Source organism: Xiphophorus hellerii, chromosome 16 (genome assembly GCF_003331165.1).
Source record: "Xiphophorus hellerii strain 12219 chromosome 16, Xiphophorus_hellerii-4.1, whole genome shotgun sequence".
In the NCBI taxonomy this organism is placed as follows: Eukaryota; Metazoa; Chordata; class Actinopteri; order Cyprinodontiformes; family Poeciliidae; genus Xiphophorus; species Xiphophorus hellerii.
Genome location: NC_045687.1, coordinates 4,993,953 through 5,066,041, shown reverse-complemented (window position 1 = coordinate 5,066,041; position 72,089 = coordinate 4,993,953). Strand labels below are relative to the sequence as shown.

Below are 72,089 nucleotides of genomic sequence, written 5' to 3'. Positions count from 1 at the left end.
TATAAGAATTTAGCATGAAAGGCATAGCTTGCTATATCAAATCACAGGGTTAGTGCTCAGATGTCTGACATTTAAAAAAAGACAAATTTGTGGGTTTTTGCATGATATATACAGAAGTACTTAACTTTTGTACTTTTTCAAAATTTTGTCAGGCCACAACCACAAACATTTTATGATAGACAATCTCAATGAAGTGTTTAATTGTAAAAGGGAACAAAGATAAAGCATAGCGTCGAAAGATTTTAACAAATAAAAAAGTGGCAAACAATGGCATTCAGCTCTCACACTAATTAGTCTGCAGAAACACAGACTGTATTTCTCTAATGGAGTACGTCTATACTAGGTTGCATATAGAAAGACTTAATTTTTGTCTATTATTTGTAAAATAGCTTAAATTTAGTGATTGGAAGAAAAGCATCCATGAACACTGCAAAAACACAAAAACTTACCAAGTTTTTAGTCTAGTTTCTAGTGCAAATACACTTAAAATAAGACAAAACTAACTTAAAAGTAACTTTAAGTTAGTTTTAACTTAGCTTGTTCTGAAACAAGCTATAGGAACTTGTTTCAGGAAATAATTGCTTAAAATTGATAAAAAGTACTAGTTCTATTGGCAGATTATTTCACTTATAACTAGATACTTTTCAAAGTGAAATAATATGCCAGCGGAACTCAAACTGGGTTGCTAGGTAACGGGCTGGGCTTGGCTGGGGTTGCTAGGCAACAGCGCCAGTGGAACTAGTACTTCTTTTTCAATCAACAATCAGGAATTATTGACTTAAAACGAGCTCCCATTTCTTGCTTAAAAATTACTTGCATGTTCATTTTGTCTTATTTCAAGGGCAGTAAGATATTTTCAATAGAGACTAAACCAAAATACTTGGTAAAATTTTGTATTTTTGCAGTGAGCAGCATTTCTGCATTGAATCCGTGACTCAGAATGAGTAGGCAGTTTTAAGACATGATTATATTTTGATGTAAGCCATCCCATTGCAGCTCAAACTGCAGGCTTTGTGTAAAATCTCTGTACATGTTGTTCTGTTCCTCTTTGTAAGGCCAGCCTGGTATTAAAGATGAACAGTTGTAGCAAGTCTTATCTCTTGCCCAGCCACTGCTTGGCTGCTATTACAGGAGCAGATCTCAATCGATGGCAGCACCCTGGATTAAATTACAAATTGAGTTTAGCAGAGCTGCTTTCCCCTCCTCTATTCCTGCAGTGTCCCCCTAAAAGGCTCCACTGCAGTGCCCTCTTCCTGGATAAGTTAATAAGGCAAGCCCACAGTGGATGCAGCTGACACACCAGCCTACACCGAGTCATATGGACTGGGATTTCTCCACCACACCCAATCAGTCTAAAAGTGGGAAGAGGTCATCCCCAGAACAGCCCCACCTCTGCACCCTTTGGCCTCCCACACCAATCGATCCCAGCCATTATTCTGATAATAATTGGATTAGATTTTTTTTGAGAGTGCCTGGGTCCACTCACCTGGTCATGCATTAGACTAAACTGCCTTTTTGACCATAAGCATTGATTTTCTATTTTTGGATCTAGTTCTTTGCACTTATGGTCAAAAGCATCGACTCTCCCCAAAACAAAACATCCAGTTATTATAAAAAATAACGATTAAAAACCTCAAGGAGACTCAAACAAAGCTGGAACTTAATAAGACCTGCAGCTTTATCTGGTATATGGTTTATTTATTCCTGGTTATCCAGAAATTTATTGTATAACACTTCCAGATAAATGCCTATGTATGACAGTGTGTTGGGTCCATTGTCAATACCAAAAAAAGGAGTAAAGTTTAGATAAAAAACTCTGAAATTATTAGATAAATCTCAGAAATGTTCAACTTTTCAAACTCATACATTTCTGAGTTTTTCTAGAACATTTCTGACAATCAGAATTTTCTAGTTTTTTCTTGCATGTTTTTGACTTTTCCAACTTAGAAATTTCTGAGTTTTTTTCCAGAAAATTTTTGAGATTACTGTCAGAAATTTCTTCTCTCAGTTGTTTTCTCAGAATTTTACTATTGCTTTGTTTTTTTCCATCTATAACAGCCCTAACATGTCGCTGTCCCATAGAGTTAGTTGTAGATTTAGGCCTTGTATGTACATAGCCGGATTTTTATAGAAATAAATATCTCCACCACATCATTTGAAAAAATAGTATTGTACACATAGGTTTTGAAAATAGTGTTCATCCACACGAATCCGCTGATTTACACGCAGAGCGATGTTTTAAACATGCCGAACCCATAGGGGGCAGTGTAGGGCAAAGCTAAAACCTATGTTAGCCTATCACAATCCCTCAAAACAACAACAACTTCCTGTTAGGAGTTAAATATGGAGCCAGGAGGTTCATTTGTGTGGACAGACAAAGAGGTTGAACTACTTTTAAATACCGTGTTAGAATACAGAATTAATGAAACACAAGACATTGTAAAATGGGAATAGAGCCAAAGCAAGTATGTGGATGTTGAACGACATTGTGCCTCTGCGATTATTAATAATCATTTTCGTGACATTGTGAATAAAAGACAAAATGTATAAAAATCTATTCAGTTTCCCAGATATCAGGCTACGTGTGGATTAGGCCTTAATTAAACTGGGGTTTGTGTGCAATAACAGAGTTCACAGCGTGATTGCAGATTTCCCTAATTTCAGGCGTAAAGGTTAAAGTGAATTGCACCATGCTGTTGGAAGGTCTGGGTGTTAATTTAAATTGCATTTAATTCTTGTTATAAACAAACATTTATTAAAAGCTGAGATCAAGTGGATGGTAATGAATTTGGCAGAAAAGAATGTCTTTCAAGGTTATGTCTGGATGAGGTTCGGGGTTGCTTACTGGAGGCGACATACAGTTGGTAGCCTCCACCACAGGACTCTAACGAGGGAGATGTAGTTAGGGTAATTACACCAAGGCTTCCCAACCATCAGAGTTAAAGGTATAGCGAGAATGAGCACTGATAGGAGTAGAGGTCAGGCAGGAGATGGTGGTGTTTATCAAAAGAGTGTGAGAAAAGTTTGTCGAAGAAGCCAATTTAGCAAACATTTCCCCACAGCGTCTAAACCACAGCCTGCTCACAGGTTGCACCGGTTAACCTCTTCTCCCAGCACCCACGCTGCCTCCAGACGGGCTGGGAAGTCGCGTAAGAGGGCAGGGTCCGCTCTCCCAAAACTCCCCGGGGGCCGAAACCACATCAGCCCACCACGGAGAAGTTGTGAGCATCGCCAAACACAAAGTGATGAAAGGAGGTTCTCATAAAATGAGAAACTCGACTAAAAGGCTGCAGTGAAATCAAGGGCGTAGGTTTGGTCTAAGTTTTGGTGGGACCTTACAACTTACTCGCCAACTCACCAGCATTTAAAATGAATGCTACCACTGCGTAGTATATTGAAATATTAAATTAATCAATGTAGATTTTCGTTTATTTATTTTGTTTTTGTTAAAAAATACATATGTTTTTTTTTTTTTAATTAATATGGCAAAAATTGGTCGGGACTATTTTATATCCCTTGAATATTGGTCGTGACATGTCACGACCGTCCATACCCAAACCTACGCCCATGAGTGAAATGGTCCAGTTACACAACAAGTAATATCAAAACAGAGAACAGATGCTAGCATTAGCCTAGCACTTTAGCAAATGGATGCATGTGTTGAGTTGGATATATTTCTAACTGTTTTGTAAAAAATGCTGGAACAAATTAAAGGAACATAATGACTTTCATAGAGACCACATGAAACCGATGAAATGTAGTTTATTCTGAGATTTAAGGATCATATATGGTAATAATTTGAATAATATTTTAAAGTAGGACCTGAATAATATGTCCGTATCAGACACCAAAACATCCTTAATAAATAGTTATTTTGATCGCTTTGATGTGATTTCTTTATAAATCTATCCGTATTTTAGCCAACTAAAAATAGAAAACGTCTCACACATTTACACAAAACTTCATTTTGTTTTATTCAATATGTATATTTGCTCAGTTATATCAAGAAAATGTTTCCTGACCAGTGAGAGCAACAGGATGAAAACGCCTATTATCTCTTAATATTGGCTTTAAGCGAAAGATCCAATGTGAATAGATTAATATTAGATTTTTCAACAATTTAAAAATTAAACCTGTTAATCAGTGTTCAATTCAACACAATCCACCAGATTTTAACATCTGATTCAGCAACAAGGCTAAACCAGGCATCTGAAATCAATAAGTATAGTCACTCATGCTCACCTTAAAAACAATGACGAAATAAAAAAATGTTATTTAGTGTAGCATATTAGTACAATTGTTGAGAAATCAAATTTCTCAGCAATTCTCTTTTGGTTCATATTGAGTGAAATGGATGTGAAGGTTTAGAGTTCAGAGTCTGGATAGCAGATTTAGTGTAATTCTCAATTTAGTGAATTTATTCTAGAAGAATCCTTGCAGAAACATTTCTACAGACGCCCTGCTTATCTAAGATAAGCCCCAAGCTCTCTAAATATGTCAAAATCTAGGTTTTTAAAAATAATTCTGCCAGATAAATCAGGCAAAAAACATAATTAGAGCTTCTATTAGTCTAATTATGTTTATTAATTATGTTTTAGCTAGTCTAAAATTTGCTTACAATTAGCATTAATCTGCAATGTGCCATTTTATGCATTTCCTGACCCAAAGTACAATATTTCAAAAGATCTTCCACAATTTTCAGTTCACACGAACTCAGATTGGTGCGTTAATACACAGCGACTGTGCAGAATAGTTGAGGTTTGAGTGAACTGAGGGGGAGGAAGGAAGACGAGGCGATCTGTCAGCAGCGGGAGGAGAAACGCCAGTCTCCCCTGCTCAGCCTCAACCGTCTGCGTCGTCAGAGAACATAAAGACGAGTCAAAGGTCAAAGGTGGACACATTATGAGCGCGACCTTTAAATCTCTCGAATCAATAAGCCACTCCACTATCATATTCTGCCATGTTTGTCTTAGAAGCTCACCATGGCGACCAATAACACTTTTATTTTTATAACTGCATGAGAAAACTCACAGAAAGTTTGTGGACGGCAGATAACAGACAAATTGAGCTGTAATTAAAGTAATCATCATTAGAGATGTTTGTTTCATCAAACCGTGTTATTATGTGGCCTGGTGAAACGGACATATTTGTCACTACCTGCACAGAGAAAGAAATGCAAGAAGACTTAAAAAGTTCTCCTTCTTATGATCATCCTACTTTCCTCGGTTTTCAGAACAACGTTGATAATATAACACCTCATTCATGACCGTATTAGAGCTGCTTTATAAGGAGACATGAAGGCAGGGATGATTCAGGCTGCAGAAAGAGGTTGAAGAGGTTCTTCTTTTGTTTTTTATACTAATATTTGTGTAGCACATGTACATTAAAGCATATAATCTTTCATGAAAACTTAAAGGTATGAGAAAGAGCAATTTCGCCTTATTTCTCAGCTGAAAGGTACAAAAAGATTTTGCAGAAAGAAGGCTGAATGCAATCAGTGGAAGAAGTTGCAGCGCAGCAGGAAACCAGTCCAGAACCAGCTTTGGATCACAGATTGAAGGCTCTTTAAGACGCCGGTTCACCGTGACCCTGAAAAACGACGTGCAGGCCATTGTTCTGCTTCAGATTACTGCGGCTGTCAGGCCGGCTCACACGCGTTGCATCGCAGGTGTGATTATACCTGCGGTTACAAAATACAAAATCATTCTAATATATCAGTAATGCTTTCGCCATGGCAACGCGTGGCTCAACGTTTCACACACAAGCAGCCTTCAGCACCAGCGAGGTGGTGGTAAGAGATAAAAACGTGGAGAAGTTTACGGCAGGGTTAGGGTAGAAAACAAGATAACAAGCAACAGCAAACCTGGACGCCTAAACTACCTGGAGCATCGGTGTCAAACTCTTTTATTTTGGGCCAAATCAAGATCCTGAAAGCTCTTAAAGGGCCGGTTGAGCCAGAATGTATTGATAAAACCTGATCACAAACTGTTAAAATATCAATACATTCTTAAAATTAATTAATATTATTGAACATTTTTTCAGTCCCTCCAGGATTTTGTGATACTTTTTGTGATATTTGCAAAAAAAATCTTTTTTTGTGTTACTAATTTGGAAATATTTGCACTTATTTATGACAGTAAGTGAGACTTTTTATTACTCGCTGTGTAGATCATGAAAGTTTTTGACAATTTATGGGAAAAATCTGCAATAAACTCTCCGTTACTATTACTACAAAAAAGTGCGGGGATTTGCTGATTTTGCTTGAATTTCCACAATAATTCTCAAGAAACTGGAGGGACTGAATGATATAATTTGGCAGTAAACGGCTAAAAACTGCAATGATTTGATTGATAACATGATATTTAAGCACATTTAGTGTTTAGTCTAGAATCTAGATGCTACATAAAAAGCTACGGCGGGCCGGGGAAATAAAAAGTCGCGTTTACTGTCATAAATAAGCTTAAATTTTTCAAAATTAGTATTTTTATTGCAAAAATCACAAAGTATCATGAAATGGTGCAGGGACTGAAAAGATGTTAAATAAAATTATTTAATTTTAAGAATGAATTGATATTTTAACAGTTTGTAAACAGATTTCTATCAATACATTCTGGCACAACCGGCCCTTTAAGAGCTTTCAGGATCTTGATTTGGCCCAAAATGAAAATGAGTTTGACTCCGATGCACTTAGAAACATTTAAAAAGTTTTATTCAGTGTAAACAGTTTTATCTTTAAAATGCCAACACTTTATGCTTCAATGATTATTTATGGAATAAGCAATAGATAATCTATCCTGTCTGATCACATAAAACAGAAATGCATTGCTATTCGATCAGGGTCGTAATGTTTGTCATGAAGTAGACCTGAACCATCGCAGTCGGCCGTTTTAGCAGATTTAAAGCCTGATCAGGTAAACAGTCATCAGTCTCTCACGTTGACGCCTTCATGGTACTAATTGGGCCAGGATGCTGTAATAAACTCACTGTCCCACACACACTGAGAAACGCTCCAACAACCACACAACCTAAACACAAACTTTACTCCTTGATCCCCTAAGTATGGCTTTTTAATGAGATGGACACACATAGTAGCAATTATATCGCTTCTCGCAGTCTGCTGTGGCTACAATGTAGCTCACCACCATCAGCCTGTGAATGTGTAAGTGGAAAGCCGAAACGACTGAATGCACCATGCAATTACACATCATTCAGCATTTATATCTCAGCAAAATTACAGTTTCTCAAATAATAATAAACTGACTGAAGTAGAACTGAAAACTACTGAGCTTTGGTTTATTTTTTGCACAATTTTGTCACATTTGGATGTTTCAGATCATAAAACGTGTTTGAATTATAGACAAATAGATGTTAGCAAACACAAAAAGCTGTTTACAAAATATGCATTCATTGCTTAAGAAGCGATATAAAAGAACTATGTGAATCATAAAATCAGCTCAGCCTGCACACTGCAGCACAGTGTTACCAAGTATTTGTTGCCTAGTTTCCAGTTTAAATATATTAGTATGAGGCAAAAATAAACTTTCAACAAGATAAAGAAGCTTGTATTTAGTAAATAATTCCTGATTATTGATTAAATAGTACTAGTTCCACTGGTGAGAAACATTTCTGCCTTCATAACAGCACGTGTGTCAAACTCGAGGCCTGAGGGCCAAATCCGATCCGCCATAAAGTTTTAAGTGGCCCAGAGAGACATGTAAATACAGCCTTGAAAATAACCCTTGTATCATTAAATAAAATTTTATCAATCAAATTAAAGCAGTTTTGAACAGAAGATTAGGACCACAAAAGTATTTTTTTATTTCCTCTGAATTTACTAGAATTACTATGACTCTAATCTTCTACAATCAAAAGTCAAAATTCTGAGAAGAAATTTCAGAATTTTGGGGGAAAAAAAGTCAAAATCTTTACCTTTTCTTAGAATTTTGACTTTTGATCACAGGAGATAAAAGCCAGAGTTTTTCTTTCCAGTGGCAGTAATCTTCCTCCGTAGTTTTCTGTGTTTGCCAAATTACATCAATGTGAAAAGATGTTCAGCATTATTTACCTATAAGAAGTATTCATGGGATGCAGGGGCAGCTATTTACTAAAATTTTAGAGGTTTGTTTCTGGGTTTTATCAATACATTTACCCACAACTTTCTCCAAAGCGAGTTGATGGATCATCCAGGAAGTAATAAAAGAACCATAAATAACACTGCAAGCCTCACTTGCTTCAGTTAGAGACAGTAATTATGGTGCAACAATAAGTAAAATATTCTGCTTCCTGATGAGAAAAAACTTTCAGAAAGTTTCCACATCTGTCGTAAAACTAACACGATCAAACTGTCAGTCAAACATGGTGGTGGCGGTATGATTGCTTGGGTCTCTTTTAGTGCTTTAGTATCTGAGCAAGTTCAGTAATAAACAAAACCAAAAAGGTCAACCCAACCAAGTTAAGCCCAAGCTCTCTTGGCTTTTGCAATGATTTGATGCCCTTTCAGGTTAAAAGTCTAAAAAGAGATAAAACGGATGGTTGGGAGAGGCCTATTCAAAGTCTGAGCTTTATGTTGCTTTGGCGTGACCTTAATCAGACCATTTCTGCTCTATAACCTTCAGATGTGGCCGAATCAAAACTATTCAGCAAAGAAACGAGGCGAAATTCCTGCACAAGCTCGTTGCCAGGTGTCATAAACGTAATAACTGATGCCAGTTGTTGCTGCCAAGGGTGGAACAACCAGTTATTATGTTTAGGGGGCAATTACATTTCCATGTAGTGCCAGGTTGGTTTGCATAGCTTTTTCCCCTTATTAAAGAAAACATTAGCAGCATTTAATTACTTATGGGGTTTTTGTTCACTAATGAATTTAGTTTTATGATCTGACACATTAAAATGTGACCAAAAAAAACAAAAAGCAATGAGGGGGGCAGGTATTTTCTCTGAACTTTCTATCCTACGGTAGGATAGAGCTACGGGTTTTACAAAACATGTTCATTACATTTTTTGTACAAAATCCTTCTTGGATAATGAGATTTTAGGGCTTCTTGTCACTTTAAATCCAAATAAGCTGCTGCTGGCCTCGACTCCCCACCCCTCCCAAGTTTACACTCGCACGTAAAAATGGCTGCAAACAGATGCGCAGTTATACAAACACAGCTTTGAAAAGCAGAAGTGGAACCTCCTGCACAACCAACAAAAATTCAGCAAGCGGTCTCTAAATGGTAAGACAGCAACATAACATTTGTCTTTTCCAGCAGCCATTGTAACAGCACCCGAGTGAAATTACCCCCACTTTCTTCAAATCTAACGAAATTGGTCTCAAACGTTTGTGCAGAAAATGTTTTTGTTTGTGCTGCTGTCATTTTAAAGATATTAAGAAATGTTTCCAGAAGTCATAAAAGGTTAACTAATGCTAAATGCACATGCAGCCCAGTGAACACAGCTAGCTAGCTCCACCGTCCTGTCTGTACCACAGAGGAAGCCAACCTGTTCCTTGTTGTTATGAATTAACACCACCACCATAACAGCAGGCCATGTTATGCCTAGCAGGGTCTAATACACCCCCAGCATCACACCAGGGTTAAATAAAGGTATAACAGCAAGGCTTAGTTGAGCTGTTGTCTTACTGACATAACACACATGTGTCAAACTCAAGGCCTGTGGGCTAAATCTGGCCCATTATAGCGTTCTATGTGGCCCTCTAGATTCTAAATGTGCTTACATTTTATATTATCAATCAAATCAATGCAGTTTTTATCTGTTTACTGCCAAATTATATCAATCAGTCCCTCAAGTTTATTGAGAATTATAGTGGAAGTTCACACAATCGACAAATCCCCGCATTTTTTTACACCAATACATAATTGGGAGTTTATTGCAGATTTTTCTCAAGAATTGTCAAAAATGTTCTTACTTGTACTAAACAGCTGCTTCAGCCTTAATTGGTGTCAGATTATAGTCCATGATCTGTATAAAGTTGTATTTACCATCATAAATAAGCGAAAATATCTCCAAATTAGTGCACATTGATTTTTATTACAAAAATATCCCAAAAAGTATCACGAAATCCTGAAGGTACTGAAAAGATGTTCAGTAATATTTAATTTTAAGAATTAATTGATATTTTAACAGTTTGTGATCAGGTTTTATCAGTACATTCTGGCACAACCGGCCCTTTAAGAGCATTCATGATCTTGATTTGACCCAAAACGAAGATGAGTTTAACACCGCTGACGTTCAGGTTCCACAGGTTTACTGCAGCTCAGATTAATCTAATTACCACAGGTGAACAACAAGAGTCCACCACCTGACTGCAGAGCTGATTGCATTGCTCCAGTCCAGATTGAAGTTTTGTTTCTGTCCTGAACTGCAGTGATTTAAAACTTGGTCGTAACCCTTGAAGCAGTGAATGGCAGTTGTTTACGATGCAGTCAAATTGGCTGAGAAATCAAACACACATGTTCCAATTGGATGGCAGACTGTTGTGTTGACCAGTAAAGAACAATACCCGTGGAACCGGTTGGTCCATAACGCCAAAAATGAATCATCCTTTGAAAATTGAGCACATTAAGGGTTTTAGACGGTTTTCTGACCTCATGACGACATTTTTAATGGTTTTAAACTTGAAATGACTTGACTGGTTTATCTGATTTTTGTAGCAGCGTCTAGCTGCAGTGGATTGTCAACACATATTGTGAATTTTGGTTATTTCATAAACTGGATTTAGTATTTTGCTGTCAGAGTGTAATTCCTGTTATAATTTTGGTCCCTTTGTTGGATTTGTGATTGTCATTCAGTGATTTGTTGTCTGGTTGTTGGTCTGTCTTGTCACAGCTGTGCCTCATTTACCAATGACCACGACTGCCCTGCGTCTGCGTTTCTTCCCTCAAAGTCAGAAAACCTGCTGTTTTTGGTGTCTCCGTCACGTCTTTATTGGCTCTTGGTCACTGCGGTTGTGAGTAATTTCAGTTAATTCCTGCACTTTGCTTTTTTGATGACTTCTGTGCATGTTTTGAGCCCTTCGCTTTAACTGTGTGGCAGACAGGATTTGTCTCAGTTTAAAGAGAAAACTGAATCTGCGATGGAAGTAGCTGCAACCAACTCCCAACTCAAACGTTTAATAACGATCGATGTAACTTATGTTTATAAACATTTAAATCATTCAACTGTTGAGTTGAATGGTTTATTTGCAAGAAAGTTTAACGTGAGGCTTGTGCTGTAAAACAGAAAATGCCTGAGATTTTATGGGACCTAAAAGCGATTCTGTTTAAACATCTATAATAACAGCCACTTTTGAGAAGAGTTGTAGATTTATTATGGAAAAGCCTGATGTAGAACTACCTGCCCTTTGACTATCTGGTAGTTTAATGTTCATGTAGTTTATGATTATCCAAACAGAGGTGGAAAAGTCCCAAACTCTCGTGGTTATGCTCAAAAATCTGAAACTATGAAGTCAGAATTTGAAGACTTCTTGTCAAATCCAATATGTCTGCTGGATCCAGAAAATGAGGTAAAATGAAATCCAGTTCTAAATTATATATTTGCAGTTTTATTTTAATGTTACGTGTCTCAAAAACATGCAGTTGCAACAGCAGTCAGCCTGGTCACCGATCCACCACAAACAGCAGATCTCTGAATTTTATTAGTAGCATTTTATTATTTTGGCTTTGCAAAGTTAGTTATTTGCTTTCTACATCCTTGGAGCAAAATCCAAGACAAAGATCTTTATATAACTGATTTAAAATAATTTTCTTACTTTAAATAAGAAAATTATTTTCTTATTTCTCTAGGCATGAACCCAAAGTTTATGTTTTTTTTTAAATCACATTATACTCAAACACTTTTCTCAAAACTTGAGGTAATTTTATTTATATAGCACATTTTCAGCAACATGGCAGTTCAAAGAGCTTTACACGAATTAGAAGGAAATACAAACAAAAGACGAAAAGGTAAAACTATTAAACTACATATTTTTTCCCAATGTTCAATAAGAATAAGTACTCCATCATTTATAAACTAGTAGGGGTTTCTCTGGATTCTTGTTCTGATCAAACCAGATGTTGGTTCCAGTTGTTCTGGGTTGAGTTCTAGATTTGTACAAAACTAAATGTTGGTTCTTGTTCTGGGTTGTTAAGCAGGTGGTACTTTTAAAGTTTGTTCCAGATTTGTAACCCAACACAAGTTTCTCTAGGTTTTGCTCCGATATTAAAGGCATAAAGCTAAATGTTGGTTTACAGTAATAAGTACTGCACAGTTCATAAAAGAAATTAACTAAGCAGTTTTTATGGCAAATATCGCACATTTTTCCAAATTAGTACCACCAACACTTTAATTTTTACTGCACAAAATCACATAAAGTATCACAAAATCCTGGAGGGAGTGAAAAAATGTTCACTCATGTCAGTTCATTTTAAGAATTAATTGATATTTTTACAGTTTGTGATCAGGTTTTATCAATACATTCTGACACAACCGGCCCTTTAAGAGCATTCATGATATTGATTTGGCCCAAAAAAAAAAAAAAAAAAAAAAAAAAAAGAGTTGGACACCGCTGGTCCAAAGTAATAAGTACTCCACAGTTTCTAAAAGTAATAAACTGAACAGACAGACAGGGGAAAGAAATGACACATCAGGAAAAAAAGGCTCAAAGGCGTCTGAAGGACACAGATAAGCAACACTGCTCATTCATTTCTTTCTTACCTACATACGTCAGACCTCCAAAACAATTTCCTCACAAGCCCACAATTAAAATAAATCAAATTTGCTTATGCATTATGCAGCAAAGCACTCACTTGATTAGTATTACACTTCAGTAAAACCAGCTCGCTTTGCATAAAAACAGTCTCCTCTGCATAATTAACGAGCCACTTGCTTCCAAGTGCCAATTATGGGGGGTACAATGGCCAAGTCCAAGCGAACGCTGCAGCCATCTGGCCCAGAACGCGGCTGCAGAACCAGAGGAAAGAGGTGAATGGACCCACATGTGGACCCAAACCAGCTGTGGCTTTGTCAACATGGAACCGTGAGGAGGATGTTTCTGATTTGGATGGAGAGAAAGAGATTTATTGGTGGACAAATCAAATAAAAAGCTTTAAGATAATTAATGCATGTAGTGTAGAAATATGAGACTGTGTTGTGTTGCAGTAATTCATCTAATAAAAAGAAAAAAACAAAGTTATCTTTGTTCTGAAGATTCATAAATTTCCCACATATGTAATTTGCAGGAAGTAACAATTGCTCATAACTATACACACCGCGATGAAGAGGTTTGCACGAAAAACAAAGGAAATGAAAGATTTAATGTTCCGCTGAGGCAAACAAAAGAAAGAATGCAAGAAAATTGAGAAATAAAACACATGTGTTGGGATAGATCAGTGGTGGTAGGAATGTGTTCGACAGTAAATCACTCCTTACATTATGAGGGGAAAGTGAAAGCATAAGGGGAACGGAGGCGAGGCGACACAGGTGGGCGGAGGCTTGAGCGAATCAAAGCCATCTTCTGATTATTTCCTGTGACAAACGTACAACTTGCTCTGCGAGGAAAGCAAACAGTTTGGTTAAATATTCAGAAACAAGACGAGATTAAAGTCAGACAATCAGCCATAATCAGTGATCAGAATGTTCTTAATCCTCTTTGTCTGGACGTCCATAAATAAACAAAGCTGTTAATCCAATGTTAAAATCAATAAAAAGAAAATACCAGAAAATTAAAACAGAGTCGTTAAATGTGTTATCGTGTAAAAAATGGACCTAAATCAATCCCGAACACAACATTCCTGAACAGAACTTGGTATTGGATAGAAACGGCTCTTTAAAATGCCTTGTAAAATCTTTTGAGCTTTTTCCCATTTCCCTGTTTCAGCTGTTAGAAGTTTGTAGTGTGTTGACTGCGTAATTTAAAAAAAAAAATAAGATCATATTTTTCTACATTTTATTTGTTCAGTCGGTTTATTGTTTTCTTTGCAATACAGCAGGAAGTCCAACTGGGCCTGATGGGTGTTTCGTATCAGGATCGCCAGTATTAAGCTGATGTAACGTTTTTGAGTGAAGTACTTGTGGTTCAGTTCTTATTAGCTACAAAGCATTGTTTGCTGCAGGAGCTGCAATACCTAGTAGTGCAGTGGTTCCCAAAGTGTGGGGCGCGCCCCCTGGAGGAGCGCAGTGCCATTGCAGGGGGAGCGCGGGAAGCGGTATGGATGAATGAAAAATAAAAACAGTTACACAAAAATGTTTCACTGTAAAGATGGTTTGTAGTTTGTTCTGTTGCAACCTGAAGTGTGAAATAAACTTCAGTGGAGTTTGAAAACAAAATATGTGTTTAGGTTTAAATCTGGTTGAACGATGTGTGTGCCACGTTGATTTTCTTTTCTTTTTTGGGGGGGGATTTTATTGTAATCCATAGGAGGGCCCACAAAATCTTTGGAAACCACTGTACTAGTGGATTGATAGTTTTACTGCCAGATTATAACATTTTTTTTCTGAAAATGAAAATAATAACACAAATTTGTGAAATATTCATATGATTACAACATGGTAAACGCTCGTTTCTGGGGGCTTGCAACCTTAAAAACTGTGATAAAGTGCATTTGTATTCAGGTCCTTAAAGAAAGTTTTTCTCTGTTAATAGATTCTTATTGTATACAGTTCTGGAAAACTAAAACTAAGAGCCCACTGCACTGAACTCAACTGAATACCTCCTGGTTTTTCCAATAAATATTGATTTATGAACTCTTTCTGAGTTAAAACATTAGTATTGTTGTTTATAAATCAATATGAATTTGTTTTCTTTTCATTATTTGAAGTCTGAAAGCACTGCCTCTTTTTCTCATTTTCTGCAAATAAATAAAAAAAATTCACTTGTAATGTCAGAGACATGTTGTCAGTAGATCATAGAATAAAAACAATGTTCATTTTACTCAAACATAAACCTGTAAGAAGTAAAATCTGAGAAACTGATCTTTTTCCAGAGCTGCATAAATTTAATCATAGTATGAATCCTGTTCTGGTTAGAGAGTATTTTCTTTTTCCCGCAGCGGAAGGACAGATGGGAAAATGTTTTTTGTTCAGATAAGAAAACAGAATGTTTTGGCCTCGATGTGAAATGACTTAAAACTATGAACACTGCTCACCCTGAATACAGCACGTTCACTGGAAAACATGGTGGTGGCAGCATCATGCTGCGTGAATTAAACTGCAGACTACATTTAATGTTTTTTGTAAAAATAAAATATAATAAAATTAAGAAAGATAAAAACCTGTGTGTTGTTTAATGTACCAAAAGGGGTTTAAATACTTTATCAAGTCTGTTTTGTTGAGAACTGAGCTTAGGTCATGTTTCACAAACATAAGAAATAGTTCTTTCTCTCTTTCTTTGCTTCTCGTTCCTTTATTCTTTCTTTCTGTGTTGAGTTAAGGTCAGGACAGAAACAGCAGCCTGTAACTGAACCTGGCTGCTTTCAGATAAACAAAGACGTTTGAAATGAAAGTCATCTAATGTCCTTTTCTGACTCGTCTTTTTTTAATCATCTGCAATCCAACGCCGACAGAAAATCTTTCACACATGGCTGAGAAAAACTGAGCCAGTGCATGTGTGGTTCATATGAGCTCTGTGTGTTTTAGCTCAGGTGTGTGTGTGTGTGTGTGTTTCCTAGAGAGATGGAGCGGGCCATTAGGCACGCCGATGCACATCTTAAACCTATTGTTTCTGCCTGATCATCGCTCACTCTGCTGCAGAAACTTGTGAGGTTTTAAAAACAGATTAATAAAAATACTTTTGTCCTGCTGCTGACGGGAGCCTGGAAGGCATTACAGCCCTCAGATGATCTCCAGCAGCAGGATTAGCAGCATTATGCAGACAAATTAGAGCCTCTGTACTTTCACAAACCTAAGAAACTCTGTTCCCGAGTTCAGTAAACAAATCTTGGTGCCGAGGCCACCCTCAGCTCGGCAGCTTTGTGTCAAGGCTATGCAAACCTGTTTAAATGGAGGAAAAACAAACAGCTGAGCTTATAAATCAGAATGTGAAAATAAACAATAGGAATCCAACTGAACATTGATGGTAGCCATGTAGCTGAGTTCCTTGCTCTTATTTGCTTGAGTAAAATCTTAAAAACTCTAAACTAGGGGTGTAAAAGTCATTTTCGTTTTGGGCCAAATAAAATCCTGGATGCTCTTAACCCTTTAACTGCCCACTCGACCATATGATTTAGCACATTTTGAGTCTCTATATCTCAATATGAGGAGTGCCTAACTTAGCTTAACCTGATTGAGCCATCTCTGCCGCTTGGTTGAGGTACGATATGCTAAAGAAATCCACTAGAGGGCACTGTTTCTTTAAATAGTATTCTTCTTCTTCCCCTCTCCAACCAGGAAGTCAGAAACACAAAAATCTGTCACAAATATCGACTGGTTGTGGTAAAACTTTGAAAGGTAGAAATAGGTTTCTGGCATATAATAGTGTTATAGACCTTACTAAACAGAATTATGTTACTTGATACCACCTAAAAAGCTAAATTAAAGGTCTAATAATTTTTTAAAAATATGCTTGACCAAACGGTTGATTTGTCACTTTATGGTAAATGTTGCAAATTAAGCTAATGTAGTTAATATTTAATTTTTTTGCTATAAAATCAAAAGTAATTTTCATCTATTGGTGTAAATATGAAACAACAAGTGTTATTACAGTGTTATACACTAAGAATAATTATAACATCATTATCTTACAAAATCATTTTTGTGACTTTCTGAGTTGATATTAGCAAATATGGTAAAATTTTAGAATAAATGTGGGGAAATCGTAATTTTCACAACTACTAACTAATTTTAACTTTTCAACCACCACTAGAGGGACACTAAATCCTTCAATCGTGCAAAGCCACGCACTCTTCTCGCCCTTGTACCAGAAAATCCTTAAGAATCTGATTGTGATCTGAGTGATGATGACCAAGTAGACGATCCTGATTATCAGCCCACACAAGCAGATGATACTGGAGACAGCTCTTCTGAATCCCTGGATGAAGAGGAGGCTCCCTCAAAAAGCAGATCTTCTACACAGCCACCTCGTAAAAGGAGCAGGAAAGGGAAACACACACTAAAAACTGTTCCCTTGGAGCAGCCAAATGACAACGCCGACCCAAGTTACACCCCAGGCCCCAACAAAAGCACAAGAAGAATCTGGAAGCAGGAAGACATTGATGAGTTCCAGGTTCTTAATTCAAGATTTGAACCCCTTGAAGCTGTGCCCTCACCCTTCCAGTATTTCAAAATGCTCTTCACTGATGAGATGATTGAATATATCGCACATCACACCAATTTGTACTCTGCTCAAGAGTTGGGGGATCCAATCAAGACTAGTCCTGAAAAGATAGAGCATTTCCTAGTGATCCTTCTTTTTATGGGTGTTTTCAATTTCCCGTCACTGGAGGACTACTGGCACCGTGAATCACGCTTCGACCTGATCATTGACATCATGCCAAGGAGGAGATTCCAGCTGTTACGGCGATACATTCATTTATGAGGGAGATGCAGTCTGTGTCCAAAAGGAGTGCCCAGGTGGAAATGTGAGAAATGTAATGTCTTCCTGTGTTTGAATGCAAACCAGGCATGCTTTAAGTTATATCACCAGAGGTAAAGTGCATCTAATGCACAAAAAGAATGCTGTTTTGCAAACACATAGATAAGGTTGGAAATGTGATGTTTTAATATGTTTGGTAATGTTTTTCTGTGTTTGCCGTGTTTTTTCAAAGTTTAAATGAAAACAAGTAACACTAGTTCAGTCAATCCTCCAGATACGTGACACTTGTGTTCCAAAATACATGCTGTTGCACCAAAACAGAAAAGGTGTGCTGAAATATAAAAGCAACAAATGTTTCTATTGTTCTGCAGTATTTTCTTTTCCTTTTTGAATGTAAAAATTAATGTTTTGCACTGTTACCTATAATCAGAAGTGGATTGAATGTGAGAATTTTGTGCTGTTGCACTCTAATACAGATACAGTCAAGATGGGAAGATTAAAAATGCAATATTCCCTTGTTCGACGCAATATTTTCCTTGGTTGAAATTAAAACCAGTGTTTTGTGGCATTTTGACAGAAATAAACTGTATCCAATGCCCCAGACATTTTTTGTTGGTTATTTCTTTATAAATTAGCATTTTATTTTAATTTATCTACTGTACTTGGTATTTTTATTACGTCATATACTTAAACCATCAAGTGACATCTCAACTGTTTGGTAGAGATCAATATTTTAAAAACCACAGGGTCTGTTGGAAAAAAAAAATTTGATTGTGTATATGAGTCACCCTAGGGTAAAAGAAATGCAAAGAAAAAAATTTTCACAGGTTTTTTTCTTGGTGTGGTTGTTAAAGGGTTAAAGGGCCGGTTGTGCCACAACATATTGATAAAACTTGTTCACAAACTGTTAAAATATCAATGAATTCTTAAAATTAAATAACATTATTGAATATCCAGGATTTCGTGATACGTTTTGTGATTTTTTGCAATAAAAGTGTTTGTGGTTCCAATTTGGAAATATTTGCAGTTATTTATGACGGCAAATGCAACTTTCTATTATTTATGGACTATAATCTGACATCAATTAAGCAGTTGTTTAGTACAAGGAAGAAAGTTTTTGACAATTCTTGAGAAAAATCTTCAGTAAACTCCCAGCAATATATTAGCGTAAAAAAGTGCAGGGATTTGTTGATTTTACGTGAATTTCCACGATAATTCTCAAGAAACTGGAGGGACTGATTGATATAATTTGGCAGTAAATAGATAAAACCTGCATTGATTTGATTGATAACACAATATTTAAGCACATTTAGTGTTTAGTCTAGAATCTAGAGGGCCACATAAAAAGCTACGGTGGGCCGGATTTGGCCCTCGGGCCTCGAGTTTGACACAGGTGCTCTAAGACATTACAGATGTGACAGAGACAAATTGTAAACTCCAGGCCAATCTGCCTTACATCTGAAATAAGGAATCTAAATAAAGTAGCGAGAGCTTGTGTTACTTCCAATCTCTACCAACAGGAGCGAGAGTCGCAAATCTGAGTGGTGCTGCTGCAGATCTGTGGCGCCGGAGGAGCAGGAGGTTTCCTTCAGAAAGGTTTCTGTGTTTCTGTGCATCACAGCCTCTGCACCTCTGGACGATCCATCACAGCTGCTGGAGTCGAGCAAAGACCCCGACCACAATAACAACTGATAAGGCAAATCCTGGTCATGATGAATCACCGTGAAGGAAAAGCTGGACAAGGGTTTACACGCAAAACATTAACAAGTATCTTTAGTCTAGTTTCTAGTGCAAATAGCTTAGTACACTTCAAATAAGATAAAAATGACTTAAAAGTAACTTTTCAAGATATACAAGTTTGTTTTAAGTAAATAATTCATTAATATTGATGAAAACGTTCTAGTTTTACAGGCAGATTATTTCACTTCTGCCAAGATTTCGTTTCCATGTTATAAGTTAATTTATTTGCAAATAGACTAGTACTTTTTAATCAAAATTAACTAATTATTTACTACAAACAAGTTACTTCGAAGTCAGTTTTGTCTTATTTCAAGTGTCCTAAAATATTTGCGCTATAAACTAGACTAAAATTACTTTGTGTTTTTGAGTGTGGCAGATTATTTCACTCACTACAAGACATTTTTCTGCCAATGGAACTAAAGCCGGGTTGCTAGGTAACCGGCTGGGCTTGCCTGGGGTTGCTAAGTAACCGGCTGGGCTTGCCTGGGGTTGCTAGGTAACTGGCTGGCCTTGCTAGGTAACATCACCAGTGGAACTAGTACTTTTTAAAATCAATATTAAGGAATTATTGACTTAAAACAACCTCCTATATGTTGCAGAAAAGTTACTTGTAAGTTGCTTTTGCCTTATTTCAAATGTACTAAGATATTTGTACTAGAAAGTAGCCCAAAAATACTAAGATTTTGTGTTTTTGCAAGGTAAGCAAAACTTCACTACTCAGATTATTTCTTTCAAACCAACATGTCTCATTGCTTTAACTCATTTCTCTAAGAGAGACAGTAAATATCTCTGATTGATTTATTTATTGGCTGTAAGTAAAACAGCTGCTACAATCAGTTTGTGCTCTAATGTAAGAAACATCTAGTGATTTACTGACATGAGTTAGCATATCATTTAATTAATTTATTTTTTTAATGATAAAACTAAAGTTTTTTCAGGCTTTCCTTCCAAGTCATAAATTGTAATTTAGATTAAAACGACAGGGCACAAATCTGAGTAATTCCGAACAGGAATCATCTGCAGTGGATTTTCATGCACATTATTCACATTTCTTTTCTTCATACGCTCTATTTATGGAGCCGATCAAAGTTAATTTCATATTAACAAATCAAATAACGATTAAAGTCAGCAGTCATTATAGGATTTAAACTAAAAGCCATCCTAACCTAAAATAGACTGGACAGCAGATTTTGGTTTAAGGAAAAGATAAATATTGTCACTTTTAATCAGTTTATTGAAAATTGTTTCAAATATTTCATTTCAATGGATTACAAAGTTTAAAGACGGATATATATTGTGTTCCAACTGAAGTTAGATTTCTAAATTTTCGAGTTTCAAATCAGAAAAACATCAGGAACATTCCAAGTCAAATGTTTGGTCACAATCATAATATCAGAATCATAAGCACCATAATAAAGTCTTTATTTGGACCAAGCCTAGTGAGCATCTCATCAGGTCAGTCACCAAAATTACTGCTCACTTCATGTTGCTACAGAGGTTTAAAGGGTAACATTAAAAAGTTGTACATTTTTATAGAGGAGTGATCATCCAGTAGGCAATATGGCTCTCCACCCAGGGTGGTTTGGCTTTGGGGGCATCACATGCACTCAGAAACAAAGTTAACTAAGGACCTTTATCCACAGTTTAACATGAAATTGGCAGTGAAGGTTTGGTTGTGTTTGTTTTTTAAAAATAAAACTGATCGCTTTCATTTCAGATAATTATTTCCCAAATATGTTACTTAATCTTTATAGAGTAAATTTAATCTGCTGCTTTCTCAAAAAACTTTGTTTTGACTGCACTTTAACAAGCCTCAGCATTTTTCCAAACACATCATCTCCAGTGCATTTAGGCAAAATTTAAGAAAAACAAAACAGCTTTTTGCAAATTAATTTTAGATTTAAGCAAACAAATATTACAATAATTAGTTATAAAGGCTTACAATTACAAGGCCTACAAATTATAGTTGGTCTAGTTTCTAATACTAACTCAAAGGTAACTTGGTAAAAAGTTACTTTGAAGTCAGTTTTGTCTTATTTCAAGTGTGCTGAGATATTTGAACTAGAAATTACTTGCAGTGTGGCAGATTATTTCCCTTATTATGAGACATTTTCCCCTTTAGTGAAATAATCTTTTGTAACAATATTAAGGAAGTGTTAAGTTAATATGGCATTTGGTAAGATGATTAAAACCTGGCAGTAACTCCAATGTTTAGCTCAGAAATACAAAAATCGTGAGCCATAAATTGTGTTTAATCAATTATATTACAAAGATTATAGCATTAATCATCCATTACTTTTTATTTAACACAATCAGGTGTATACGTTTTGTGGTTTGTGTTCCCATCTCTGTTTGAGAATATCATGTTCTGAGTAAAATTATGTACATTTGCTATGAGAAGATTAAAAGTTGTGACAGAAACTGGCAAACTGTGGCCCATGTGACACAAATCCTGCCAAAGCGAGAGCATTTTGATGGTGAGGCCGTTCTGCAGCAACAAGCCGCCCCCGTATCCCGAAAGCAATCAGACTCCAGAGCCTCTTCATGCTCTTTGAACAAACTGCAGTTCATTTTTTTTGCGATGAGGATTAATCAATCATCCTTGTGAGTCACCATCACGTCATAAGAACCTAATGAGCTTCAGCGTGACAAAGTGCCTTGATAACAACTTCAGCTACAATTACACAGCGACTCACGTTCAACTTTTTCATTAGACGCCACACAAGAATGGTTTGGTGAGTAATGCTGCAGTGTAAATGCATTAACGCGTCTTACTCCCCATGGAGAAGGCCTAACTGATTTTCCACTGACAGAGGTGCTAATAATCAAAACACACATCAATATCATTGGAATGACACCATGATGTTATTAAAACATGAGGCATTTCATAACCTGTCATGCTGCACTGCAGGTACCTCAGCTGTAATCTAGTACTGGGCACCTTCACGAGTGAATCTCTGCAGGATGTGGCATCAAGCTTTGCTTTTCTCATCCCTGACTTGTCGTCAGAGGTAGATACAGTTTCCCTGTGGAAATCCTGTGAATGGTGCAAATCATAAACATAAACACCTCGTAATGTTGGGGGGAAATACTCCTACACTTGGCTGCATTGATTCTGTGTCCTCTGCAGCAGCGTGAGGACTGGATTACTGGTGTTTAGACTTTAAAATAGCTGCCAGAAACGCACATCATTTGCATTCTGGGGGAAGACCGTGGGTGGAAATATGACCATGCTGAAAATAGTGATGACAGGACAGCCATTTAACTTTTCCTGTAGCACTGAATTAACTTTGTGCTTTATTTTGATTAGATTTTTAACATCCATGTTGCAGTATAATACTAAAACATGTGTATTCAAAGCCCTTTTTGGTAAAACCTTCCTTAATTCTAATAGAATATAATTAACATTTATGGAATAAGTCACTGGGAGATAAAACAATGCCAGTGCTACCTCACATGCTACCAACAGCATTCAAGCTAACATTTAGATTTTAGCTAATTTTAGCCTGCCCATGGAGAAGTGGCATTCAGCTTCCATCTTGCTAAGCCTGGTGGTTGCGGCGCTCGGCAGTCCTTCATCCAGCGGCTCGCCATGTCTTTGAGTTAAAAAGTGTTTGAAGTTGACAAGAAATTTGAAAATATCACTTGATAATTATGTTATTGAAAGATTGGAAGATTAATATCGGAACACCAACTATAAAGTCTTAAAACATGCCAACATAAAAAAAAAAAACCCAAATAAACAAGCAATGCTATGCCTGGTGGGGGCACAAGTAAAGCCTGGTGGCCCGCCAGGCTTAAAATACACTCGGGGGAAACCCTGTCTATGCACCACAAATCTGGAAGAAGCTTCTGGAAAATTGTAAAACAGCCTAAACGCAGAGTTCCTTTAAAAATCTAGACTAAAATCCCACCTGTTTAGAGTTGCTTTTGAAACATTATAAATGAATCAACATTTAGATGTGTAATGACGGCAACTGACAAAATGTAATGCTTTAATTGTTGGCTGTTTGTTCTATGACTTTGTATCTTTGTCTTTTTATGATGTAAAGCACTTTGAAATGTGCTGAAATATGCCATAAAAATAAACTTGATTAATATATAATATTGCTTGCACGATAGATGGAGTAAGTCAATGATACTCAACATGCTAGTGATGCCCCACATGCTACTGGTGTTTAAGCTAATCTTAACATTCTAGCTAATTTTAACTTATTCACTAATGTTTCAGATTAAAAATAAATAAATAATAATATACTTTATTGATCCAAAATAGAAATTAAATTGTGAAACTGAGTTAAATAAGTCATAGTCAACATGCTAGTAATGGCATGTAAGCTAGCTAACATTTACATTTGAGCTAATTTGAGATTATACAACATTGCTTGCAGGATAAATGGAGTAAGTCAATGTTAGCCACTATGCTAGCGACACCCAAATAATATTGACTACTTTAGCAAACCTTAGCATAACAACACCAACCTTCTTGTATTTTCCTATTGCAGCATTTGTCAAATCGCCATTCTTCCTGGTGGTCTCTCGAAGCTTTCATTTCAACTTTGGCTGCTTTTTCACACATTCTTTGTGTCCTTCTTGCTCTTCAATGTTATTGAAAAGTATCAAATGGTTGCCAAAAATAAGAAAAGTGGAAAGGTGGCGCTTTATAAAGTTAAGTGATTAAGCAAGAAGGAAAGGATCAGTGCCAAAGTTCTTAGCAAATAAGATAAAACCAGTAAGTGCAGCCAACAATGAGGGGAAGGAAAAAGTCATTACTGGAGTTGGTTATTCGAGAACCACAACACAAAGCTTTATCCAAGATATCGGATTCTATTATGGGATTCCTTGAACTGAAAGAAAAACAGAAGCATCTGAACTAAAACAAAAAGAAGAACTGGTCTGTTGCTCCTCCTTTCATATTATTTAATTTTACATTTTATTTGTTTGAGTCTACCTCTAAATTTTGGAGCACTTTATTCTAAAATTGAAAATTAGAAAATGTGATATTCTAATTTCATTTAGCTATAAACAATAATCACCAAAACAACAAGAAATGAAAGCTGAAAATATATAGTTTTACTTTCATGTTTACATTTTAATGACGGCAATAAGTTAACTTTAACAAGCAAGCGATATTACAGCGTTTACTCAATCTATGCTTCATTTTTAAAGGTAAACTGGGAACTAAAGTCACTCATCCCACCACTGGTCGGCTGCCAGTAGTATGTTGGGTCCAGTAGATTTCACAGGCAGATGAAGGACGTGTCCTTTCTGCCTCCTACAGGACTCACTCACAGCATGCTAGGACACAATTTAAAGTTATGACCTTTGAAAAACTTTTAAAACTCTTTCCCTGTTATGCGGCTTTTCCTGCAGAACAAATAAATACCCTGCAGTCCTATCACTTCTCCATAATGCACAGCTGTAAGTCCAGAAAACTCAGTTTGGACATGACGATGCTTCTCTGGTACGGCCCGTCAGCTTCATGCCAAACACTTTGTAACATCAGTTCAAATTAATATTTAATGATCTCCACTGGGAATCATGGAGGCTGCAGCAGCGATAATGAGAGAGAAAAATAAACAAAACTATGTGCAGCAGCAGAGCAGTGAGTGAGTTTGAACTTTTACTGCCAATAAGTTTAAAGTTAAAGAGGCTGAAGCAAATCAGACTGCTCAAAATAAACGATGTGCTAATTGGCAGGGAGAAATACTTTTAAAGCGATAGATATTACATTTGTAATTCATAACCACATTGGTTCACAGAAAACCATTAATACACACAGCAGGCCATATTAAAATCAAAACAATGCTCAACAAATGCCATAAAAAACACTGGCGTCACTGTTCGGACAGCAACATTTAAATTATTGAACATGAAAGAATTTTCTCAGAAAGCACCAAATAACTTCTAGAAGGTAAGCTATAAATTTCCATTAAAAAAATGTAAAATTAGGCTGTAATTTCAAGAACAGTCAAACTTTCACTTTTGATGTTTTTTTTTTTTACTTTTGACCCATTTCTGAACCTGCATCTTTCCTCCCATGTAGCCAAGCTCACCCCCGAGAAAATCTGTAAACAAATGGATATTTCCCTTTCCTCTGTGATATTCAATCGCTCCAGAGGAGATAGACTGTGGGACACAGTAGTTGTGCAGCCGGCTCAGAGCTGTTTAACTCTGTGACCTTTCTAATATGACCCCAGAGGGCACAGCAACACAGGTCATCTCTGCTGGACTTCAGTAAGGGTCAGCACCACCGCTTACCTTCGTAGAAAGCAGTGAGATGTTGACAACCTGGACGCTCTTTATTTCCAGACAAAGAAAAAAAAAAGGTCTTTTTGAATGTTTTCACAACTTAAAGGAATGAGATGGGGGGGGTTGGCATCAGCAGACCTTAATAATCACAACCACACGTCTAAAACTCTCAACCTGCTGATCAAACACCGACGCACTGAACTAACAAAAAAAATCTCCATGCAACCAAAACATTAAACCTGATTTTATCACATTACATTTTTAGAGCTTTTCTGTAAAGCTGCACCGCAATGTGTTGCATTGTAAGCATTTTGAACATCCTAACTCAAACAGTCAAATTATAAAATTGTAAAATTAAACATAGCTAAAATGCGCAACATTAATAATGATGACGGCTAAAAACATACACAAAAAACTGAAAAAATACTAACAGAACAACTGTATATGTCTGAAATATATGTTAAAATATAATACTCCTAAAAGAAAAGCGCGGCAGTTACAGAAGGCAACAGAAAAAATGGCGGAGCTGTCGGTTACCGGTTGCTATGGTAACCACCAACCGCCAAGAGCAACGTAGCAGAACCGAATAAACCAACAAAAGTCTGGAGAAAGAACAATTGAACAAATGTTTGGCAAATTTCACATCTATGATGTTAAAATAAAACCGGGTTACATATACACCGTTATTGTTTACCCTTTGCAACTACGTCACTTAATCGTTCAAGGCGCCATGATGGACGTCCGGAAGTGAGGGACAGGAGTTTTTTTTTTTTAATTAGGAACAGGAGTTTTGAACAGAGCAACTGCAATTGTTTTCCAAGTTGGTTTTTTTCCAGTTTATTCATGGCTCCTACTGGTTTGAGTCTGTGAACGTAACACACCTGGTTGGAGCTCAAAGAAGGTGGTAAAAAATTGGAAATAGCTAGCTCAGAAACCGACCCATACCTCCTCCCTCCTGAGGTGTTGATCAAATTACCGACTTTGCCTGAATTCACATCATTATGTCATAAACATCGTTTCCCCCAGTTACACCGGAGCGGCATTAGAAACATACAGAAGACGAGATGCTAACCAGTTTTTTTACCCATCCATGCTAGGCTACATGACGGTGGGGCAATGTCTCCATGGTTACCGTTAGACACGTTCCTTTTCCATAACGCGATAATTCATATCTTTCTAATCACACTTACTTATAAAGAGTATGAATGTTAATCTTCTTACCTTGTAAAAAAATGTTTGCTGCAAATCACGGTTGCACCGAGGGCTGCGAGTCCTTATGGTTGTTATCCATCGCCGCTGTATTTTTCCTCATTAAAAGTTATAAAATAAAATGACATGTTTGGTTTCTATCCTTGTCCGTTTGTGCAGCAGAACGCGCAGCGTCCTGTGGCCATTTTCAAAGTGAAATCAACAAAACAGAAGCGATATTGGATAACAGATGTCTGTTCTTAATCCAGCTTTAAAGGAGAGCATTGGTTGTTTTGACGTCCATCATGGCGGAATCTGGAGAACGTGACGTCACGTGCAAAAGGTCAATAACTAGAAACATGTCTGAAAGATGTAAACGTTTCCATAAATGGTCATTGCTGTTACACAGCTTTGCTATTAGAGTAAAAGTTTTTTAAATCTGTGAACACATTAGTTGCTGTCAATAAAACCAACCAATAAAAACATGCAGTATCATAACGATGTGGACAATAAGCATTATGGTCAGTGCTAACTTAGTTATGCACAAGTGGACAGGAGATGCCACCACAGTTACATTTTTTAACTCACATGTGGACAGCTGGAGGCATTTCTGTAAATGCTTTTTTTTCATTGCACTTATATATAGGAATACATTTCCTGACTGTCCCCAAGCGTTTTATGTTAAAAAAATAAAACTAAGTGAAAACAGACCCATGGAGAAGTGATTTTCCGACTTTTTTCTACTGCTGTCCTATTTAAGCTGTTTATAATTCTATGTCTTCAGGCTGTAAATTATTATTTTAAACCTTAAATTCTAAAGTTATATATTTGGTTTTCAAAGCGGCTCTTCCCCTTTGTTTTACCATAAACAAATTGATAATCTCTTCTCCATCGCGTATTCAAGATGTTTTTATTGTTTTTTGCACCATACAAAAAACCACAGCAGTCATTGATGGGTTTTTTCAGGCATTTGCAGTTTTGAAGCCAAATGTAAAGCAACCTTTGTGCCGAACTGTTGGATGTCAAAAGCACCTTCTAATTCCCATGATCTTTGTGTGTTTTTTTAAATAACCATGTTTGTAAACACTGTGAAAATTAATGCCTTTGAGTATTAGTGTGTCGTTGTGATAATAAGGATTTACACTTCATCGCTCGGCCCAAAAGCTGTTCCAGCTCATTCTCAGCTGGAATTATAGGCCTATTACTGTTGGCAACAGAAAGGAGCCGTTTTCATGGGAAATGAAAACCAAACAGTGGCATGAATTTAAAAAAAAGTTTTATTTTCTAGACTATTTAAAATTAAATGGAAGGAAATGAAAAACTCCAAAACGAAAGTCATTATTAGCTCCCTGACGTTCTCCATCAGTCAACACTTTTCTTCACTGAGACGTTTATCCTTCTTTTAGGTATCATGTGTTGTTTTTGCTCATATTAACCGTTTTCTATAAAGGATGCGCGTCAGTCGCTAAGTGTTTAGCCGTGTCTTTTTTCTGGACAAAACTATTGTTGAAACTATTACTGCTTCTTACTTTGTACACTAATTTTGTTTTTCTTTCTCAGAGAAAATACCCCTGGCATTAAACTGATGCTTTTAGCTTTCTCTGTCTCTTTCATGAAGAATGTGTGTCAAACTCGAGGCCCGTGGGCCAAATCCGGTCCGCCGTAGCTTTGTATGTGGCCCTCTAGATTCTAAATGTGCTCATATATTATGTTTTCAATCAAATCAATGCAGTTTTTATCTGTTTACTGCCAAATTATATCAATCAGTCCCTTCAGTTTCTTGAGAATTATTGTAGAAATTCACACAAAATCAACACTTTTTTGTACCAACACATAATTAGTACAAATTATGAACTAATTGATGTCAGATTATTGTCCATAATCTATACAAAAAAAAAAATCACATTTATTGTCAGAAATAAGAGCAAATATTTCCAAATTAGTACCACAAACACTTTGATTTTCATTGCAAAAAATTACAAAAAGGATTTAAAAAATCCTGGAGGGACTGAAAAGACGTTCATTAACAATGGGCTCTTTGCACCTGCCGCTCTGACGTCACATCCACATGCGCAAATACAGCTCATTTTTTTCCTTTTGAGTGACCATGACCGCAAGGAAAGATAAACTCGTATTTCAAAGGCAATTTAAGCAATACCATGAACACTATTGTGTTCCACGGTGCACAGTGTCTTCTAAATATAACAGTCGTTTAAGTTTTTATGGATTTCCAAGCGATCCTGACTTACAACAACGATGGCTTGTCAATATTCGTGGCGACAACTTCAAGCTAACATCGCATAGCGATGTTAGCTTGAAGTTGTAAAAAAAAGGAGCCTCCCTGTGCTACTTGAATGGAACAACTTCTGGCCTGGAAGAGCCAGTGTATGGGAACGAGTGATCCGCCTGTGGACTGCACGTATGCAGATCACGATTATTGCTCTGTCCCAGAACCAGCTGGCCTGGACATGGTAATAAATGAAAACCATAAATTAAAAGAAGAAATAAAAGCCCTAACAAGCCAGATCAAAGAACTGAAAATCCATTCTACCTTCAGATTACAAAGGTTCGCAGGGTCTGATGATGACATCCGATTTTACAGGAGGTAAGCATCCACACCGCAACAAACCGTTTCTTTTTAAAATTTGTGTTACTCGCCCCACCTCTGGTTTCTTAATTAAATATGTCTGAACTCAAAAATACAATAAACAAAAATTATGGGGCTTCTCGTGCTTCCTCATGCTTCGGAAGCAAAAAGCCCGAACCGTAATCTCCCCCGTTACTTGGTCTCTGTTTGACACTAACAAAAAACACACATTAAAGCAATAAACTTAAAAATGAATACAAAATAACGTAAGAACATTGTCTGTTAGAAAGAATAAGAATGTTTAGATATTTAAATAGTACAACTGTATTAGTAAAATGTCCGAGAATATTGCCTATTAGCATAAGCTAAAGCTAATGTTAGCCACGAAGTTTAAAGAACTTTAAAGTAAGACTCATGAATGAATCCATGAATGTATGACGATACGTACATCTTAAAACCTTTTCCAGTTTGCTTGATGGGGCTTTAGATCCCGCCTTACAAATACCATGTATTGTTAGCTTTGGCAAGCCCTGCAAACACCGACTGTAAAATGACATCTTTAATAGACCGGACAAAAATGAGCCGCTTTTCCCCGAACGCGGAAGCTGAGGTGCAAAGAGCCCATTAGTTTCAGGAATTCATTGATATTTTAACAGTTTCTGATCAGGTTTTATCAATACTTTCTGGCACAACCGGCCCTTTAAGAGCTTTCAGGATCTTGAACGAAAATGAGTTTGATATAGAAAGTCAGAGATGCTGCAATTGAATTTATGTAGATGTCATGTTTTTCATTTCTAAATAAAAAATACTCATGGATCAGTGTTGTTGGGTCTTTTGATTTTGAGTAAAGAACTGTTGCTGTTTATTTTTTCAATCAACTTTTATAAATTGCTGAATTTGATGTTCTGTGTTTGAATTCAAATGCGCTAACTGAATGTGAATCGTTTGTGGAATAACTCGGGTAAATTAAAATCCAATTTGCAGCAAACTGAATTTTAACTTGGTGACTTTTTTACCATTAAATCTATAAAAATTAAAGCTCTGTATTTGTTTTCCTCAAGAAAAGTAAAAGTTTTGTGTAAAATCTTGGCATCAATGTGAGTAAAGTTCCAGTTTATTATTTTTCATGTGTGTTTTCATTTTTAAAAAAATCCAGTCACACACTCGTATTTGCCAAAAGGATAAACCCGGACACACACACACACACACGTACAACAATATCTCTTATTCTCCAGCCTCTTCACTGGTCTGCCCTCCTTTAAAAGCTTTTTTAATTACGGCAGCCATTAAAGCTCTTACAGAGTATCTACCACTGCCCCTATGAGCCAGCCACATGCTGGCTTACATGCATTTATGCAACCGCAGGCACACATGCATATAGAGTACACACAAATACAATCACAAGAGATAGCGTTCGGTCCTAAATGCCCCAACCAGACAACCAAACTGGCTCCAGTGGCATTAAATATTTTTAATCGCGTTTTCCAAAGTCTGGTGTCATTTAGGTGGAAGAGCTGCAAGAACGGAGCAGAGAAGAGAGGAAGGAAAATGAAGCAGAGCAGAAGACGGAGGGAGATAAAGGGCAGCGACGAGCAAAGCAATAAAACACTGTTTCCATGCAGGCCTACAGCCGAGGTGTGTGTCTGCTGCTAGATTGTTCTCATCAAAAACCGAAGAAGTGAGGCTAAATATAGAGGAGCTAACCGGCAGGACGGATGCCTCCGTCAGTAAAAACAGATAAGTACGCTTTAAAGTGTTGATTCGCTGTCATAAAAACAGTCAAAAGGAAATCTGGAGTGAGTCTGACCGCATAAAAGCCAAGCTGTTAAAGTAAAATGGATTCAGCAGTGGTGGGATCCAGTCACTGTTCTGCAAGTCACAAGTCACATCCAAAGTCATTCACTAATAACTTAAATATCCAATTTGAACAAATATGTAACTTAATCAGATAAACTACATTTGTGAGAGATAACTTGACTTAAAAAGTGTTACTTTCCAACAGAATAACCTGTAGGAAAAACTACAGCAGAGTATTAGGGCCATTGTAGTTAGGGGGGAAAAAAGGAGGAATAAATTTCTGCCAATTTTGACACCAATTTCAGAAATGTTCAAAAAAAAAAAAAACTTAAAAATTTTAGGTTTGAAAAGTTGTAAATTGGCTGGATTTATCTCAGAAATGTTCTTGAAATAAACTTTAACATTTCTGTGCTTCAAAAGTCAGAAACATTTATGTCTTAAGTCATAAATGGTTAAAAAAAAATAAAAAAAATCACATTTTGTATGTTTTTGTACTTTCATTTGGTTTCAACTGCTTCTAAAATCAGCTGAAATGCTTAAAAAAACACAATCAGTTTTTGGAAATAAAATGTTTGTTAAATAAAATAAAAGTCACAAATCTAGCTTAGCCCGTTACCTAGCAACCCCAGTAAAGCCCTGTTGTAACCTAGCAACCCACACTGAGCTCCACCACGTTTGGTCAACTTGTTTTGTATGAGCTGTACAATGGCTGCTGGAAAAGTGAAGTGTTTTTTGTTGACATACAATCCAGAAATCACTTGCTGCATTCTTGTTGGTTGTGCAGGAGGCTCCACTTCTGCTTTTCAAAGATGTACGTCTGTATAATTGCACATCTGTTTGCAGACATTTTCACGTGTGAGTTTAAATATTGAGTTCCCTCCAAATCACAGCCAGCAGCTTATTTGGATTTAAAGTAAAGCAGCTCATTCTGAAAGGAGAACTGACCAGAGTAAAATCTAATTAGAATGATTTTTGTGCAAAAAATGCAAGGAACATGTTATAACCCAGAGACCGAATCCTAACCTGTTCAAGGAAGCATAACAAGTCACCTTTAAAGTCAAAGTCAAGTTTAAATTTGTGACCTCAGTCTGACTTTCGTTCACACCTCTGGTGTTTACACATGTAGAGGTTTAAACGCTCCCCTGCCAGTTCTACCTGCATGAACGCATCATGCAGGTATGGGATGCCAACAGCGTCTGGCCTACATGAGACCCTAATCTAATTGTCACTGTTCAGAAAGATGTGTTTGACCCCAGAAACCCAGGGGTCACGCTGGCTTCCTGTTTGGACCAATGGGGGGTCTGACATGCTGCTAGAGCTGCTCTCAGGTTACGCTGCCCTGGCCTGGGAGCCGCGGCGCTTTTCAAACACGTCCATATGCGATGCGGAGCGGCCGGGTGGGGCTCTCCGGAGCCGCAACCCTCCCCACTTCAAAGAGTCCCTGTCAGTCTCATCCCTGGGGGGGTCCTGCTGCTCGCAGCCCCCGGCGCTGCCACCAACGGGTCGGCATCGCGGCGGTTTGTGACGCAGGCCCGCCTGAAAGGCCTTGAAGTCTGACACCTTCCCAGCAGACAACCGCTGATGGCCTTTCCTGTGTGTCCCTGACCCTCAGAGCATCCCAGCTGATGGCGCTCCCACTTTGAAGTGCAACCCGAGAAAACCACATCAGAACCACGGCACTTCCTTCAGCCCAGCCGTATAAACCATATGGAACAACCTGCTGTGGCCCCGGCCTTTAAAACGAAGCACTTAAAGCATATGGACATGTTGTCTGTTATCAGCTTAGAGGACCAAAAATGGAGGCAACAAAGCTTGTCTTGTTCTCTGTTCTGCACTTGAAAGCATTTGGCGAATGATCCTTTAAATGAATGACTTCCATTATGTGATAACCTATGGATTATTTGTGTTTTTTTAGTGTTTTTATTGATTTTCTGGTTGGCTGAAGTGGAGGTACTTTCCTAATTCAGAAGAAAAAAACACTTCCTCACCTCCATTATGCATGAAAATTAGATTTTTCTTCCAGTAGTGTTGACTGGATAAAGACCAGACCAGCAGGTTAATTACCCAAAGCCCTAAATACCAATAAGGTTCCCTGCTAAACTCTCACTTTCCAGGAGACGGATTCGAAAAACAACCCAAGCCACCAGAAAGCACCGTCATTAGTAAACGGTGGAGCGTGACCTTATGACACCACTTCGATTTCTATACTGACGCTACGACGGTCATCGCTCATGCTGATTGGATGAACTGCAGTCGTAACAGATTTCAGCCAGAAGGACCTTTGACAAAAGTACAAATGCATTCAGGCTCGGCCCCCCGAGGCCCCCAGCTACAACCGCCCAGGAAATGTTTGAGAGCGGACCAACCAGCCCGCCTAAGGTCAAAGGTTACACAAAAAGTCACTCTAGTTTAAGCTACGCCCTTCGACAAAGACTAAAGGTGAATGTCATGGCTCTCAGTGGGAAACCCTGAGATGTTTATTAATGGTATTAGAGGGAAAGTGGCACAGCTGAACTGCAGAGGTGTTAAAATCAACCGGATCTCCCGCCGATCAGCTCGTCAAACCCAAATAAACAGGAATGCAACAACTTGGTGCCTAACACCTTTGGACGTAAGCAAAAGGTTGAGCAGAGGTCAGCTGGCACGACTCAACTGATCAGAAGCAGATGAGCTGATCATGATGAAGAACCGGAGCAGAAACTGAGAAAAAATAACAGAGAGCGATCAGATGTCATCTTAATTTACTGCCTCCGTCACAAACATGTACAATAATAATATCAAAAGATAAGCAAATAATGAGTCTAAAACATTTTTAATGGTTTGGTTAAGGGTTGTGTAAAGAAGAGGATTATAGACACTGAAAAAAAAACTTTTCTCAGAATTACGACTTCTGATCTCAGAAGATTAAAGTGAATTCTGAGAGAAAAAGTGAACATTTTGAGGTGAAAGTGAGAAAAATGTGAGAATTCTCAGATTAAAATCAAAATTGAGAAAAGTGAGAATTCTCAGATTAAAGTCGGAGTTGTGAGATTAAAGTGAGAAATGTGAGATTACGTTCTAAAATCTGAGAAAAGTGAGAATTCCCAGATTAATGTCAGAATTCTCACAACATTTTTCAGTGGCTCCAACCCTCCATAAATTAAAGAGTAAAGCTGGATTATTAATTCCTTTAATGTTCAAAAATTGTTTTAATCCATCGCCAGATGTTAACAGGAAGTTAGCATCATAATAAACATGACATATTTTAGACGTGTTATCTAAATCTCAGTTTATATAAAGCTATCTAAACTACGGCAGCTTAGATAGACAGCGAAGCTGATGGAGAGCGACGGGAAACCTTCCCTGCTGCTGCGTCACAAGCGAGGCTAAAACGGTTTGGGTGGAGCAGACCTCCATCCACACGAGTCTCCCTGTCAGCTCTTTAATGAGGCAGGAAGAAAAAAGAAGAGCAAAATTATAATATGTGTTGCACTTCCTTTCTGAAACTCAATTAACCCTAGTGGGATAAAGATGGAGGAACGCCCTTTATCTTGGGGAATTAAAAACATACGTAAGCTTTGAAATGCAAAAAACTTTAAAAACAAAAGACCATTTTAATAAAAAGAAAAAGAAATCGGAAGAAAACGGGGATCTGTGTCCTGAAAGATGCTAAATTTTAAACCTCTCTTTATCTACATGTAGGATATTTTCATCTGTGATCCCATGAAGTTTATTCGTTTCTGTTTTCGGGCGGCGTTCCTCTCCTGCAGAAAGTCATGGATCAGCAGGGGGACACGGCGACGGCCTGGCCTGTCACCGAGCCGCTCACACGGATCAATCAGTCTATTGTTAGCTTCAAGTGCCTCATATATTTATATCTCTGCAGCTTCAAGTTCACAGCCGGGCAGGAGAACGGTGTGCAAAGAGCTGAGCAAGAGGCAAAGGCAGGAAATAATTCTGGATTTTCACGTTATGTTCTTCCTTCAGCCACGTTGCCATAACCTACTGTATGCGGCTGGACTGGAAGAAGATAGAAACAAATATTTGCTGATTTTAAGGGAAATTAAATCAATGGAGCAACAGCAGCTTAACAGTTATGAGGTGTTAAATTTGGTTACAGCGCCTCCCAGTGGCTGATGGTGCTGCTCGCCTCTAAATCTCACCGAGATATTTATATTTTTACATTATGCATTTCAACAAACATCTTAAATTAGATAAATTGTGCTTCTAAGTTTAGGCAAAGCGTTGTAAATGTAACAATGAATCATAACACAAAAACATTACATTCACTAATCTTATCATTTTTAAGTTATTGTGCAGAAATCTGGAGAAATAATTACAAAACTACACTAAAAACAATTCAAGACTACGAAAAAGAGAAATAAAAATAATCCATAAAGCCGGATTATTAAAACAAAACACACACAAAATCTAAATTATTAAAGTTTGTAATTGTTTACAAAGCCAAAAATAAACTATTACTGGAAAACATTCAAAAGTTGTTAAAAACCAAGAACATTTATAAGTTAACAGGGGAATTAAATTTAAAATATGCTAATTGAATACACATAGAGAACTTGCATCAGTGAGAGAAGACAAACTGTGGAGAAAACAGAATATTGAACTTAAACAAGCATAAAACTGTTCAAATTATCACATAAACATATGAGTATTGATTGATATAATTTAATAATATCATTAGTAAATTATTATTGAAGTTAGTTTTGTGTTTTGGTGAAATATGGCCGTCCGCTCCAGTTAAAATATCAAATATCCACTAAATGTTTAAGATGCTTTACAAGCTTGAAATGGACTGAAAACTGAAACGTTTCTTACATGAAAGTTGAAATTTTGCCTTAATTTCTGTTCAGTTCGCTTTTCAAATTCTGAATAAAAGCAATATTTTTTACAAGATATTCTCAGTCAAGGCATTTTCTGCTTAATCAATATAAAATATTAAAATATCTGAAATGGAAGCAGCAAGAACAGTAAACTAATTAGATCAAACATTATCATTTAAATACAAAAATCCAGAACAAATAGACAATTTCATTTCTGTTTTTAGGAAAAACAGAAATGAAAGGTGCCACTCGGTTGCATCACATTAGAGTATTGTGAATGTTACACTATATCACATTTTTTAAATATACATTCTCCTGAAATTTACCCTCTTTATTTTAAATTTCATCTTTGTTTTAGCATTTATGGCAGGAGCCCAAACTGGAGGAGTGGAGGCTTAATGAAAACAGTCCAAATATAAAATAACCAAGACATCAAAATCTGGAATGAAAGAAAGAGAAAACTCCAAAGCTCTGGAAGAAAAATAAGCAAAGGATAAAGGGCTAAAAACAGCAGAGAAACTAACAGTAAATGAGGAGGAGATGCATCAATCAGGATCAGGTGACTGATCATCTAACGATCGCAGCTGTGGGGGAAGACAGAGCTGGACTCAATTTAAGAAATTTCTGAATGCAACAAATGTTAAGCAGGACAAAAATCCAAAGAATATCTCAAAATATCAAACCAAAAGGTGACACATCCAGCGGTTAAGAGAAAATAACCTTCAAAAATAAAAAAAATAATACAGCAGTCAAAAGTAAATCAAATCACAGAATGATCAAAGCATAAAAATAAATCCTAAGGATCATGACAGAAATACTAAAAAAATAAAATAAAATCTGTAATAGAATTTTGTAAAATTATAAACTGATCCGGTTTTTCACTAACTGGCGTAAAATTAAACATTTTTACTTTCAGGGAATGTTTTGATTTTTTATATGTCATGAGAAAAAATAAATGACAGACAGTTCAATGTAAAAGTTTTGTTTTATTTTATGGAATTTGGATCAATATACAATCAACCACTACAGATAAATCTACAGCCACCGGAAATGACAGGATTTTTGAGCGTAGACAAAAATAAAACCTCAACACTTTGGGGGATTTATCAGGACTCACTGCATGCAGCCCCACAGTTCACAGGATGACCGGAGGTTTATCCAGCAGCAAACTGTCCTTTCACACCGGATGCAAAATAAATGTGAAATTTAAATTTGGTCTTTTTGAACGCAGGAGTTTTCTTTGCTTTTTTAACAGGCCTCATCTGAGCTTTTTCTGTAAAAAGATACAATTATTAACGTAACATAAAATAAAAACATATTAAGCAAGTAAAACGACAGGTCAGGTCGTTGTGAATACTCACCTCTCCCAGCAGGTGTGCGCAGGCAAAAACCTTCCCCGGAGTCCTGGGAACGTCTTATTAGTTCTTGGACTGAACCACACCCTACCTGTCAAGTCTCGCGGTTTTTCCGGGAAACTACCAGATGTGACCTCCCGCTCCAGTCGTGCTCCCGCATTAATATTTTCCCGTAAATATCCCGTCTTGTGCGCAGGAACACAAAATCACACACTAAATCTTACCAAGTATTTTTGTCCAGTTTCTAGTGCAAATATCCTATTACTCTCGAAATAAGACAAAACTAACTCAAGTAACTTTTCAGCAACACATAGGAGTTTGTTTTAAATCAATAATTTCTTAATATTGATTTTTTTTTAAAGTATTTATTCTATTGGCAGACATTTTCCCATATTATAAAATGTTTTAATGCCAGAATGCATTGATAAAACCCACTAAACTGTTAAAATATCAATGACTTGCCGTTTGTTTCAGCATTTCTTAAAATTAAAATGGAATAATATTTAACATTTTTCACACTGGCCAGCCAATCTCAGATTTTGCAGTCAAAATTAGAGATTTTGTGTTGCTAATTTAGAAATATAGAGTTTTTATGATATTTGCGCTAATGTATGATGCTAAATGTGACTTTTTATTACTCGCTGTATCGATCGTGGACTATGGCTTCACTTCAGGTAAATCTGAGGCAGAAGTCACTTAAAACCAAATATTTTTGGCCAATTTTAAGAAAAAATTGCAGTAAAAAATTCGACACGTTATAAGTGAAATAAGCTGCCAGTGGAATTAGTACTTTTACATGAATACTAAGGAATTATTTACTTAAAACAAGCTCCCATATCTTGCTGAAAAGCTACTTGTAGGTTAGTTTATAGGAGTTTATAGGAGTGTACTTATTATTTCAAGTGTACTAAGATATTTGAACTAGAAACTGAACAAAAATATTTGATAAGTTTTTGTGTTTTTGCAGTGCACTTCCAAGACGAGCATGTGGTCAGTGATGCTGCGGGCCTGTTTGAGTGTCTGGAGTTATTAAATCTGAGGGAATATGTGACATTTTAAATAGAAATCTCACTTTTTTTTGTCAGATTGAGTTCTTATTATGGAGATTGTTTTAGCCAATCAACAAACGTACCCAAATTGAAGGCAAATTTTTCTAAAACCATCCCAACTTTGGGCTGTAGCAATATAAAAATGTGAGTATTTTTCCATATTTAGAGGCGTTTTATCTCAGCTTGCATGATTTTCTCCCATACAGAGTTGAGTAGACACTAGAGGGCAGCCAACTCTTGTCTATTAACTATGCAACCTCAGCCTGCATCATTTCGCCAAGCTGTCTGTTGCCTGCAGCCCCTCATTCAAACAGAATCACACTGTGAAATAGGATTACGTGTCAAGCAATGCAATGATTGAGCACAATTGTTGTGCTTTGGCAGCATCAAGGAATAAAAAGGAAATACACAAACATGGATTTCCTGTTTGTCACGCTGATGTGAGTCGTCTGTGAAACCACATTAAGATAAGTCGATCCTTGGTGTCAAATGATGGGCATCTTACCATCCACACTTCTTCCTGCTTTTATCAAGATTTCTTTTTTTAACCAAAGTAAAAAAAAAAAAGAAATAGCAGTTCCTTGTCTGGTTGATCCCCAGAGAGCATCCAGACTGAGTTATTGCCCTATAATTATGTGCAGGAGTGAAAGTGTGTGTGTATAAATGAACGTGATCTGTTTTAAAAGGAGTTTTACTAGGGTTGCTGTTTCCTCAGATTGTGGATTTGGGACTGGATCTCCCTTTATGGGTTACCGTTTCCTCCACGCCCGAGCAGGCTGAAGAGGCTGATTCGAATTATACAAAGACACGTTTAGCAAAAGAACAATAATCAAGTCAGCAACAAAACGAGGGGTGGAGATTAAGAAAGCTTCTTAGCCTCATATTTCATCAACATCTCCTGCATGCTGATGAGCTGCGGGTTGATGCGTCTGCATGCAGGCAGGATTGAAAATGACGAGTCTCTGAAAGCTTCCTGTTTCAAAACCCTTGATGTCTTGGTCAGTCTGGATTGGAAGGGCGGCCATCTGCAGCCTCAGAGGTCAGCTCCCCTGGTATGACCCCCGAGGAACCAATTAACCCCTGATCTGAGATCAATTAACCCATGCTCTGCACCTCAACAGGATAGCATCAATAAAGAGCACAAACAAGTTGAAATATTCAGTTCTTCCTGAAAACAAAGTGTAAAAACAACCCTCATCTAGTGTTTAATTAAGCAGAAATTTAACTGTTGAGAGATAACCAACCTGCGTAGTGGTATCTCACATTTCAGTTCATTAAATATCCTTAATGAACTGAGAGTTACGGAAGAAAGTCTTTATTAATCACACCTGACTGAGGTGGCGGACAGCGGCTCATCTGAGTCTGCCACGTTTGTCAATATCCTCTTCAGCAGAGCTCTGGATCAATGGCTGCCCTGAAACGACGACAGACAGCCTGATTATTATATGTACGTTGTGACAATGTGTGGAAATCAGCCTGGAGGTTGATGAGGAAGAAAATACTCAAGACTTTGTGATTTCTATGGATTTTATTTTGCTACTGCAAGAGTCTTATTGGGATCTTGTGGACCAACACAACACAAAGGAAAAGGATGCATGCTATTCAATTTTATGCTAATAAAAATCTGAAAAGTGTGTTGTACACCACTGAATATAACTTAATGTAAGCAATAGTGTCTGTAATGTACACCCAACTTTAAACCCAGCTGTTCTGTCAAATCTTCAGAGGTTTGTAGAGAACAAAATGGATCATGAAGACCGAGAAACAAGAAGGTTAATAAGAAGTTTGACTCAAAGTTAGTTTATAAAATCACACCACAAGCTTTTAACTACTCAAAATTGTCCAAAAATCTGTGTGGCAAAACCTACCAAGACATCAGCGTACACCTAAACCGATGTCAGATTTAACAGGAAAAACAGTCACTTTTATTTTTATTTTTTATTTCATTCACACTAAATATGGAATAATTCATGTACCAACTAGAACTTATTGACCCTTTGTATTTAATCATTCAATGCGCCGTGACGGAGGTCTGAAGTGAAGATCGGGAGTATTGAACAGAGTAACTGAAATTGTTTTCCAAAGTTTTATTTTTTTGCCAGTTTATTTATGGCTTCTACTTGTTGGAGTCGAGATAATTTGTCCTTTAAAGTAACACACCTGGTTGGGGCTCACAGTCGGTGGCATTTACAAAAGTTTGAAACAGCTAGCTGAGAAACCGACCCAAACCTCCTCCCTCCTGACATGTTGATCAAATTACTGACTTTACCTGAATTCACACCACATGATTTATATCATTATGTCATAAACAACGTTTCCCTTACACCGGAGCGGCATTAAAAACGTACAGAAGACGAGATGCTAACCAGTTTTTTTCCATACATGCTAGGCTACATGACGGCACTGTCTCCATGGTTACCAATGTCTAGTCGCGTACCTTCTCCGTAATGCGACATATGATATCTTTTCTCTGCAGCCGACCGCGCAGCATCCTGTGACCATTTTTAATGCCAAATCAACTTAATAAAAGCGACATTGGGCCGCCAGATGTGCGTTTTTTGACGGGCTTTACAGGAGCGCAAAGGTTGTTTTGGCACCTGTCATGGCGGAGTGGGCGGAGTTTCGAAGAGAGTGACGTCACGTGCAAAGGGTCAATAATATCTGCTCCCTATTCACACAGAAAGAAAATTCATTAGACTATTACAGACAAAAAATAAAAAATACGCACCAATGCCACATCGCTTCATTGTAATTATTTTTATTAGATTGTTCTGTTTCAACTTTAAAGAGACAACATGTGGAAGAAGCAAATAATTAACACTTCACATCACCCAGAAACACACTCCTCGACATGGTGGTAGTGGAATCATGCTGTGGGGATTTAGCAGAGACAGGGAGGCTGATGTAAGAAGCTAAATGCAATAAAATATGTTTGCAAAAGACTCCAGAGAGAAGTGCAGGCTGACCTTTCACCCCACACAGCTGAAATGAAATTGTTTACTTCAATGTTTATTCATGTGCTGAACGCTACTTATACTTTTGCGAAACGTAATGTATTCACTAACGGAAATGTATGCAGGAAACTACAGAAGAGGGCACCTTTGGGTTAAACAACTGCTGGAATAGAGAAGCAGTTCAGAAAGGAGAGCAAATTATTTCACTATTGACTGGAATAAGTAAGAGATGGAAATAAAGTACCTGGAAAAGGTGAAGACTGAGATGGGAGGAGAGTAATTGAGACAAGAGAGGGAGGGAGAAAAGGCATCTGATGAAGAGGGGGATATGCACACACACACACACACACACGCACGCCCACACACACACACACAGGGAGAGAGGGAGAAAAGAAACTGTTAAAGCGTCTGTTCTCTGTTGCCAGTCTCAGCATCGCTCAGTTTGTGCAGGAGGCTGCAGCTCCTTCCTCCAGGATCTCTACCAGCATCACTGAGCAGCTCTGAAGTCTCCTCACTCTCAGCTGGGATCACTTCATGATTTCTTCTTCTTTTCTTCCTTCCTTCCTTTTTTTTTTTTTTTTTTTTGGTAAATGGATGACAACAGCCAACCGTATATAACTGGATTTCTCGCAGCTGAACTAATTTGAGTTCAAACACGGGATCTGGAGAGGCGGGGGGAGAGATCAGACAGACCAGGGCGCTTCAAGTCCGCTTCTTGTGTTGTTTGTTTGCGGGAGCAGCACTTCATTGTGCCTTGGATATGGGACCGTGCGTCAGCCCAGCGGGATCCGGATCCGGTGCCGTGGGAAGCGCGTCCTCCTGAAGCAGGAAAAAGACCCTCTGCTGGGTTTTCTTCTTCTTCTTCTTTGATTCTAATTATTCTCTCAAGAGAGGGGCGGCTTTGAGATTTACTCGCCGGAATGATGCGTCCCAACCGCGGCTTCATCCTGCTCCTCCTCAACGGAACCGCTTGTTTGGTAAGAAAAGAGTGGGAGTGGGCAGAAAGTCACACTTTGCTTTCCACGCACCTTTCGGTGTCCCCCCATGCGTGGCGCGCGCACCGTGAGCTGCTTCGTTTCGATTTGAATCCACAAAAACTTCACAACTTATTCGAACATGACAGATTTGCGTGAAACGTGCAGCTGTTTCTTTGTGCCAAGATGCAAACGGAGTCATTGTTTGTTTTGTTGGCTGCTGAAAATGCTGGTTTTCATGTTATTTTTCTAATTAGGCAGAAAGCAGGGCTGAGTTCGGCTCCGGACGGGCAGCTGCGCTGACATTATTCCCAGGAGGATTACGGTGCCGAGCGCGTTTTGGGTCCCAACCTGTCATCCATTCTGATGTTTGAGCTCTTTAACAGAGCGGCGACACATTGTAATATAGTCAAATAAAGTGCAAAACGAAGGTGAAAATGGAGAACTTTTAATGAAAAACACAGATTATAAGGACGCACGTTTTATTTACCAAAGTGTTGCCAAGATGATCAACTTACCTCTTTGTAAATAAAAGAAAAATAAATACACATTTTAATTCAAACTAATTGCAGCATCATAATCATACAGTGTGACTGATGAACAATGACCCAAACTGTCTGAATCCAAAAAGGCAAAACCTGCAGCCTGCCATCCTTACATAACCTGCAATCAAATTTAAATCGCCCACTCCTCTTTCATGCTGAGGGATTCAAACGCAGCTTTCTAATGAGACGACAGTTCTGGATCCACTGGAGGAAACTTGAAAACCACGGCTGTGTTGGGAAACCCCTGGGCTGCCTGCAGCTCAGTCATCCTGGAGCCCAGGGAGCGGACTCTGGAGAAGCTGATGAAGGACCTGCTCCGTTCGCTCATCATCACCTTGTGATTGAGATTCTTCTGACTTGCAGCAGTAAGAAAGTTTTTCCCGCTCCCTGAAAATCTGGGAAGTATTTCCCTTTTCCTGCTGCCTTTCTCCCAGTAAAGTGACGAGCTTTGTGCTCTTGTCATCTTTAATTTCTGGGCTTTTTCCTCTCCTCCCTGCCAGACCGTGTTTCTGACTGAAAACATGACGTCTCTCAGCAGGAGATCTGCACTAATTCATTAGCTGTGACATTGATAAATTAGGAAGGAATTAATATATTAAGTAATTCCTTTTTTTATGCAGCAGAGGAGCACTTAATAATATAATCACATAAACCCACTCTGCATTAAAAATTCTGATTTGGATTATTTTCTGTAGTAATTCCCAGACAGGCTGGGTCTCCAGGGATCCTTCGCGAGCGACGTCTGTTAATACAAGGTGCCACTCCGCTTGTTGTTTATATGATTAATGATGTGTTTCAAATGCTAATTCTCCCTGTTTGAATGGAGGGTTATGAATAATCCAAACCATCTGAGTTGTATAATTGACTACTTGAGAAATTGTTTATTTTTGGCAGCGTTTTGTGTTATTCTTCATCAGTGAGCTGTCTGGATTTGGAGCGCCGATGTGCACATAGGAAGATGATTGATAATCTGTGGAAGATTTGGGATGACAGTTGGATATTTAGCAGCTCCAAACACAAAGCAAGCATTTCACATTTACTATGAAAAGTTTCCAGCTTAATTTACACTTTCTGTTCATATCACAGAATGCAATAGTCATTAAACCCTAGATCAATAGGGCTTTACCAGGCCTTGTTTTAGTTTACTTTGAGGTTTGGCCTTTGTTTTTGATTGTCTAATGTTTAGAATCCAACAGACAATAAAGGAAAAAATATAAAGCTCTAATTTTCATCCAGTTTTTTTTTAAAAAAAGAAAGAAAATAGTTGCAGCTGTTTTGCTGATTCTGAAATGAACAGAAGTCATAAGAACGTCTTTGACCTGCAGTTCAGTGATCAGAGTTAAAGTAAGGTCATTTTATTTATGTAGCCCATTTTCAGCAACAAGGCTATTCAAAGTGCTTTACATGAATTAGAGGAAATACAAACAAAATAAAAGAAAAACAAAAAGTACCCCACAATTTATAAACTAATAGGAGTTTCTCTGGATAAACAGAAAAGTAAAAGTATAAAACTGCATCCCCATGTTTAACAAGAATAATTTATAAACTAGTAGGAATCTTGTTCTGATAAAACTAAATGTTGCTTCCCCATGTTTGGTAAGACTAGTGAGGTACATCGAGTTAATTATATTTTTAAAAATTGGTGATCCAAACCATCTGATCCGGTTGATCGGTGCATTTCTTAAAAAAAACAAACAAACTTCTGGTTTGTCTGTTAAGCAGCTGTGGAGTTAAACCAGAAACCCACAGCTTGTAATCAGGTACAGATGTAGAGATGAGCAGAAAGAACAGGAGAATGGGTGAAAACAGGAAGGTTTCTACATCTAAACCTGTGGAAAAGCTCCTGGGAAACGGTTGGTAGCCGAGTGCTGCATGCACAGCAGAGTGCAGAGCGGTTCATGGGATTTGGGATGGATGAGGTTAATTGAATGCGACTCTTTCTCAACAAAATGAGCATCTACCAATAAAAGGATGAAGTGCCCTCAAACAGGACACTGAACTCTGCTGGGGAAAACAGGCCGTTTCTACCTGCAATTATTTCAAGATTGCTCCTCTTTGCCTTGAGATGCAGTCCTCCTCCTACTCAGCACGGCAGTTTAAAATGTTTTAATCAAACACGTTAACAGGAGTAGAAACCCTGCAGCAGAGGAACATAACCTTCAGACCCGGCGGCTCTTTCTGTGTTCATGTTGAGCACAATGAGGAATAAAATGTTGTGGAAAGGAGCATCAGGTTGCCTCGCTGTGGCCGTGAGAGTCTGAGCTGCTTTGTTCTGCGTCTGCTTTCTGTTTGCTACATTTCATCCTAATAAAGGCAGAATCTGGATTTCTGTGTTTCAACAAACCTGAAGGTCATAATGCAACATTTTTATATCCAGCTCTGGAGAAACTAAGAGCCCACTGCACTGAAAGCCTCCTGGTTATCCCACCTAATATTGACCTCTGAACCTTTCCTGAGTAAAAACATTAGTATTGTTGTTGCTAAACAAATATGAATTTGCTTTCTTTGCATTATTTGCATCTTTTTTGTTATTTTGACCATTTCTCATTTTCTGAAAATAAATACTAAATTTATGCTTGGAATGTCAGACATGTTGTCAGTAGTTCATAGAATAAAAGAACAATGTTCATTTTACTCACACATAAACCTATAAAGAGTAAAATCAGAGAAACTGGTCATTTAAAGTGGTCTCTTAGTTTTTTCAGAGCTGTAGGTGTTTGGTATCCAGACAACACATAAGACCTTCAGGAACTTGCACTAGAACCGTTTTATTTATCATAATGCATCATTAAATAAGTAATGTTCAGATACTGAATACTCTGGAGCTAGAATTGAATGAAGTTTATTAAATCCAATATCTTGAAACGAAGAGATTTGGTTAATTTAGAAATATCATTAGTTATGTTTGAATGACAGAAATAACAGGAGGAAATACGATTTCAAAAGTGAAACTGCTTTAAAACAAAAGCATGTTGGTGCAGTTTGGAAGAGGAGTTGAAAAATGCAATACTATAAATCAATTTAAAACACGTTATAAGAAAAAAAAATTAAGTTTGATGCAGTTTTGAGTTAATAATGTTGTTTACAAATTATATTGTTAATTTAATGCATGCAGCCCTGAAAGTTCATGTTGTAATTATTGAGAAAGTGGCAGATTTTTCTTCTTCCTGTTTCCTTTTCACTCGTTGACAGTGAGTGGTTAGTGATTGATTGATTAATTGATAACAGTTTGCATACAGATACAGAGCTACACACTGGGTGTACCTTCAGATTTGTGTGTGAGGTTAAAACGCAGAAGCAGACGGACGATGACTCTAACCACATCGGACTCGCCTCTCCGTTCTGAACTGTCACAAACTCTCAGATTCACGCCCGTCCTCCTGGAGGGGTCAGCCACCTTGTCCTTACAGATACGCCCCACACAAGCAGAAAAATCATCCCAATCCAGAGAAAACCAAACCTTCTCCGTTAACGCTAATCCTGCGCCGGGTCGCTGCTCTGCTGTCAAAGCTCATGAACCTCCTGTCTCCGCCGTATGTCCCACACAGATGCTCAAAGGAAAACAACAATCATTCAAGAGGCATTTCCGCTCAGATTCTGGACATGCTGCTGCACAATAAAACATTTATCTGGCAGAAAACCATCTGACGTAAGTCAACTCTAAAATAATGCGCTGACGTGGGATCAGTCTTTGTTTTAGAGCATCGGTGTCAAACTCATGTTGGTTTTGGCCAAATCCAGATCCTGAATGCTCTTAAAGGGTCGGCTGTGCCAGAATGTATTGATAAAACCTGTTCACAAACTGTTAAAATATCAATGAATTCTTAAAATTACACATTACTGAACATCTTTTCAGTCCCTCCAGCATTTCGTTATACTAAAATCAAAGTGTTTGTGGTTCTAATTTGGAAATATATGAACTTATTTGTGAAAATAAATGCGACTTTTTATTATTTATCGACTATAACCTGACATGAATTAAGGCTGAGGCAGCTATTTAGTACAAGTGAGAACGTTTTTGACAATTTTTGAGAAAAACCTGCAATAAACCCCCAATTTTTTGCGCTAATTAGATTTTAGCGCAAAAAAGTTGTTGATTTTGTGTGAATGTCTGCGATAATTCTCAAGAAACTGGAGGGACTGATTGATATAATTTGGCAATAAACAGATAAAAACTGCATTGATTTGACTGATTACATTGACTGACTAACAACATTTAAGCACACTTAGTGTTTAGTCTGGAATCTAGAGGGCCACATAAAAAGATATGGCGGGCCGGATTTGGCCCACGGGCCTCCAGTTTGACACGTTTTAGATGAATGTAATAGAGAAGAGAAATATTTAGAAATGTCAAAACTGAGACATGAAAACATCAACAGTCCGGTTTTAAACCCACAACTTACGACCAGATAATGATCACATATGAACCGGATTTGTTTACAGAACGACATGAAGGAATCAACAAGGACTATCAAACACACAATACACAGTTTAGACAAAACTAACTTAAAAGTAACTTATGAGAAGGATATAGAGGCTTGTTTTAAGTAAATATTTCTTGATATTGATGAAAAAGTTCTGGTTCTGCAATATTAAGAAATTATTGACTTAAATATAAGTTACTTAAGTTAGTTTTCTTTTATTTCAGGTGTACTAAGATATTTGCACAAGAAACCAGACAAAAAATTCTTAGTAAGATTTTGTGTTTTTGCGGTGAGGATTCTTGTTTCGGTTAAAAAGTACTAAAAAACAAATGTAAAAACTTCCTTTAAGCAAGTAATGCAATAATCAATAGGTAAATTTTCCCTTCATTGGCTGTAATCAGGTAATCAGCTAAAGTTAAATAAAATCATCAAAACTAACATTTCCAGTTCTTTCCAGCCTTTAAATGTATTGACTTTAGTAGAAAAATCAAGTTTGACCACATACGTTGATGCATATCTAGAGATAATTTTGCAGTCCTTTTATTTTCATGCAACACTGTCACAGCTATAAATTAACCGACAAGTGTTTTGTTCATTTTCATGGAAAATGTTGGATTTAAGCTTCAAATGAGGTTGTATGAGTCAGAACAGGCCAAAAGTATAAGCAACATTTGCAGCAGTCTGGGATTCCCTGCTGAACAGCATTTGGATTTACTAATGCAGGTTGTGCACAAATTGGGACACAAATTGGAAATTTGGAAATTATTTTTATCGGTAAAACAAATTCATCTGCATCAGTCTCATCTCTGATTGTTTTTATTGCAAACTGAAACTGTAAGTAGATTAAAGAGAAAGTCTTTTTTCCCATATATACTTATACAGAACATAAAAGTTTCCTTCTCCTTCCTAACTCTCCTAAGTCTGTTACAGTTCTTAGAAAGTAAATCAAATCAGATATAAGTTTTAATACTAGATTTGCCTGATGATGCATAAACAATTTTGAGTCTAATTTTAAAGTCAATGGCGTATGAGTGCCTCTGTGGGTAGAAAGAAGGAAAAGAAGGAGTAACTTCGAGTTTAATCTCAGAAATTTTCTATTTAAAAAAATTACAAAAGAATTTCTGTGCTTGTGAGATCAAACATTTGCTTGAAACAATCTCAGAAATTTGTGAGAAAAAAAAGTTGGAATTTATAACTGGAATTTTTTTTACTTTAAAACTCAGAAATTTTTAGGGTTTTTCAGACAATTTCTGGGATTAATCTCAAAATTTCTGAGCTTTTTTTCTATCAAATGTTTTGAATTTTCAAATTTCCTTGTTTTTTCTATAAAAATTTCTTAGATTAATCTCAAAATGTCTGGGTTATTTGGCAGAAATGTACTCCTTTTTTTTGAGAAGAAAAATCTGAATTTTTTATTTTCTTTTCCAATGGCCCTGATCCTCTTCTGTACATATATTTGATTACAATTGTTAATTTTATCCACATAATTTCCAAAAAAGGCATAATATTAGATTAACATCCATCCATCCATCCATCCATCCATCCATCCATTGTCTATACACCCTTAGTCCCTAATGGGGTTGGGAGGGTTGCTGGTGCCTATCTCCAGCTACGTTCCGGGCGAGAGGCGGGGTACACCCTGGACAGGTCGCCAGTCTGTCGCAGTATTAGATTAACAACGCCCTAAAAAATAAAAAAACTAATCATAAAATCTAATTTATTACCCCTAAACAAGGAGGATTTGTTGACATCTGGTCACAATATATGGTTCCTGAACATTTTCTTGTCTTTTTCTTTTATGTACACAAACTAAGCACTCCCAGAAACAAAATATAAACATTGCGAAGCGGTTGAACCACCTGCCTGGGAGGGTAAAACAGCTGGACTTATTCAGACCCACAGCAGGTGTGACCCCAGAGGGTCACTTCATCCCTCCTGGACCGCTGAGTCGGACCCTCCCTCCGGCTTGCAGCCGTCCAGCTGCAGAAAACTCTGACAGCTGGAAGCAGCAAGTCGTCCTCAGATAGAAAACGTTTATGATTTATTGTGGCAATGCTCCCTGGGAGACAAAGCAGTGGAAGGATATCCGTAGGTTGGCGGTTACAGTGCGCAGCTTAAAGGAAAGCGGTGGAACGAGTAGGTGGGACTCCCTGGGGATCCGAATAAACATGCGTTTGACTTTCACACGGAGATGAAGAAGAACAAACAGGAAAATCCTCATTTTAATTTCAGAGCGCTTCAGCTGGAGCTGAGAAGAGCAGAAATCGTGTAAATGTTTCGTGAAGATTCAGAGGGAGTCGATATTAAATAAACTTTTTGTTGTTTCAAGATGTTTTGGCGCTTTGGGATCAGGGGATGCGGGTTTATTGAAGGGGGAACGTCGGGCTGTCAGTGGTCGGAGGGGAGGGAAACCGAAGCTTTCCTGATGCCGCAGGTGCCCAGGCACACGCCGGCCTCCTCTCAGTGTGACCACGACCGTTTGATACCACACCACAGCTAGAGCAGCAAGCGAGAGCCCATTTATATTCTCAATTCTCTGACAATCTGTAAACAGTCAGTTCTGCATGGATGGACGCAGAGCGTGCTGTTCACCAGAGCGCCGGCTGGCCGGCCGGCGACGCTACACTGGTTTTCAGGGTCAGAGCGGTGTAGATGTCAAGAACCGACCTGCAGAGGGAACGTCCAGGGGATTTCAATTAAAAAAGCAGAGCACAGCCACAGAGAGAGCGCGAGGATTTTGGCTGAGTGCACAAATTTTAACATTGATTTCTAAACTGAACTGAGAATGAACCACTGCAGAGTGAAGGGGAGCAATTACCCCAAAATTAAAAGAACCAAAAAACTTTGGTTTATACCAAGATTCCCACTTTACAGCGAGTTGAAGCTATAATTTAGAATATTTCAGAACATAATATTTTATTTGCGCAAACAGAGTAAGGTAGAGTATCCAGAAATTTTACTCACATAAGAGTAAAAAGTATTTGGTAAAAAGTACTGAGTAACTGATTAATTTACCATTTAATATTTAAGAATTACATCATCAGATGGACCAAAATATAAAGTTAAGTGGAAATTTTTTTTGATAAGATCCAAAATGACAATAATTCATATAAGTAACAAAAAATAAAATCAGGCAAAATAAATTTTTCCAAATCACTTTTTTTTTCAATAAAAAATTGATGAAACTTTAACTAAAACTGCAGGTGTGGTACATTTTTGGCTAAAACATGTTTGGTAGGTAGAAAATCCAGAAATGTTACTCAAGTAAGAGTAAAAATACTTCATAATAAAATTACTCAAAGTACAGCGTAGTAAAGATACTCCTAAAAGTAAATTTTTTCCAAAAAAAGTTGCTCAAGTAGATGATAATTGAGTAAATGTAACTAGTTACTACACAACCCTGTATACCAACAATGCAAAAACCATAAGATAGGTTTTAAAAGAGCAGCTTTGCTGATGAAGAAATCAGCCCACATCCACTATGAAATGAAAAAATTATTAAGCCAGATTAAAAAAGTCAAATACAACACAAATTTATAAGAAGCGATCAAAACCACATACCTTTAAAAATTTGCATAATTTTTGAATGTTTTCTTAAGGTTATTACAAAGTGAATCACCTCTATATTTAAGAGCGTTTTGCTTAATTGCAGTTATGCGTAATTGTAAATAAAAGTCTCAACAGCGACTTGTTGAATAAGTTTTGATATCAGAATAGTTAGCAAAAAAATCTTTGAAAAACTGTTATCAAATCATTAGCTGAATGTACATACAGTATCTACACATAAAAGTTCACATTAAATATAAATATAATCAACATTTTTACCGAGTGAAAGTTTCTTCATTCGTAAGGCTCAGGTGTCTTCGCTGAATATTTTCTGTTCAAACAACGGCGACAACTGCTAACGGCAACGGCTGCTCGTTACCTAGCAACCGAATTCCACGGAAGGCAGAACGATAGCGACGAAAGACAAAACCATATCCTGTTAAGCGTTCTTCAAAATAAAAGACTTCCTCTCTCCAAAATACAACATGGTTTGCGCTTAAATGTTTCACGTCACGTTTTGTAATTATGAACGATCATGTTACAACTCAGTGAATAATAATAATTATATAAATTACACATATAAGTGTAAATAAGTCACAACTTACAAATAAAGATATGCAATAAAAGTTCATAAATACAATCAAGATCAAATGAAGAGCCAATTTGAACAATTTATTATTCTTTGACATTTCTTTTAAAATAATACAATCTTATGGATTGACATGTAGCGTCACAAACTCTATTGAAATATATAACATACAAGAACAGTTAATAAAATAAACTCTACACAAAATATCCATTGATTTGACCATCTTTTTACATACGAGTCCAATATGGTAATTGGTAATATTTTGTATTTTTGAAGCATGATAAGCAATATTTGAGAGATTCACCTTCTCTTAGCATCTTTCAGATTATTTCACCTACAACAAGACATTTTTCCAATCATATAAGTGAAATATTAAGCGATTATTAACTTAAAACAAGCATCTACATCTTGCTAAGCTACTTATGAGTCAGTTTTGTCTTATTTCTATTGTACTAAGATATTTGCACTAAACTAGACAAAAGAAACTTGGCAAAATTTGGTGGGCATTACCTTGTCTTCTGAGCTGAATGTCTTATTGCACATCTTTAGTTCTATTTCTGGATATATTACTGGTGTTAATATTACATTAATGGCTTTAATCAAGTGAGTTCAATCAGACTCTGCTTTGCCCTGGACTTTGCAGTAAAGAGTCGGGGCGGAGGCGTCCCCTGCCGCCACTCTCCTTCCTCCTCACACTGCCAACTTGTCGATTTCATATAATGTAAAAATTTGATAGGCAATTCAAAGCCCGGCTTCATTCTGAACATACGAAATGAGCTCGGCTCCCCGGGGAGCCGCACACCGACTGAGCGTGTGCAGAATAAGCCGGGCGAAAGGGTTGAGGATGCATAAAGACTGGATGGATCGGGGGGAAGAGTTTCAAATAAAAAGACTCAAGTCACCCACGGCAGACCTTAAGCTCCCGTGACCTCAAGAAGCGAGAGTAAATTATTCATTGAGTCAAATGGCTTGTTTCTGGAGAAATTACCTTTCTCTCAATAACCTCTTCTTAGATCTACACAAGCCGGCGGAATAATTAGGCCAGTGCCACTTTCAGACTTTAATCATGTAACGGAGAAACCTCCTGCAGTGAGCATATTACGTCTGGAGGGGGTGAGAGGTGTAAAGAACGAGGCAGTGATAGACACAAAAACCTGAGCTGCTTGTGTTTTAATAAAAAATTAATGTCATTTAAAAGATGAAGCCTTTAGGAGGAAAGTGGAGCGGTTATTGAACGTGTCGGTACACAGCCCAGGCATTTGTTGTGCGTTCATAAATCATTTAACCTGACTCCAAGTGTTTTTTGAAAAACAATAAAAGGGACAACTGACACATATCACAACCACACTGTAAAACATCTCAAGGTGGTTTAACTTGAAAATGAAAGTCCACCTGCTGCCTTAAAAATGCAATTAAAGTCGACAAGAAAATTGTTTCGCTTTTAACTCTGAAATTAAAGTTTATAAAGTTGATTTAACAAGAAGTTTTCTAAACATTGTTTTTTAAATTCATTAATCTTGAATTGAGTTTTAACTTAATGCTGCAATTAAACCAAATAATTATTTCGCAAAATGCAAGAAAAAACTAGTTAAAGATCACACATTTCTCTATCATCAAATTAAAATAACTTCTTTTACTTTAAAATAATTTAAATTTGTTTCAAATTGCGTGAACAAAATTTCTGATCTAATAATGAATTTTATTAAACATCACAATGAATACAGCTCAAAAACATTTGGTGTGAATGGGACATTAAAATAAACATTTTCCTTAATAAAACACAAGAGTCAGATCAATGTAACGCACATCCATCTCAGCATACAAAAACATGCCGCAAAGCATTCTGGGAAATAGTCTTTTTCTTCTTTCGGTTTTTTAAAAATTCAACTATAACAAAAAGTTAACACAACTTACTACTGTAAGTTTATTTCTCACAAACTCACAAAACGTAGAACTGGCTAAATTTATTTGCCTTTAAAAGCAGAAGACACTAAACACAACTAAATGCAGCTCAAATGTTTTACAGTGGGTGGGAAAACCTTCAGACTATCATGTTTCATTTTACTATAATACATTTTTAAAACGCGGTGATGGTGCCATGACGTCAAATATTCACTTTTTTTCTGCAGCTCTAGCTTTGATTCCTGTAGTGGAGATGCAGGGAGGCGTCGCGCTCTTGAACTGCTGCTTGTAAACGCTCCACTTTGATCACCAGAGTCGTCTGTCTGTCCGTCACTTGGTGCCCAGTAGACAGGATGAGAAACAGCAACCTGCCGCCGTCAAACACGTTCACTCTGGAAAGTTACACTGCTAAATATTCTCCATCCTGGATCGTTTACCGTTTTTATTGCTTTTACAAATCAGTCATGATCAACAAAACTTTCATTGACATCAGTTATCAACTTGATGTCAAATTAATAAAAATATGGAACATAAAATCAGATTTTGGATAATTATTTATATCTTTTAAAGAGATTATGCAAACTTCACATTTTTATCCTTCAATTTTGGTTTCTACTCTGAAAAAACAGCCACAAAAACCACAAAGAAGCACATGTGTGAAACTTAAGGTCCGTAGGCCAAATCTGGCCAAAAAGTTTGCTTAAATATTATATTATCAATGAAATCAATGCAGTTTTTATCTATTACCGGCAAATATATCAATCAGTCCCTCCAGTTTCTTGAGAATTATCGTGGAAATTCACAAAAAAAAAAATCAACAAATCCCAGCACTTTTTTGCACTAATGCATAATTGGGAGTTTACTGCAATTTTTCTCAAAAATTGACAATAAACCTTCTTACTTGTACTAAACAGCTGCCTGAGCCTTAACTGATGTCAGATTATAGTCCATGATCTATATAAAAAGTCACATTTGCCGTCATAAATAAGCGCAAATATTTCCAAATTAGTACAACAAAAACTTTGATTTTTCTTGCAAAAAAAAAAATCACGAAATGCTGGAGGGACTGAAAAGATGTTCAATAATATTTAATTTTAAGGATTTATTGATATTTTGAACAGTTTGTGAACAGGTTTTATCAATACATTCTGGCACAACCGGCCCTTTAAGAGCATTCAGGATCTTGATTTGGCACAAAACAAAGATGAGTTTAACACCGCTGCCCTAAAGGACAGATGTAGTTAGCATCAATATTCAGGAAAGCCGTGGTAATTTAACAATGGTCAACTGGTTTTAGTGGGTAGGTAGTGTGAGGAGAAAATGTTTCCTCACACCGTTACAAGGGTTAGCCCTAACCCTTTTGCTAGGCTGTGATTTGTCGCATTAATTGTACATCAGTTGAGTTTAGGAGACTTTGTTTGTCTGAATGATTTGCAGCTAAATGTTAAGTGGTTTATGAGAAAACAATCTCTGATATAAATAGAAAAACTTGCCAAACTTTAAAAAAAAAAAAAACTATTAAAAAGTACTACTGTAGTTCCATCGGCAGATTATTTCACTTGTGGCAAGACTTGTTTCTCATGTTAGAAGTGAAATAATCTGTCAGTGGAATTATGACTTTTTCTTCCATATAAATGAATTATAGATTTTAAACAAAATCCTTTATCTTGCTTAATAGTTGCTTGTGAGTTAGTTTTGTCTTACTTCAAGCGTACTAAGGTATCTATACATGAAAATAGACCAAAGATACTTGGTAAGATTTTGTGTTTTTGCAGTGCCAAACTCTGTGCTAGCTTCACATGTGATGTGTCAAGACACGCTGGGTAAACATCGTGTGCATCCAACTCAGACTGGAGGAAACTCTGCATGGTCTGGGTTTGCCCACTGGGATAAATATGAGAGACTTCTCAGGAATCTTTCTTTACTCCAGGGAAACCTTGGAAACACACAGAATACATACATATATATTGTAAAGAAACAAAGTGTGAGTATTATGTAAAATGTGAGTATTATAATGTTACTCCCTCATCAAATACAGTGTTGTTTTGATCCTTTCATGCATGTTTGATAGATCCTTAAATTCAGCTGTGCATAAACGCTTCCTCTCACAAAGCTGGAAACCTATTTTCACAAAAGTTAGAGTTTCAATCTCTAAATGTTTTTATATGGAGAGCTTTGATAACTGAATAAAACATAATTACTTGATTGCATTACAAAATGGCACAAAGAGCCTGGAAAATACATGATACCATCCCTTTAAACAGGCTCAGTAGTTTGATCAAGCTAACAACTACTGAATTACATTAGCAATGCATAATTTGCAAAATACAAACTGAAAGGGTTTGAAAAGTTTGTAAAACTTGAAAGAACTTGAAAGTCTGATGAAATATATATATATAAAAATAAATTTTTTATTTAAACTTCCTGGACAACACAGACAATCTACAACACAAAAAACTACAAAAAAGGATTTTTTTTAGGAGCTAAACAAGAAAAATGTATTTCCTTGAAAGCAAAATATAAGTAAATGACAACATTTAATCTCCCTTATGTTTTATGTCTGTCTGTCACCAGACTCTGTAAAACTAATCGGACATATTTTGGTTAATTCAGCCTCTGATTTCTGCGCTATATCAACAGTGTGCATCAGTCGCCAAGGGAAAAAGCGTTAAAGCCGAGTACCTGTCACTTCAACAGGCAGATCATCGCCAGTGGAGCAGGACGGCTTATGAGGATGGCTCTCCTCCTGAACTTCCTGCTGGGAGAAAGGCCCGCGGCCCGCGCTCACTCAGCCTGAGTGACTCACAATTACCACAGCGACGGAGCCACAGTCACCTCCCCTCCTCTCCAGCCGTTCCCCTGACTCACTTAGCGCACATGACAAATGACAGAATCACCCCGAACCTCCGCCCCCGCTCTGAGCCCGACTGCCCGTCGCCCACACTTCGCCTGCAGTACTTAAAGTCCGGATAAGTCTCACCAGCAAAGACCATGAAACGCAGCAAACTTGCGCTGCTGACAGGAATTTGCGCTGGCATTTCCAAAGTGCCATTCCACCATGTGTCTGGCTGATTTGTCATTGAAGGATGACTTGCTGCGCCCTGTTTGAGTGATATAAATACCCAAATCAGCAGGGCCGGCCCAAGGCATATGTGAGTTAACCCTTCAAACCACCATGGGGCCCCCAAGAACACCAAGCTAGCATGAGTAGCATGATTTTATATATACATCTCTGGAAAACAATAAGAGACCACTTTAAATGATCAGTTTCTCTGATTTAACTTTTTATAGGTTTATGTTTTAGTAAAATGAACATTGTTCTTTTATTCTATGAACTACTAAGAACATGTCTCCTAATTCAGAGCAAAACATTTTTATTTATTTGCAGAAATTAAGAAATGGTCAAAATAATGAAAAAGATGCAGCGCTTTCAGGTCTGAAATAAAGCAAAGAAAACAAGTTCATATTCATTTAGAAACAATAATACTGATGTTTTAACTCAGGAAGAGTTCAGAAATATTATTATTAATGACCATGAGGTTTTAAATTTTTTCTAGAGCTGTATATTTTACTATATATCAATGCTACATAAAATAACATTGAATAATGTAAACTAAATGCTATTAAACATTGAAAACAATTTCTATATTGTTTTATTGTTGGTAGAGAAATAATAGATTAATCTCTTCCTGTTCTTGGCTGCTGCAACTGCTGGGGAAATATAAGAGATCAAACTTCTTAACGTGTTTTCTGTAAATCAGCTGATGTTACTTTCACAAAAATTAAAATAATATGGCAAACGTAACACCTTTTTAAAAAGTTTTCTGCTCTTGTAAGGTTAAAATCAGCAGTCATAATACTGTCATGAAATAAGCTAATTACAAATGATGCTAATGACAGCATAGAATAATTTAGGAATGATAAACCATGCTGGTATGGAGGGGGCCGCTTGGGGCCCCAAAAAGGCTAGGGCTGGCCCTGCAAATCAGACAACTTTAAGGTTTGATGATTAAAATAATGTGTGCGTATGCACTTTAAAACATTCTGTTAAAGTGAAGAAATGCATTAATCTTTTGCCCTAATAAAAGAAGACTAAACTCTGAGGTTATTCTTTACCATCTCAATTTGCTTACAGAGCAAAAGTTGGAGGACTGCTGATAGTGATACCACAGCTCATATACTTTACTAGTTAAATGCAGGGAGGCAAAAGAGTTGTAGCAGTATGCAGTTTTCCCTGAGTGGAGTAAAAGCAGCAGAGCTTGTTAAAATATTAACAGAAGAAAACTGTTTTTGCACAGAAATGGCACATAATCCCACACACATCTTTCACCATAAACATACAAACATGCAGCTAAAACATAAAATCCAATTTGACTGTAGAAACAAATATTTTTGGGTTGTTTTTTTTTTGCAGTAATCGTTACTGCAGCAGCTCAGGGTTTTCTATCAGCCGTAATAAGCTCAGGATAACATTTGTCTTTTACAAAGATGCTGCGTTCTGAATCTGACGCCTCCAGTGGTGCCAGACACTTAAGTCTCTTCTGTTCAGCAACAGCACAACACTCACTGCATCGCTCCTCGTCCTCCGCTCCTCCGGCGCCACGCTGAGGACTGCTTAAAGGGAAAGCGACCGCGCAGGCCAACACGATAATTACAAAATGGCCCAAAATGTAATGGTCAGTTTGAGAGAAATCAAGCAGCTTCTACGACTGCAGAAGGAAATTTTGTTGGAAACAGTAGGAGTTAAGTGCAGTTATTGCAGACAACAAATCAAACATAAAGTAGTGCATCAATGGAAGCCGTGGCTATGAAAAAAGATTAGAGCCACTGGAAAAAAAGATTCTGACTTTTTTTCTCAATAGAAAAAAAGTCAGAATTTTGAGATTAAAGTCAGTATTTTGCAGAAAAAATTTTACTTTTTTTTCTCAGAACTTTGAGTTTTGATCTCAGAAGAATAAAGTAAAAAATGTAGGAAAAAAAATTCTGAATTTTGGGAAAAACGTCACAATCCTGAAAAAAACTCAAATTGTTCTCAGAATTCTGACTTTCATCTCAGAATCCTCACCTTTTTTTTAATCCTGACTTTTTTAGCAAAATTCTGAGTTTTGATCTGCATTTTTAGATTAAGTCCAGAATTTTGAGAATTCTGGGAAAAAAGTAAAATTTTTCTCAGAATTCTGACTTTTTTTCTCAAAATTCTGAGTTTTGATCTCAGATGAACAAAGTGAAAAAATGTATAAAAAAGTCAGAATTTTAAGAAATTTTTTAATATATATATATTAAAGTCTGAATATTGTGAAAAAAGTCAGAATTTTGGGAAAAAGTTAAATTTTTCTCAGAATTTTGACTTTTTTTCTAGTCAGAATTTTAGTGGGTGAAAGTAAAAAAAAAATAATTTTTTTTCAGTGGCCCTAATCCTCTTCCATAAATGGCAATGATGTTTCATCAAAGTATTATTTTTTGGGCTCCTTTTTCTGTTAAAAATATTCTCAAAAAACAACTTTTCCTCAAATAAAGAACCAAACCCCTCTGACTGAACAGGAAGTAGTCGTTGTCGGGGCATGTTTCTGTGGGGAATCTGAAGGAACCCAGCGGCAGTGTAGCGCAGCAGCAGCAGGCAGGTAGCCAGAGCAGAGACCGTCTGGCCTGCTGAGCTCCCTCAGGAATAAAGCCAGATTAAGAAAACAAAAAAATAAAAAATTGTGAATCCTCTCAACTGAGTCCAAACACGAGACCACAACCACATCACCGGGAATCCTTTTGTGGAACTTGAAATGTGATACCTATCTTTATGAAAAGAAATACATGTTTTTACAGCGACAGAAAATCAATACTACTGACTGACTGTGCTGCAAGTTAACAAATACGACTGAGGCTGAAAAAGCTGCAGAAAATGGAATAGAAATGAGTCAGACATAATAATCCTGACTAAGCCTGTATAAGGAAGCCCTGGCAGTCAAGACAGTCACTGGATCAGAGCACAGACAGCGATGCATGCATTATGTATCTCTGTAAAATCCACTCAAGTGAAGCGCACACACATATTACATTTGCATCACTTATTGTTTGCATTTACACAAATCAGAATTCACAATGTATGTGTGTGCGTGTGTTCGTTCTCCAAATCAAAAGGCTGCCACAATGCTGAGAACGTCTCTGCGACATTAGACTGAAGCTACCTGCTAATAGATCATTACCACTGAATAATTATCCATTATGTCGCTCACACATTTACACATTCCTCACAAAGCTACTGCTGAGTGCAGCAGCACCATCTCCTCTCCTCTCCTCCTCCCCCCAGCTGATGTTGACGTCTGACAGCTTTGTTTGTGCGCCGATAGGTTTTTTTTCTTTAATTAGAACACTGGAAGTCGTAATTGGACATTACACTTTATTCTCGGGCTCTCCTGCCAGCCCAACTCCCCTTCCTCCAACTCTCTGATCCTCTGATCACAGTGCGTAAGAAGCAGAAGAAACTCTCCAGAGTACATGGCGAAATTTGAGGGTTTGACGTAAAAAGAGACTGAAATACACACGACGGTTTGTGTGACAACGCAAAACAATTGGGGGTATAAAAATAGTTAAAAAGAACAATGTGTTCTGGGTAAGTGCACAAAGTTACACACATCTTCATAGTGCACTGCAAAAACACAAACTCTTACCAAGTAATTTTGGTCTGGTTTTTAGTGCAGATATCTCAGTAGACTTGAAATAAAACAAACTAACTTTTTAGCAGGACATAATTGCTTGTTTCAAGTAAATAATTCTTAATATTGATGAAAAATACATGTTCTATTAAATTAACTTTTAATATGGGGAAAGAAATCTTGTTAAAAGTGAAATAATTTGCTAGTGGAACTAATACTTTTTCATCAATATTAAGAAATTATTTATTTAAAACAAGCTGTTATATCTTGCTTAAAAGTTACTTTTGAGTTAGTTTGTCTTATTTCAAGTCAATTATTTCAAGATACTTGCACTAAAAAATAGACCAAAAACACTTAGTAAGATGTTTTTTACTAACATCTTACTAAGTGTTTTTAGTAAGATCTTACTTAAGATTTAGTAAGACAAAAACAATAAACATACATTATTGTTTTTGAATGTATGACAAGTTATCAATTAATTAATGACTGAATCTAAAGTTTCTTAAAAACCTGAGGTTTTGCTTGTATCAACAGAGCTGAATATCTTTCTGTAACAAAAATTTTTCATCATATCCTGAATTTAAATTAAAAAAACAGACAATTATTTAGTGTCACCTGTATTAAATGTTGACTGAATAAACAGAAAATTGTGTGTTTTTTAATAAAATGTAACAAAAGAAACTTCTTAAGTTGCTGAGTAGATAAATAGGAGATAAAAATAATAAAATATGTGAACAGAGATGTTCATAGACGTACTGTCCGTGGTTGCTCTAGAAGAAATGTTTAAACTTTTCTCCATGAAGAGAAAAATTTAAATAACGCAGAAAAATCAACTTTTTAAATTTTTCTGGCATACTTTGCTCACCTTTGTAGCAAATACCTAATTTTTTTTTAGAGAAGTTGACTCTGCTCTACCACTATTAAGGTGAAACTTAAGAAGCTTGTTGAGTGCTTATATTTCATAACAGAACGTCATAAAGTGAATTTTACATCCCACACCGCCTTTGTTTGGACCATTTCTCTTTTCCGTTCTATTCTGGCTGTCCGCCATCTCCAAATCCCAGATGTGAACAGCGACTGTGATTGGGTCTCCTTCTTTTGAGGAGCGTAGCTTGTGGCCAATTATGTTTCAGTAAAGAATAACAGCAACAATGGACAACAAAAGCCAAAAGGAACGAGTGACGACAAGCATCATAGAAATATAGTTCAGTCAAAGGGGTAATATTTGTCTTAGGCATATGTTTCTTTAAGTATCTTAAAAAATAAAGGTCTGTGCTCCTTCAGACTAGCCAGGGGCAATTAGCAAACATCTGGTGGAACTACGCAGATGCTGAGCTCGTCATAGGAGCTACTTCTCAGTGAAACGCTGGTAAAAATGTTGTTAAAGGGTTAATAGAGGAGCCATGTTGTGATGACTTTTTGAAAGCAAAGTTGTTAAAGAAACAGAGGCCCAATTTTAGGGTGTCAAATTACAAAGTCATTGCAGTACAAAATGCCACTATATCGCTGGAAAACACATAATACTGACCCTTTAATTACAGTAATCAAGTACATATATTCTGTTCTTAATTTGCAGTCTTTTATGTTCCTTTTAAAATCACTAATGGCTTCTGTATTTTCTCCCCATCTTCACCAACTACCACAAGGTGGTGATGGGTCAAGAAGATGACTCCTCCAACTCCAAGAGCTCCTCGGACGCCTCCTCCAAGACGGTGGGCCTTCTGAACGGACAAGCCTCTCACTCGCCTCTGAGCCGATGGATGCAGCACAGTAAAAACAGAGCTGCTAACTCCACCTCCCTGGAGCTGCCTTACCGCTCCCCAGTCCCTTTCTCCAAGCAGGAGTTCCCCAAACAAGAGTTCTGGGAGATGTTGGGCAGCGACCTGCTCAAACCAGACGCCTCCAGCTCCAGGGTCAAGCGCCGGCCAATCGTTAAGACCGGCAAGTTCAAGAAGATGTTCGGCTGGGGAGACTTCTACTCCAACATCAAAACGGTGAGGCTCAACTTGCTCATCAGCGGCAAGATTGTGGATCACGGCAACGGCACTTTCAGCGTATACTTTCGCCACAACTCGACGGGTCAGGGCAACATCTCAGTCAGCCTGGTCCCGCCCGTCAAGGCCGTGGAGTTTGACCTGGAGCGCCAGAGTGTCGTCTACCCAAAAGACTCCAAGATTTTTAACTGCCGCATAGACTACGAGAAGGTGGATCGGAGCAAGCGCACCTCGGAGTGCAACTACGATCCATCCAAGACCTGCTTTCAGGAGCAGATCCGGAGCCACGTGTCCTGGATTTGCTCCAAGCCTTTCAAAGTCATCTGTATCTACATTTCCTTCTACAGTACGGACTACCGCCTAGTGCAGAAGGTTTGCCCGGACTACAACTACCACAATGAGATGCCCTACCTGCCTTCAGGCTAGAGGAAGCATGAGGGGTAGGAGAGAGGAAAAGTGGGGGTGACTGAACATGTGAGGAGGAAACTAGGGCGGAAAATGTCAGCAAGACACCTTAAAACAAAATAAAACATGTAGCCTGACTATTGTAAGATGTAAAAACATATATGCAAACTACAGTATGCATTTAGGAAACATCCGAGACTGGCAGTGAAACTACCACCAACACATTTTACCTCAGTCCCATTTCGAAACTCGAACAACTGCGCAGCATTCATCCAACCAATTTAGTCGTTTCTGAATCTTATCTGAGTGTCCTTCTTAATCGCCCTTTGCAAAGTCGCGAGAATTGAAAGTGGGCTTTTAAATGGTGCGGTAATTCACAAGAGAGCTGCAGACAGATTCAGCGTTTATGATAATTATCATGTCGTGTTTAACATTGTGCTCTCTAAAGATGATTTAAACAGACCACGGGGAACATAAAGTATTCATTTGCTCACAAAGTGCAGATGAATGTGGAGTGTAGCCAACCGCAGCGTCATTAAAGTGACGCTCAGACCTTTCAAAGGGCAGACGTTTATGGGAACTCGTGCCAAAACAATGCCAAAACTTCTGACACAAACATCAGCGAACCCCAATATATCCCTCAATTAAATCCCCTCCAAATAACATGTATAAATAAAAAGAAATTGCTTTGCAGCATTTCAGGTCCAGGGCTTAGGACAAGCTCGGTGTGAAGGCAATAACGAGATTGTACGGCGGTGCAGAATTGGAACCTCCACACTGATGAGAGAGAGTACAAGGTAGCGGGGTGAGAGATGCAGAGATTCAGAGCTGTTTTAATTAAAGTGGAGAAGGAGACGTGGGGTATGCGGCGCCGTCTATTGTCCCTTCTGTATGAAAAAGATTACATTTTGTTGCCGTCAGGATTCCTGATTTCACGCCTTGATAACTTTGACTGTGTGCAGGAGATTGCTCTCTCTCTCTCTCTCTCTCTCTCCTGACAAATACTGCATTCACCAAAGTAAACCCAGTTATCTTGAATAAATGAAAATATTATCATAATAATTACATATAATTTAATCTCTTTCAGATATAATTAAGGCTTCAATGAGAGCGCAAAATGTGTTCCTAAAATTCGAGTCAGTGGGAAGTAGGATAAGAGAATATACAGTGAGGATTGTTGGGGTGTATTCGCACGGCGCCAGCAGCCACAGTTTAGCCCTGAGTTAACTGCTCTCATTAAGATAAACGGCCACTAGCTGGCCCGTCTCATGTTACACACACAAACAATATCAGTGCACAGCCAAGAAATAAATCAAGTTGCCTAAATCTTCCCACGTTGAAAGGTTATGAGGACACAACGACTTTTTGGTTAATTAACAAGAAACATTCACAAGACAGGTGTGAGGAGCCAATGAGCAGATCAGATATCCAGTTCGATGCCAATGTGGTGTGGCATTGGTGATAAAGTTCAGAGATGAGCGGAAGCAGCATGCTGGTTCCCAGATGGAAATGTAAAGCCGTCCTGTGGGGGCCCGAGCATTAGCTGCTTCCTTTGTGCCACTTTACTTACAGAGAGTCAGCACAACAAACAAAAGTAGGACAACAAATTTTATTTAACCCTTTCATGCATAACAGTCAGTGCAGTGGACAGCTACCTTGTGTTTCCTGTGGATTTTTATGTACTTAATGCACACAGACCACTGAAGTGGACGCTAGTATGTCACACAATACACAGCCAACTACTGGCCATCTACTGCAAAGTAAATCCAATATGGCAGAAAAAAACATGCCTCCAATCCCTCATTCTACTGTGGAGTCAAGTAAAGACTAATACTACTGATGTGGTAGTATTAGTATTACTGCACCTTCATTGACATAAAGGCGCAGTATGTAACTTTTATTTTTAAAAAAATACTTCTTACCTATGTTCCAAATAACCTACAACTGATCACATGAAAAAAATCTTAGAAATCAAACACACTTTGGAAAGAATCCTCACATAAGGGATCATAATTCATGCATGAAAGGGTTAAAACTGCAAATATATACACATTTAAAGAGAGCCTCAGTGAAAACATCTTTATATATACTTAACTCTGTGGTGCAAAACTGAACTGATGAAATGATCAGTACATTATTGCGAGAGAATGCAATAGAAAAACAAATCCTCCATGTCCTTTAGAGGCTCCGTAGCACAAATACCAACATTTGGACAAAATATTGACCCTTTGCAACTACGTCACTTAATCGAGGCGCCATGATGGACGTCGGAAGTGAGGGACGGGAGTACTGAACAGAGCGACTGAAGTTGTTTTTGCCAGTTTATTCGTGACTTGTACTTGTTCGAGTCGAGCTAATTTGTCCGTGAACGTAACACACCTGGTTGTGGCTCACAGTCGCTGGTATTTACAGACGTTTGAATTAGCTAGCTTAAAAACCGACCCATACCTTCTCTCTCCTGTGTTGATCAAATTACCGACTTTGCTTGAATTCACCCCACATGATTTATGTCGCTATTTCATGAACAGCGTTTCCCCTTAAGCCGAGGCAGCATTAAAAACGTACAAAAGACGAGATGCTAACCAGTTTATTCCTTACATGCTAGGCTACATGACGGGGCGGCACTGTCTCCATGGCTACCAACCGTTAGACACCACATTCGCCATAGTAAAATATTTGATATGTTTATAAGCATACTTACTAAGCATATGAAAGTTAATCATCTTACCTTTGTAAAAAGCGATCGCTGCAAATCCGCGGTTACACCGAGAGCTGTCAGTCATTGTCATTAACAGCTGCTATCATCGCCACCGCAACTTTCCTCATTAAGTTATAAAATAAAATTACACGTTTGGTTTCCATCCTTGTCTGTTTGTGCAGCAGACCGCGCAGCCTCCTGTGACCATTTTTACTGCGAAATCAACCGCACAAAAGCAATATGAGGCTACCAGATGTGTGTTTTTGATGGGCTTTACAATAACCAGGAGCGTATTGGTTATTGTCCGTCATGGCGGAGTGGGCGGGGTTTCGAAGAGCGTGACGTCATGTGCAAAGGGTCAATAGCAAACAAAACCCAAAGAAATTACATTTAAGTTCTAACAAGATAGAATGTGTGAATGCTCAATAGGTATGGATAGTTTTAAACAACAAAGACATGGAAATCTGCACATCAAAGTTTTTAAATTGTTTATAAAACTGGAAAAAAGCTCATCTTCGTCACTCTGAGTCCCTACAGCAAATATAAGCAGTTCACAAAGATATCTGCAGGGGACAAGGCAGCAAATTCACCTGCAGACATCACGAATGTTGTTTTTCTGCCCTCTCTTAGCTGGGCGCTGATTTTATGAAACAGTATTTTAATCATTTGTTGACACGTGAATCTGTCTGCCTCTTCATCCTCAAACTAAGATTAGCAACAGGAATCGGAAAACACCAGATTGGCTGGCTTCACGTCTCAGAAATAATAAATAAACACAGAGTCTTCGTGGAGCAAACATTACAGGTTAGGCAACAGCTCAAACTGAATCTCCGATGCCTGTTTGAAGGATCTTTTCCTGAACTGCTGGATTGAATACAAAGTTTTACGTGTTTCAAATGCATCAACCAGCATGACTGAACTGCATCTTTCTTCCTTACTTTAGTAACCTCGTCCTCTGGCTTATTTCTGCATGTTAGTCTGGTGTTTACGTTTGACCCGCTCTACCTCCATCCTGCTGGAACCAAACCCAGCCGTGTGAAGTTCCTCACCGCTGCTTTCACTGCAAAAATACAAAATGTTATGAAATTATTTTGGTCTAGTTTCTTAGTACACTTAAAATAAGACTTATAAGTAACTATTCAGCAAGATACAGGAGCTTGTTTTAAGTCAATAATTCCTTAAAAGAACTCGTTCCACAGGCAGGGTGTGTTTTGTGTTGTTATAAAAGAAAAAATCTGTCAGTAGAACTTGTAATTTTTCATCAATAATAAGAAATCATTGACATAAAGGTGCAGTATGTAACTTTTATTAAAAAAAAATACTTCTTACATATTTGCTAAAACTGTCATCATGAGAAAAATTATCTGTAAAAAGATCAACCTTCGCCTCCTCCCTGATCTACTATCACGGTCTGAACAAATGCGTCGCTCCCGGTCAAAAACAACCAATCAGAGCCAGAAGGAGGGTCTTAGTGCTGCCAATCATCCTCGTAAATGTGCTGCTAAATGTGCTAATGACGGAGGAACAATTCACATTTACAGGAAAAAAAAATTTAATTTATTTTCATAGGTGGCTACGCTAAGTAGCCTTAGCATTCATGACTGACACAGGCATGATTGACAGCGCTAAGAGCCACCAAAGTGATAGTTTGGACAAATTTTTTTTTTTTTTGATAAAAGTTTTATATTGCAGCTTTAAAGTAAGCTCTTCTGTTGTACTGGAAAGTTACTCATAAGTTAGTTTTGTCTTATTTCTCTAGTAGACAAAAAATTCTTGGTAATTTTTTGTGTTTTTGCAGTGTTGCCCCCTCCTCAGCACACATTCCTGATTTAAGCCGGCGAATCTCTCCCCACAATTCATTTCTACATCTGTATTTCATAAAACATCATGTTCACACACAGTCTTAAGATGTATTTGTTTAGTTTCTTCCTCCCTCCTGTTCAACCATCTTGCGTAAGCTCCTGGATCGGGAGGACATTCGCCGTCCCGGAGAGCATGTTAACACGCCCCAGTAACCTTAAAACCACCACGCATCCCGCCCATCCCCGTCCCGCAGGGCGTCTGGAAACTCAAACACCACCGAATCAAAGCTTGGAAACCACAAGCCCTCGGCAACTCTGACAATAGAGAAAAACAAAAGACAAAAAGGACAAATGTTGACAAGAAGCTCCGTCCTCTTCTCCTTACTGATCCCCTCAAGTATACAGCAATACTCTCAGTGAGACGCCACCCTCCTTGCCTCTCTGGGGAACAGAAAAGGCTGCTGAACTGCAGTTAGCAGGCGGACATGTTGCTATGGGACGGAAGGTGTTGTTAGAGCAGCAGCCTTACTATTTACCCATCTGGTGCCAACAGACGTGAACATTTGGCCTTAAAGGCTGCAAGCAGCAGTGGTCCATTCAGAACAGAATAATTACAAAAATAAGACTGTTTAAACATGAATATACATATATAAATAATATATATATATACATATATATATATATATATATATATATAAAAGCTAAGAGTCCTGAGATCTGAATAAAGTTGTATTTAAATGTGGGTCATGCTGTGAAGGTCGTCTGTTTTACGTTTTTGTTCCTTATGGTTTTGCTTCTCTGTGAATGATGAACTGTACGGATGAAATGATGGATTTAAAACAAACCAATAAAGTACGCAGAGGAACTTACAACACTTAAACTACGGAGAAACGAGCCGCCGTCTTCTATCTGGCTTCACTCCCTGTGCAGGTGAAGTGTGTCAACAACACTGCAGTCTCTGTTTTCTGGTATTTGCATAGCTATGCTGTGTGTGCCAGGCGCCGGTGGCAAAGAAAAGATGTGACGGAAATTTAGCTTAGGGCTGCTGCAGATATACGTGAGGAGAGAGAGGAAGAAAACACGGCTGAGAAAGAAAGAGAAACAGAAAACGTTTCAAGTGGAGTGATGCTAATTAGCCTCCTTTTTCTCCTCTCCCCTCCCTCTTTGTTGTGCTACTTCTCAGTGTCTTTTATTTCTCAAATGCAACTGGCAATAAATTAATTTTACGTTTTAATTAAATCCCAGACAACTGCTAAGGTGGGGCAATGAGTTCAAACATTCAGCTCACAACATTCCCTTTAAAGGCGATCGATTAAGGCATGGCTAGCGGCAAAGCTAGGGCCTCCACCCCATCACCTCCACCCGCGCTTTGTTCCCGTAAAAGCTTCGCCTGCCTCGGGATAACCTTGCCTGGGATGATGAAAGGGAAGCAAATGAGTCAAAATGGGGAAAGACATGGAACTTTATTTAGAATAAAGGAGAATTGAGGTTAAAATAATATGTGGGAGCAGCGTGCTGGGTCACACACAGAGGCGCAAAAATATTTAAATGTGCTGTTTTTTTTGTTTTTTAAGAAAAGAGTGGTAAATTAACTTATATGGGTGCAAAAGTTTAAATAAACATGCAGGAAAATAATATTTTTTATGACATTCTGGAGAAAGTAGAAAAGTTACGACAGTTTTCTTAGCTTGAAGGAGCAGTGTAGCCCTTCCCCCACCTATTGCTGTGCTGCCTGTCAGTATTTTGAAAGATGGGCCAAAACTTTTTACCACAATTGAGGATTTTTCTTTAAATTGTCATGTTTCTATTGAGCCACATGTGTCAAACTCGAGGCCCGTGAGCCAAATCCGGCCCGCCGCAGCTTTTTATGTGGCCCTCTGGATTCTAGACTAAACACTAAGTGTGCCTAAATATTATATTATCAATCAAATCAATGCAGTTTTTATCTGTTTACCTCCAAATTATATCAATCAGTCCCTCCAGTTTCTTGAGAATTATCGTAGAAATTCACGTAAAATCAAGAAATCTCCACACCAGCTGAAGCTGTAAGAGGGCATCATCATCGTCTCACTGTGAAATGAGTCAAGTCCCGGTGTGACCTGAAAGGTCACTCAGCAAGGAAGAACGTTTTACCATGAAAATCCCTATTACAGTGTGCAAATGAACTTAGGAACGAGGCTTTAAATTTTAAAGACATGTCCTTTTGAGTGATGAGTGCTAAGAGATTTTTCCTATAATGGCTGTAATTTCAGTTGAATATAAATTGAGCACTTTGTGCCTGGAAAGCACATAATAGCAGCTCTTTAACCCCAGCTGACCTTAGACTGGACAAGTTGAGTCCTGAGTAAAAGTGAAACTCTTATGATTTTTTTATACGTACACAGACATTTTAAACAAAAATGTGCAACATGATTTGTTTTTATTAAAAACAAATAAACTATTCTTCTTCTTTTAGATTCATAAGCTAAAATATTAAATACAATTTAAATTTTGTCATTCTGAAAGTTTCCAGATGTTTACTACATATCCACTTATGCAATTTGACATTTTGAAAATAAATTTGCTCAACCAGCGGTGTCAAACTCATTTTTGTTTTGGGCCAAATCAAGATCTTGAATGCTCTTAAAAGGGCCGGTTGTGCCAAAATGCATTGATAAAACTTGTTCACAAACTGTTAAAATATCAACAAATTCTTAAACTTAAATACTATTGAACATCTTTTCAGTTTCTCCACAATTTTGTGATACTTTTTGTGATTTTTTGCAATAAAAATCAAAGTGTTTCTGGTACTAATTTGGAATTATTTGCAATGTTTTCAGTTATTTATGACGGTAAATGCAACTTTTTATACAGATCATGGACTAAAATCTGACCTCAATTAAGGCTGAGGCAGCTGTTTAGTAAAAGTAAGAATATTTTTGAGAAAAATATGCAATAAACTCCCAATTAGGTATTAGTGCAAAAAAGTGCAGGGATTTTTTGATTTTACGTGAATTTCCACGATAATTCTCATGAAACTGGAGGGACTGATTGATATAATTTGGCAGTAAACAGATAGAAACTGCATTGATTTGATTGATAACATAATATTTAAGCACATTTAGTGTTTAGTATAGAATCTAGAGGGCCACATAAAAAGCTACGGCAGGCCGGATTTTGCCCACGGACCTCGAGTTTGACACATGTGGTCTACTATCTTCTACTCTTATAGTCAAATAAATTTAGCAAGTTTTAACTAAAAATAATTCTGTTTTTCTTATTATTCTGATACATATCAAATAAAGATACAGATCAGATTGAGTCTGATTCTATGTCAGAAAGTTAAAAACTGATGTGACACATCAGTAAATATCTGGTTTCATCCGTGTCTAATGAGAAGCAGGATCAGTTGATGACAGAAAATCCTTGTCGCCTCTTTGTTTTGGACATCAGGATTATTAGTTTCCATCCTGCAGGGTAATAATCATCAGCCGTTTTCCTTTATGACACGCTGCGCCACACAGAGGAGTGTTTTCTAGCTTGTTGCTCTCTTCACCATCATCCCACACTGACAGTGTTGACAAAGACAAAACAAAAGCAGGGCGCTCTCATTTCTTCACACTTTGAACTCATCAGTGGGGATTAGGTTCTTGGATCTGTTTGTTGATTCACAACTGAGGTTCTATTAAAAGTCTGGTTTCATTACCTGGCATGAACTAGGTCTCTGCTTCACGAAGCAGAGAAATCAGGCTAATCTTCTTGACGTCTTTCTGTTTTTAAATTTGCCTTTTGTAAATTATTTCTTAAAATGTCCTTAAATCTTCTTTCATGTGGTGTAAATGGGAATCCTTTGAAAAGGTTTTATAAATTTTGATGACTATATTGTGGAAATGGAGGATTCACACCAGTAGAAAAGCTTCAAATTGAAATCTTGGTGAGAAGTTAACCCTCTTTCAGTTCTACTGTTTTATGTAAAATGTACCTTGTTAGATCTAACCTCAAGTGTGCAGAAAACTGTTTCCAATGAAGCCAAAATGGTTAATTAAATACAGAAGAATAGAATAATAGCAGAAATCATAGCTGATTTCCTTTTACATTATTGCTTCAAGTTATGTCTTGAACTTTGACTAAACCATCATAACACCGACAGCTTTTTTAGTAAATTTTATGCCTCGTTTTCTCTTAAACTGTGGTCCGCAGGCGCCCTCTAGTATTCCTAAAGGTACTGCAGAACAACTGTTTATTTGCTGAAGCCACTAGCTTCAGCAAATAAACCGCTAGCTTTGTTAAATTAGCAGCTACAGCTAGCTTGGTACCAAAGGATTGTTGTTAAAAATATTAATGAATAAAGGGCTTAAAATGCGTCACACAAAAGGAAAACTGAAGATTTCATAAGAAACAAAACAATGCCAGGATAACTTATATGATTGGAGGAAGCTAAGTCATATCTCCTGAGAGAACTGATGTCGTTCACGAGGGAGTCACATTATCCTGCTGGGAGTAGCCATGAGAGGATGGGTTCACTGTGATGATGAAGGGATGGACATGGTCAGCAACAATACTCAGGTAGGCTGCTAAGTTGGTACTAATGGGCCCAAAGTGTGCCAGGAAAATATCCCCCACCAGCCTGAACCGTTGATACGAGGCAGGATGGATCCATGCTTTCATGTTGTTGATGCCAAATTCTGACCCGACCGTCCGAATGTCGCAGCACAAATCGAGACTCATCAGACCCGGCAACGTTTTCTAATCTTCTATTGTCCAGTTTTGGTGAGTCTGTGCGAATTGTAGCCTCAGTTTCCTGATCTTAGCTGCCAGGACTGGCACCCGGTGTAGCCCATCCACCTTAAGGTCCAACGTGTTGTGTGTTCAGAGATGCTCTTCTGCAGACCTCGGTTGTAACGATTTCAGTTACTGTTGCCGTTCTATCAGCTCGAACCAGTCCGGCCATTCTCCTCTGACCTCAGGCATCAACAAGGCATTTGCCCCAAATAACTGCCACTCACTGCATATTTTCTCTTCTTCGGACCATTCTCTGTAAACCCTGGAGATGGTTGTGCGTGAAAATCCCAGTAGATCAGCAGTTTCTGAAATACTCAGACCAGCACCAACAACCACGCCACGTTCAAAGTCACTTAAATCACGTTTCTTCCCCGTTCTGATGCTCAGTTTGAACTGCAGCAGGTCGTCTTGGCCATGTCTACATGCCAAAATGCATTGAGTTGCTGCCATCTGATTGGCTGATTTGACTTTTATTAATGAGCAGTTGGACAGGTGTACCTCATAATTTGTCCGGTGAGTGTAGAGCTGTTATTAGCGAGGTGGTCATGCTG

General features: G+C 37.7%; 1 protein-coding gene and 1 long non-coding RNA gene across 2 annotated transcripts in view; both read left to right on the top strand.

Annotated features, from left to right (window-relative positions):
- LOC116735092 (uncharacterized) overlaps window positions 1-12,252 on the top strand; it is a 14,616-nt gene extending 2,364 nt beyond the window's left edge. The window contains exons 2-3 of the long non-coding RNA XR_004342327.1: window positions 6,052-6,057; window positions 12,241-12,252. This is a non-coding gene — a long non-coding RNA (uncharacterized LOC116735092). The remainder of the gene's footprint in view (window positions 1-6,051; window positions 6,058-12,240) is intronic.
- Window positions 12,253-41,633: 29,381 nt separating this feature from the next.
- Window positions 41,634-67,657, top strand: LOC116736019 (neurexophilin-1-like). The gene is made up of 2 exons (XM_032588229.1): window positions 41,634-42,228; window positions 61,525-67,657. The coding sequence occupies exons 1-2, from the start codon at window positions 42,172-42,174 to the stop codon at window positions 62,296-62,298; spliced, it is 831 nt and encodes a 276-aa protein (XP_032444120.1). The 5' UTR covers window positions 41,634-42,171; the 3' UTR covers window positions 62,299-67,657.
- The last annotated feature ends 4,432 nt before the right edge of the window (window positions 67,658-72,089 follow it).

Bases quoted from the DNA above. Each gene is read 5' to 3' on its own strand.
- LOC116736019 (XM_032588229.1), top strand. From the start codon at position 42,172: ATGATGCGTCCCAACCGCGGCTTCATCCTGCTCCTCCTCAACGGAACC. The intron at 42,229-61,524 runs GTAAGAAAAGAG...AACTACCACAAG, and splicing joins TCAACGGAACCGCTTGTTTG to GTGGTGATGGGTCAAGAAGA.